The sequence below is a fragment of the Phalacrocorax carbo genome, chromosome 6, assembly GCF_963921805.1.
Source record: "Phalacrocorax carbo chromosome 6, bPhaCar2.1, whole genome shotgun sequence".
In the NCBI taxonomy this organism is placed as follows: Eukaryota; Metazoa; Chordata; class Aves; order Suliformes; family Phalacrocoracidae; genus Phalacrocorax; species Phalacrocorax carbo.
The window spans coordinates 49324486-49394729 of NC_087518.1; the positions used below are offsets into that span (position 1 = coordinate 49324486).

At 45.9% G+C, this 70244-nt stretch overlaps 3 protein-coding genes across 6 annotated transcripts; 2 read left to right on the plus strand and 1 right to left on the minus strand.

The window, feature by feature from the left end:
- Positions 1-12705: 12705 nt before the first annotated feature.
- On the minus strand, positions 12706-27864 carry CMPK1 (cytidine/uridine monophosphate kinase 1). Of its 2 annotated transcripts, XR_010373448.1 has the most exons (7): positions 27609-27864; positions 18085-18231; positions 17063-17215; positions 15735-15811; positions 15558-15654; positions 14314-15081; positions 12706-13768 (listed from the first exon to the last, which is right to left on the minus strand). XR_010373448.1 is itself a non-coding variant. In XM_064455140.1 (6 exons), the coding sequence occupies exons 1-6, from the start codon at positions 27681-27683 to the stop codon at positions 15040-15042; spliced, it is 591 nt and encodes a 196-aa protein (XP_064311210.1). In that variant the 5' UTR covers positions 27684-27864; the 3' UTR covers positions 12706-15039. The 2 variants fall into 2 exon arrangements, 1 of the variants encoding a protein (XP_064311210.1); XM_064455140.1 differs by having other exon boundaries at positions 12706-15081.
- A 494-nt stretch (positions 27865-28358) lies between these two features.
- Positions 28359-48798, plus strand: STIL (STIL centriolar assembly protein). Its single transcript, XM_064455141.1, has 16 exons — positions 28359-28687; positions 29792-29899; positions 31565-31680; positions 31794-31981; positions 32968-33215; positions 34019-34102; positions 34227-34313; positions 35812-35959; positions 37156-37265; positions 38077-38191; positions 39011-40066; positions 41433-41598; positions 42349-42574; positions 44508-44700; positions 45349-45602; positions 47293-48798. The coding sequence occupies exons 1-16, from the start codon at positions 28656-28658 to the stop codon at positions 48119-48121; spliced, it is 3960 nt and encodes a 1319-aa protein (XP_064311211.1). The 5' UTR covers positions 28359-28655; the 3' UTR covers positions 48122-48798.
- A 3887-nt stretch (positions 48799-52685) lies between these two features.
- Positions 52686-64656, plus strand: TAL1 (TAL bHLH transcription factor 1, erythroid differentiation factor). Of its 3 annotated transcripts, none has more exons than XM_064455143.1 (5): positions 52686-52842; positions 54229-54378; positions 55663-56091; positions 56919-57010; positions 61478-64656. In XM_064455143.1, coding segments are annotated over exons 2-5 (942 nt in total). In that variant the 5' UTR covers positions 52686-52842; positions 54229-54376; the 3' UTR covers positions 61897-64656. The 3 variants fall into 3 exon arrangements, with proteins under 3 accessions (XP_064311213.1, XP_064311214.1, XP_064311212.1); XM_064455144.1 differs by having other exon boundaries at positions 52714-52842; positions 54342-54378; XM_064455142.1 differs by lacking the exon at positions 54229-54378 and having other exon boundaries at positions 52716-52842.
- Positions 64657-70244: the final 5588 nt, after the last annotated feature.

Here is a 70244-nt window from a genome sequence, read left to right on the forward strand (position 1 = left end):
AAAATGCTTCTTCTAGTCTTCTGCTTCTTTTTACCCTTTTCCGCCACCAAACGTTCACTGTACATGGAGAGACCCTCTAGCCCCACAAGGAGATCAGGAATCAGTCCAGTCCCCCCTGGGCTCAAAAAGGAGGAGGAGGGGCTGAACAGCCATGGGGGAGAGAGAGCTGTTGTCTGCAAAAGCTAGACCTAGACCCAAATCCAAGTGTTAAGAGGGCAGGGAGAGGGAAGAAAGCCTCTGTTAAGTACAATAAGACAGTTAGGGAAGAGAATGAGACCTGGTGGCTGCCTCTGAGTTGGCTGGACAGGGGAGTTAACCATTTGCATGGGAAATATCAATCAGCAAAGGAGCTGGCTCAGCCCCGTTCCCCTTGCACAGAATAGCTGATGAGCTCTTGGGAGCCCCCAGACACCCCCAGGATTAGGGTGAAGTTCCCCCCCAGCCCCATGCTGATACCCCATGGTAAACGGCGTACATGGACACACAGTGTGCTCCCTTTGGAAAACATTCCTCAAGCAGCAAAATCTTGTTAAGAAAGGCCTACCAAAATAAAGCACTCAGCTGCTTTATTCTCCCCCTGGGAAAACACAGGAAGCATGGAGAGATGACCAAAGGCAGTACATCACAGACCAGGGGTTAGTCCCTCCAGGAAGGTCCCTGTTGAGTTTCTCATCATTGTATTAATTGATATAAAGTAGGCATTAAACAGGAGGATTACACTATGGTTCCTGCTTAGCACAACTGCAAGATCTCGGTCACCTCCCCAGCCGAGCTGGTGTCCATGCCGTTGGCAGCATCATACCACGCATCAGTCAAGCGAGGGCTTGAGTGGGCCTTGGATGCCCATGTCCAAAGTTGCCACCACAAAAGCCAAGGTAGCTCACATCATGATGGGGACATGTACGTAAAAGCACACCAATTTGCTCAGCTTTAACTGAATGAGCTGGTTTAACACTCACGGGTGTCACTTTCACACGTTGCAGTGTGTTAACATGACCTTTTTTCCAGCAAAGCATAACCCATTCATTCTCCTTCAACTTTACTTCCTTTAAGCCCTTGACACCACTCAAAGGAGGGGAGGCATCTGCTCCCCCCATTGCTACCACCCTCAGTGACCTCCCTGGGGCTCAGTGGCATCCCTCCCAAGGCATCAGGCTTGCTCCAAACACGCCTGATATAAGCCAAGAGGCCAGGACCTCTCACGAGAGGCATTTGAGCTGCTTTATTTTTCCAATCCAGCAGAAGCTGTGCCTCTCCTGCTGAGAAGCCTGGAGCCGGCTCTGAAAACGATGGGTCTGTTCCCGATTTACACTATTTTTCCTTAAGCTCAGAGATGGCCGCTGAGCTGCCTCTCATCCTGCTTTTGGCACCTTCTTGCACTTTAAACTGCAATCATACCCCCCAAAAAAACCCTATGTCTAGGCAAGAGAGCTTCCAGTTCAGCTCCTCTTACATTCCCAGGACAGCAGTACGACTTCTCCAACCATGGCAGGGTTACACTTTGGATCTGATTTCCACAAGACCCAGTCGATACCCCTGAAAAATAAGCCAGGCCAGAAATAACCCACTGGGACAGAAAAGCTGAAGCCTAACATCTCTCTTATTCTAGTCGAGGGACTCCTGTCTCTCTCAGAAACCAGACAGCCACCATGTATGAAGAAGCAGGTACACATCCATCTTAAGTCTCCTGATACTCACATGTGGCTGGACCCCGTCAATGACGGGGCTGTACAGGGCCGCATTCATGCAGCCCATGTGGCTGTGCTTACTGTTTCCCACCACATGGGCTACACTGCAGGACCCATGAGTGGGGTTATATTTAGGTCAGCTGGACCTGGGACCAATATCTACATTTGGAGGAGATAAAGACACTGGGATGGCCCATTTCAGGATCAGCCTGTTAAATCACAGAGGACAGCATGGCAGCCCCAGGCATCCCTCCGTGGCAGGTCAGCACCTTCCAAGCCAAGTTCAGGAGACCCACCTGACAAGCCTCACCACCTCCACACGGGGGATCGCACCAGCTCCTTGCAGAAGGAGTGGTGTGGTGTGGGTGCCAGGTGTGCACCCTGGGGTGCCAGTTTCGGGAAGGCTCCTCCGACCCGGCTATAAATACCAGCCCCAACCGCACATTCCCCAGCGTCTCGCTGCGTTCTTCCAGCAGATGTGCCAAGACAAGCCGACGTGAGGCTCCGTAATCGGCAGTTTGTTGGTCTCCTGAGGCCAGTGAAAGCCCAGATTAGACTTTACAGCTGACTCGAATGCACAAGCAACCAAGCTCTGTTAGGGCCACAAGTAACTGTGGAATGATTTAGGAGATGGGCCCTTGAAGTTGCCAATTATTTATCTAGTTGATGACTCAGACAAACAGCTTTACTGTCCAAACCTTGGGGGAAAACATGTGGAATTAATCAGGCTGCACTGAAAAAAAAATCAAATTAATATAAAATAAATTGAACAACGCACACGATACCAAACCTGATTTTTCTTTCCAAATAGGCACCGTATCGAAGGGAGATGCTGTTTGTTGCCTATTTATTATTCTTTTGCTTTTAAAGGGCAACACATGGCAGCAGAAGTCATTTCTGCAAGCACAACAAAACATAATCTCTTCACAAAGAAAGGCAATGACTGTTTGTTCAGCAGGTCCCTCCTATTCATGACATTGCCATTTGAAAATGAGAATGTAATTGAAAATAAACTGATGCATTTTTGTGATTACCCTAGAAATACACCAATTTCATTGTTAAACCAATCAATACGAACAAGTTTTTACATTAATAGGTACTGTGAGTTTGTTGCCTGTTAAGGTAGACTAAAGCAGGAGACAAGATGCTTTGGTAGTTTAATGCTGGCTGGTAGGTTTGGGGCCCTCTGTCTTTCATGCCACAGAACCCTTGTGAAAGTCACTTCAGCTCAACTCATCGGGAGCTGGATACCTAACTCCCACAGAGCCACATGTTTTGGGATCTTGTGGGATTTGGGACCACCTCACTGCACATTGACACCCAGAGCCCTCACCTTCACCCAGCCAGGATTCATGCCATGTTAATCTCTAGTTTCAAAGGTGCATGTACAGATAAAACCTGAAACTTTTCTTAAAAATTACAGATTTTGCTGAAATTTTGTTCCCAGGGAGGGAGACTCAAGTACAAACTGCACTAAAACAACATGCTTCGAAACAAGTCTGAAAATTATTGCACACAGCATCAGAAAGGACATAAAGTTGAGCTGGCTGAAACCAGACTCAGCCAAGCCAGCACTCAGCCTCACACCAGCTCTCCTCCAATTCCTTGTATCCCTCTCCAGCACCAGCAAAGCACATCCACGCTCCCACCAGGCACCACCCCTCCTTGGGACCTCAGGGTTTGACTCTGAGCCAGAGGCTCCTCCTTGACACACAGCATCCCAGATAACATCAGGCCAAGGCAATTATGTCCCCCCAGGGCCAGCAAACCAGATTTTCTGAATGACCTGCCCAGATCACCTCTCATCAGGCTCATGCACCGGTTGGTGCCAGGGCTCTTCCTCTACACAAGTCGCCAGGTACTGTCCTGGAGCCAGACATTTCCCCCCTCCTCCTGTTCACTGAAAGCCTGACCATGTCATTGCTGGAGCCATTCATTTCACACACGCTCTAGTGATTCACGTCTCCGCCCTGGCATCAGGTCACTCTGAAACTTGCCCTTCCACTGTGCGCCTCCTGTTTGCCTTCACCACCGCCCTTCGACTGACATGCTTAAAGATGTCCCCATCAAGTAGGCTGTGGTCTGGGGCCAAAAAGTGAAAAGACCACAGGTCAGCAGGGAGAAGTACCTGCTGTTAGATCTTATTTCATCCCTAGCAGAGGGATCATGTCTCACCCGAAATATGTCTCCCCATCAGTCCAATCCAATGGTCTCCAGCCAGGGCTCAGCAGCGAATGCCCCACTGCTAGTCCATCCCCAGCATCTTGCTGGCAGCTGCTGGTGGGTTTGTGTTACTTATGACAGGTATTTAAGCAGTTTCACTGTTGTGTTTTCTGATAGAAAACAGCAAGAGCCCAATTTCCACCTGCCTCACCCTCATCCACAGCCATGCTCTCACCCAGGAGGCAAGGGGTGACCTCAGGGGCTCCTCTTGCCCACAGAGCAAGGGGGAACAGCAGCAACCCTGAGTACCCATCGTCCCTCCTCTCCCAACCAATGGGTGCCCATTGTAAGAGACCACAATGGCTCTTAAGAGATTGACAGACCTGAGGGCCCTGCCATCTCCCCCACTTTAACTAAAATAAACCTTTCATCAGTCATGAATGCACCTTCACCCGAATCACAAGGCTGAGACTAGGCAAATACTGAAGAGCGAGTGAGAGCACACCTCAAAACAGAGCAACCACCTCATGCAGTGTCCCAGAGATGTTTTCTTTTTATTAAAGAGAGAGACAACCAGCATTCAGGCCGACTTAAAAGGTTGAGCAGCACGATGACAGCTCCCATTTCAGTGGAGAAAGGCAGAGGGAGAAGGGATTTGGATTCAAACTAAACCCTTATGGCAGGTACACATCAACACGCACCCCAAGGTCACATGTGCGAGGCAGCTTTTTTAAAATAATAGGACAGCTTAGGGCTTTATTTACTTTCAGAAAGGCATTTTTACTCTGCTGGCAGTGGCTTCATCCCCAGAGACCTTATGGGATTCTGGCAGTGTCACCCTTAAAGGAGTGGATTTTGGGGACCATAAGTGTCTAGATGTGCAGGGAGAGGGGAAATCCAGGTGTGCAGGACCCAGACAGGGGTCCCACACCCCCATGGACACCCACCTGATGAACCCATCCTCCAGATAGGCTCTGTCCCCTACGACACACAGCCCAGTACTGCCACCCCACTGGTGTCCTGTCCCCCACGTACGTATCCTATGGGGGGGGTCAGGCTGATGTAGCCTCTCCTCCCGCAGCAGCACAACCCCTCACAACTCCTCCTTTCCACCTCCACGTACCGGTGGACACAGAATTTTAAGCACACAAACTGCCTGTTTCCTCTACTCACACTATCACAGGTTTAAAAGCACCAAGGATCAAGCTTGGGACTGTGAGTTTGCTGGGGAACAGAGGGGCTGTCCCCACGGCTGGACACAGCAGCAGCAGAGCGGGGAGAAAGCAGGTCCACAGCAGCAGCTCAGTGCTGTGGCAAAGAATTCTCATTTCTGTCACCCCTCCCAGGTTTTAAAAACATCTTTTGAGGCAGAAAAGCCATAATGGCATCACCTGCACATGAGACAGAGCAGGGCTAGTGCTGCTGTGGGCAGGGGACAGTATGGGGTCATGGTCTTTCTGTCTCACCTCCATCATGTGTGCCACGGCCCTGCAGAGGAGGGGGCAGGGTTTACTCCTGCAGCTCACTTGCCTGTTACTTAGAGTTTGCTTTGACTGAAAAGTGAGCTGAAAAAAGACCAAGTATCCTGGCTCCTCAGTGGGACGCAGGCTAATACGCAGGCAGGGCTGAGCCCTGGCAGGCAGAAGCCACCACCAGCCTGATAAACCAGGGCAGCTCCGCCAGCAAGCAAGGTCCACTGACTTGCTGCAGGTGTCTGGCAACTCATTTAACCTTTCGCATTTCTCTTGTGCAGCATCCTTTGCTCATTTTCTCGGTCTAAGTTTAGTTATCAATGCTTCCTTAAGGCTTGCAGTATGGATTTTTTTTTTCCTTTAAACAAAGCTCCAAGAGATGATACAGAAATCTGAGTCTGCTTTAAAAAGGAAAAACAACTTTCCTCCTCCTTGTGGTTAGGGACAGAAACAAACCAAAAAAAGAGGGAAATCAGAAAGCAAAGAAAAAAATACAAGCCTCAGATGATTTCTAACTGAATTTCATGGTCTTTGATGTTAATCAAGGGGCCTTTGATGCCCCAAAGCCTTCATGACTGGAAAGCCTGCCAGGCACTCAAACTCCTCAGCAACTTAGGATTTTTGGGGCATTTACTGGTGGGAAAAGGGACCAGCAGTGCAGGAAAGACCTGCGCCCAGTGGAGACCTCTACCCAAGAGATCCCAAGGTTTTGTGCTCTGCCTCCAGCAACACCCAACAAAATACAAGACAGCTGCTAAGCCATACATCCTTAGCACTGCTCAAAACAAACCCCAGCACCTTCCCCTTGTACAGCCCAGCCCCTCTCAGACAGTCCAAAGGAGCCAGCAACTTTATTCTGGGCAAACCAATGCAGTAATAACTAAACCCAGAGACCCAGCTCTGCTCCTTTCCTGAATCCCAACGCAGGGGCTGCAGGACTAGCACTCCCCTCCCTGAGCATGAGGTCCTAGGCTCCAGTCAGCAATTCTGCACTAATTTCTGGGGACCAGCATAAGCCCAGTCAGCAAGTGCTTGTCCTCTCCCATCTGGGCTGGGTTCCCTGCTGGAACCAATTAGACTAATTAGTAGCCCACCAGGGTTACTCTGCATTTGTACCAAGGACTGTCACGTGTCCCTATTTGCCAAAGACCTTACCCATTTTTGTGTTCACCATCTCCTCGGCAGTTTGTGGGGGCTCTTGCCTCTCCACTTTTATCCTTTTCCCCCAGAGCTCATTTTTATGGGCCTGTGCAGTTCAGAGCAGGGACAGCAGGGTAGATAAGGCAGGAGTTAACAAATCGTTGATCATGGAAGAATAACAATCAAGCTAATTAAGGCTCTTCATAGGCTTCCCTTCTACCATCTTAGCTGCTGTAATGACCCTGTGCCTACTCAGACCTACCTGCTCTCCCAAAGGGACTCAGAATCTCCCTTCTCCAGAGTCATCCCTATCACAGTGTCAGTTAATGGATGAGTAATTTTTTCACAAATTTTCAAATTATTATTATTCTCATTGTCACTTGTGCCTTAGCACTTTAATTAACTGATGTTCTTAACTTCTAAAAACACATTACCTGAAGCATAATTATCTAGTCTTTTATTCTGCAGCAGAGATAGATATTAGCAGGTTAGATGCGACTGCGGAGAGATGTCACATCCTTTAAGGAGGACTGGACTCCCAAACTGGTTTGGATTCTCCGACTCTGTTGCAACTGTGTTAATTTGCTCTTGATACACTTCTCTACCAGCACGAGCAGGTGCCCTAAAAAAAATGGCACTGCCAAATTTCCCTGAAAAATATACCTCCTTTCAATACTTTGGACAAACGGCAGAACTTGTCTAATATCCTGACCTAAATACCTGGAATAACTTTAGGGGTAAATGACTCGTGACTCATTGAACTGATGCAGTGAATCCTCCTAAACCGCAGTAAGCGTGTCCTTCCTAAGGGACCTTGTCCTGTTAACTGCACTGAGTTAGGAGCTAGTTTGGTCAAATCTGAGAAGCTGTTCTTTGCAAGCAAAGGCTGTTTCTCCTTTTGTCACTTACTTGGGCTGTTCTTCTGCTGTTTCAGAGTCACTTTGAGTATTTATTTCCCCATCTGTAACACAGGTTGCTCGGAAAATTCCTCTAAGCATAGAGGAGTAGGAGATGTACTGCAAAGTCATCAGTGCACAGTCCACAACAGTGCTGCCCTGCTGCCTGCCAGTGACGTGACACAAGACCCGGATGTCACTGGAAGAGCAGGAGATGCCGAGCCTATGTAGAGGAATGCTGCTGGTACCAGTCCTGCTTGTGCCACGTGCTCAGAATTACTGGCCATGCCCTCAGCGCAAGGCTTTGCCAATGTAACCCTGCCGGCATCTCCAGACTCCTCCTCCCTGCCCTCCATCAGCCAAGATGCCAAACCCATCTTGCCTCTTCCCATACCCTATCCTGAAGTCCTTCTGGGAAACATGGAGCTGTTATTGCTGAAGGATGCCCAGGTAATATCTGCACAGCCATGTCTGAAGGAGTAAACTTCTCTGTGCTTTTCCATCAGAGTCCTTTAGAAAGAATAACAGGATGGAAGGGAAACTAGGAGATTTTGCCAGAAAACTTCAATCAACAGACAAAACAATTCAGGTTTTTGAATGCGTAGCTACAATCATTTCCCTCTAAAATTAACTCTGTGAAAGGGAGTTGGGTGCTTACCACCCAGCTTTTCCCAGCAGCTTCATTTTTAGTGCTTCCTCTGCCAGCCCAGGACAGATCTCACTTCTGAGGACTCTGGGAGGGACAGACACCAGGAATACTCCTCTGCCGTGGTACCAGGTATGTGACTCCTCCGCTGACGGAAAGCTCTCACCCAAGCCAATCTCGGGAAGTTGCCTAGTTGGTTCAGGATGGGAACGACAAATCTCTCACGGATGTAGTGGCACAGACCAGCCACAACAATTAAGTTGGTCCCATCTAGTTGTTCTCATTAGGTGCAATTAAATAAACTGAAAAAAAAGCACGATGTTCACTGTTGCCAAGTTACCAATATAGCAGATCTCAGTGCAACAAAAAAATCCATCCAAAAATATCTGTTTCTTTATGAGGATTTTTTTTAAGTTACACCATTAAAAAAAAAAAAAAAAGACAGGCTTTTTTATTAAAAGTCAGGTCTTCAATATACAGGGAATACTGTACAGCCTATGAATGACACTTTCAAGCTGCGTCCTCTTCTCTGTGAGCCTTGCACCCCTCCTTGTGGTAGATTGAAACAATTGTTGTGTGAGCAAAATCCTCTCTCTGCTGGGCTTTGGCTTCCAAAAAGAGCCCAGCCAAACACCAGAGACATGCTTTCGGCTCTGGCACCGAGCATCGTCTTCTCCAGGTTGTGAACGTCTCTGGCCTAGAGATGTAAACAACTTCTCCCTCTTGCTAGAAGTCAACTATAAGCATGTGTTTCAAACATAATTAAACTGGAGCGTGTAGATGTGTGTGACACATCGGAGCAGTTACACTACCCAATCTTAATGTTTATTTAAAGGTTACTTTTGGATGAAAGCTGGTTAGAGAATAAATAACAGATGCTGAAGGCATCCATTATGTATTTTTGCAATTAGCAGAAAATCTTGGTACTTTTCTTAAAGAACATACATAATTTTGTGGGATGTTTATTGCTGGAAGCAATCTGCTCTCACTGGCAAGAACAGCATCCAAGAGCCCAGGGAAGCTTCACAAGAAGTCACACATAGTAAGCCAAATGCAATGCTCGCTTCAGGAACACCACTTAAAATCCTGAGCTCTCTGTCACAAGGAAGTGGTCAAATGCACTTTCTTTCCACAGAAAATTTTAAATTAGAAAGAACATGGTAAAATTATCCCTGTTTCTATTTTCCACGGACATTTTGATTACCCAGCAAAAATGTGGCTGCTGATTATACTTTCATTTGAAAAATACATCCAGGATGTTTCACGCCATTGTTGTCTTCTGCGCCCAAGGACTTCTCCCCTGGTCCGGCTACCACCTCCCCTCTTGGGGTAGGGAGATACTACTACCTCGGGAGATCTTGTCCATCCAGGATGCATTGCCTGGAAAGGAAAATGGAAGTGGGGAAGCCACTAAAGATCCCAGGGAGCATCTCCCTCTCATGGAAGTTTGTGTGTGCAGAGTATGAGGTGGCGCGGCAGCTTAACTTTGGACCATGCCAGTCCCCCCCCTGAAATAAAGGCACTGATGATTTCTATCATATCTGAATGAAATCAGAGGAGGTATTCAGGCAAGGACAGAGGTATTTGGGGTAGAACACAACATGGACCTCAGTGTACTTGGTGACCACAGCTGGGGACTTCGCCTGGTTCTAGTTTAAGACGACAGTAGTAGTAATGCCCCAAACAGCAACCTAGAGAGATAGCTCTGTGCTCAGTCAGGAAAGACCACCACCACATACTATATTCTCCAACTACATTGATAGATCCTGATAGTCCCTGAAGACCTCCACAATAGATTAAGCTTCACTCCTAAGATTTGATCCAATTGACAACCTATCCTAAAATCTCTTTTCACATCTCATGGCCTAAATAGAAGTGCCTGCTGAGCACAAAAGTTGTACAAGATACTATTTCCATGTACCATCCACGTATCGTTACACTTTGGTAATCGCACAGCAATCTTTGCCATTTCTTACCACGAAACAACTGCATTGTGCTAAAAAGCCCTCCAGAATAAAGCAGATAATATCTTTTGGGATGGCGCCTTGTATTTTCCAAGAGTTGTCTCACTGCAGCAGCTATTACAAGAAACTAAACCAAACCCTCCTATTTGTAAATTAGAAAGAAAAAGCATAACTCAAACTGGTATTTGGTTTAGGACTGAATGGTTCGCACAGTGCTTAAGAAGCATTTTAGACAAAAGCAAGCTTTCTGCCAAACATTTGAGGGAGAAAATTTCTGCTTTGCTGTCTGAATGCAGTTATAAACCAGAATGACAAAATAGCCTGGCACTGCCACTCACAGTGAAATAAGCTGTGCATCGTGTTCTTCACAAGCACAGCTCAATTTGTCTTCATCCTGCCCGGTTTAGCTTCTGCACTTCACCCTGAAGACAAATTCCTGTCTCCACAACCCCTGGAATTCAAGGTGACAGAGTCGATATGGGGAGATGGGCACTTCTAGGCGGGGAGCGCTTTTGCATGAATTTCTATATAGCATAATCATGAAATAGCTAGCCTAAATACAAGGATCACTGCTGTGCGGGACAGATACATATCTAAAGCCGAAGTCTGCCGAGTGAAGCAGAACTGACTGAGCTTCTTTAAGCGTCTTTCCTCCCCTCAATCATCTCACTTGCTTCCATTGAAGCATAACAGGTCATTGCTAGTCTAGCATCTAGTGGTTGAGGTTTTTTTCATGCAACTGCTGCTAAGCACTGCACTGAAGCAAGACAGACACATCTGATCGATCTCATACAGGAGAAAAGAGCAAAGGCACTACACCGAGATTTTCTGCAGTTAGAAAAGAAAAAAGCACAATGTGCTTTACATCAGTTTTGTAAGATTACGTACCAAGCTCGCTGGCAGAAACAGGTTCTGATTGCTCCATCTGGAGGTATTTACAGATTTTGTTTCTTTTGCAAGGCACATAGAGATTGGTAAGAGCACCCCCTTCCCCATCCCAAAGAGCATCTGCGGTTCAGAAAGGTAAGGAAAAGACATTAAAAGGCAGAAAGCAAAGAGGATAGAGAACACATCAGCTGAGCAGATTAGAAGACTCAAGAAAGACATCTATTGTAACCAACAGAAATAGTCTGCAGCCCACAGGCTGAAAACCACCATCTTAAACTAAGCAATCCATAAAAAATAGCAGAGAGCAGCAAGATTAAATTCATCTATGCCCCCCTATCTCCACTAGAAGATTTCTAAAGGTCTGCAGATCAAAAGAGTGTGAGAACTGCTGCTGCAAGAAACCACCAGTTGTAGTATTTTTGTTACTGTCTCCTTTGTTACCTGATTAGCTGAATCCTCTTTGCATCATCTTGCAGTTTTTGTTATTAGCTGTTAACCCCAGGATCTTTGGACTGTGGCAAGTGCCCGGTCTCCAAGCCCTGCTGCACCGCAACCAAGGGTTGGCCCCCCCGCACAGGCCAGCTGAGTAGTCACAGATCACAGCTTTCAGAGACATCTGTGTCACACCAGGGACCAAACTGGTCTTGAACTTCAAACTAAGCAGAAAAGTAATCCCCTAAGCTGCAACTTTCCTAAACGCTGGGAGCTAGAAACTGCCAACTGGTAACGACAGCTGGCGGCTCCAGTCCGAACTGAGGGTTTTCTTCCATTTAACTCTCCCATTCTCCCCCATTCAGCCTGGGCAGCAGCACACAGATGTCCCCACTGTTGTAAGGCACAGCATTCTGCACAAGACCTTGGAATTCCCTCATGAACCATCTCTTCGTATTAAGGACAAATGCTGCTAGTGGGGAATATCTTACTCTGAGGCAACCCTCAACTGCATGCTTATTGTCTTCTCCACCTGCTCCACACCATCAAATTGGCACCTTGTGGGCAGGGGTTTTCTGTTCAAGTCTCCCACTTGTGGGAGTGGGAAGCTTGCTTCGGGGTAGGCTATCAGAGCCTTGCCCCTCTCAGTCAGTGCCTGAGAAAGCGCCACAACCTCAGGGTGAGGTTTCATCAAAACATTTTTGTCTATGTACTTTTACCAGCAGAAAGATACCTACCACTGCTAGAAAAGCTCCTGCTTTTCTCATCCCTCTCAGGCCAGCTCTGCAAATCTTTCCAGAGTAAGGTTTCCAGTTCAACATAGTGTTTACTGGAAACCTACACATGAATAAAACAACCCATTTTGTGACAAACCTTTACTCAAAGTGTGAAGACGTATTTTAATATAAGTCTGGCAACCTCTCAGTTTCTTTTCTAAACAATATTCCGCTGTGCCAATCTCCTTTAAGAACACGGTCTCAAGTACAGCACGTAGGCATGTGCTGCAAAGCAGCAAAACGGCATTCGGGAAATCAGAGCAAGGAAGCATGAGAAAGCAAGACAAAAAAGCTGTCTCCAACTGCAGCTGCGCTATCAGTTTGTGTTTCCTAGCCCAGTTCAAGTCCCCTTTCTTTCACAGATATGGCAAATGAATTATCACTGCACAACTACATGAATTGAGTAATTTGATAAACCTAAATCAAGAATAGGTACCAATTCCACAGGCATTTGACTGATCTTATCCTGTGCCAAACAGGGTCCCTCAGGACTTCAGTTTTGATGGTGAAAACTGAGCTTTTATACACATACCTGTGTGTATGCTGCCATGCAAGGTACCTAACGCTAATACACACTTTATATAGATAGATATATATGAAAAATGCCCCTTGTGACAGACAACTGTAAGCGAAGCACTCATACTGAGCCACAGAACAAAGTTTATTGGATCTCCTCAAATTCTTTGTACAGTTTTGCTGCTGAATGGACACAACACACTGGCATATTGCCTTTAATCTTTATTTCAATCATAAGTCCAACTTGAAAGAACTGGTAACACATTTAATGGCTTCTTCAATAAATAAAATAAAAAAATCTAGTCTTTGCACAGACACATTACAATCCACTCCAAATTCAGTATTGCCAAAACATTGTATTTTTCTAAAAACTTGCTCCAAAGCGTTTTTTAATTTGTTTCAGCACTTAAATACACAGAAAAGTATATGATGAGAGAAAACAGATACCCTATTCTGGAAAGAACTTGTAAAAAACAGTAACTTAGAAACAAAAGATAATTAAATATTTCTAATTAAAGAATCCTGTTTGAAGTCTTTTTGGAAAAACCCTGATTTCTAACCTTCATATCAAAACATGCAGTTTCGCTGGATCCTATCCTATGTCAGCATACTTATACAATAAGAATTAAATTCCATTATTTTTTTTTAAGGAGAAATTCCTAAAGTGAAAGCATTAGCTTCCCACACTCACAAAAGTAGTCATGGTCCATATATTCTGCAGCAGTAAACAGCTATTTGTGCTCAGTCCATTGTTTGAACTCCTACCATACTGGAAAAGATACTGCTTGTTGCCATACCCTTCTCTTCCCCAGCCCAGCAGCCTCAAGAACCTCAGTGAGATGAGAATTCATGCAAATAAAAATGTGCCTGCACAGATCAGATTGCAGGATGAGGACCAAGACATCTGATTCTAATTAGAAACTAGGCTTAATTTGAAGCTTTCCCTAAATGAGAGAGTCGTCAATAAAGAAAAGCTGAACCCCAAGATTTCCAAATTGCAGTTCCCTGTAACTTGCAACATCGATTAGCACATCACAAACCAATTACAGTGTCAGTTAACATAGAAAGAACCACACTATCACTAAAATGAGTTAAAACACTCGTCTTCAAGCCTTCTGGAGCCTTCTTCAGTGGAAGCTTAGGGCATGCAAGGAATGCATGGTTGGGCCCCCACAGACCTATGCATACTATACGGGGAAGAGAAAAGGTTACTTTAAACAAAAGGCAGAATTACACCACATCTGTGCAAACATTTAAACCAGTTTGTTTCAACTGGTTGTCTGCTTACCCCAACCATTACTGCTGACTGTACTTGGCTAATTCAAGAGAACATGATGAAGCAGGACCCAATTTGTTTAAGGGAATGGAACTTTTTTCTGAAAGTATCTTCCCCTCAGCTGACCACATTGTAATAAAAGTGCAATAATTTACAATCCTTTCAAACAAAAAGCTATTGAAGTTATACAGTTTTAGGGGAAACAAGTTCACTAGTTTAACGCTAAAAATATTTCCCCAGGTAACAAACCTTAAAGCATTCAGAAACACAGTATTTCAATAATAATAATAATAACAACAACAACAACACAGAAAATCCCTTCCACTTGTTACAAAAGACAGAACTGTTAGATTTTGCTTATTGTACACTATTTAAGAGTTTTGCCATCTTGTGAAGACCATGCTGTAATTAAGAATATAACTATCATTTAAAAGAAATGAATATGGAAATACTGACCTGACTTAGAAATTATATTCTTAACCTTTTGCAAATGAAGACAAGGTAAAGCCCAGGGCCATGTCATCCAAGTACTCAAGAACTTACAAGACAGTTTACATCCAGAGTAATAAAAAAGCACCACTTTCCATAAAGTACTTTGTTTGTATATTGCTGAACAGCAAATTCAATGGTTTTGTGAGAACTGCTAAAACAGACTCTCATTCTAACTGTAGCTTTGACTTACAGAATTCAGGTTTGGGGATAACAGAGAACATCATGACAAAATTTTACTCTGAAAAAATATCTGCTAAATTTGGTCCAAGCATCCAAAAAACAAACAAGGGCACACCAGTCCCTCATTGCCTAATGCTGCTGTTTAGTTGATCCTTAACAAAAAAAAAAAGGCATATGGCAATAAGGAATATGAAGGGCTGTCCATGATAGGCACAGAACTGTGACAGAATAAATAGTCTCTTCATAGAGATGTTTTAACTGTGGTTTTGCCAGGTGAGTAACTGAACTTGTACTAATTGAGAACCCTGAAATTTGTATACTATAGCCACAAGAAATTATTTCCTATTTAAAAACCCGATCCATTTGTAATTAACTGCTTTTCCAATCGTCATTAGATATGTGAAAAACAATTTAAAAAAATCTTTTAAAACAATTATGAAGAGTGGACTGCAGTAGCAGCTATTCAAGCAAGATTCAAGCACAAGTTTAAATGAACTTTCAAACTGGGAATTAGCCTTCCTTGTCGAAAATTTGTACAACTTTTTCAAAAACCTAAAAAGAGAAAGAATATTAATTTTATAAAGTGTTAGTGAAACAGTTACTTCAAATTAAACCAGCACACACAATAATTGACAGTATTTTTAAAATATATAGATTTTTCTTAGAACATTCACAGTAATTCTTTAACAGTGAAATTGTCACCAATTCTGGGACACAGAGACAGAACAGCAGTACTACTTCCGAAAAGCAAAAGCTGATGAAAGTAAAAAAAGACAAGACACTGTTAAACACAGAAACACTGAAAATCTGTTTAGTCCAGCTCATGTTCAAGCAGAACTAATGATTTCTTAGTAACTCGTATCTTAATCAGTTCTTCAAGAGTCAAAATGACAGTCCCACTATCTCCCTCAGTAATAGACATCAGTGCTTAATTAGCACACTAACCACACGTACAAACGTCTCGGAAGAATGCCAAAAATGTGTACCCTGCCACTGTCATCCCATGGTTTTTTGCCTTATATACTTACTTCATCAACAGATTTAGAGGCATCCACTTTTCTGACTTTTCCCATTCTCTCATACAAATCTATTATAGGCTTAGTAGACTGCAGATATGTATGAATTCTAGGAGGAAGCACAGGGGAGAAAAGCATTACATAGTAAAATGTAAACAGAAGGGAACTGAAAAGTTTTGAAGATAGTACCTCTTTTCCAGACTCTCCCGATTATCGTCACTCCTACCACTGCTCTTGCCTCTTTCAAGACAGCGGCCAATACATATCTACAAAAAACATCAAAAGGATGACCACAACCAAGAACACAAGGTGCTATCTTGAAAGCAGGAACAAAACAAAAATCCTGAAAATCTAAATAGGCTGAGCACACACAATACTGTCCAGATCTGGTGGACGCAACCAGAACTCCCATGGAAAGTTAGATTCTTCCAGAGAGAAAGGATGACAGCTTTACACTTCATCAGTTTATTAAAATGGGGGCTCTTAAAATGGGATTGGGGTCAGTGGAAGGAAAAGCAAACTCTGTGGTTTGACTGGATCCCCAACTTGAGACATTTAAAGAAGACATTAAAAGCGGCCCAACGAACATACGCTTCATGAATACATTTATCCTATGCCAGGATTTATCATTTATCATGCAAGAGGACAATCTTTCGAAATTATTTTTTCTTACAAAGTACACCTATAGTAAAAAAAATCCAGAAGATCACGTAGGCATTGTTGTTTATTTTTAGACCTCGTAAAAAAAATCAGAACCCCCAAATTAACACCCCACCAAGTGAAAACACTCATTTAATCTTATTGAAATTTTTAAGTAGAAAAAAAATAACCCCTCGAGATTAAAAAATAAATTAAAAAAAGTAACAAAATTTCTCAGAAATTGGGGAAAAGAGTAAAAGGAGGAAAGCATGCTTAAGGTGCTGGGATTCTTATATCAGTTTTTATGCCTCGAGGGTGCTGACATATTAAAAAGATGGCATATCATAGCACTTGTTAAATGAATATAATGTATCACTGTCAAAACGCCCTTGTAATCTAATGACTTGCTGAATAAAATGTTGATTACTGGCTAGCCTATAGCAGAGCTCATAACTATGAAAATGAAGACTACTGCTGCCAGCACTTTAGAATTAAAGCAGACATTGCTATCAAGTTCATTTTGGACTAAACAACAGTTACTAAGAGTAAACGGAGTAATGTTTTCTGAAAGTTAGCTAAGTAGTTTTGTATACGTATATACAATTTTTATAAATTTTCCTTAATAATGCGATTGCCTGAAGTACTACTTCTATATCATTTATCCACACGTGATTATACCAAGTGCAATTAGCTGCCTGCTTTTCAAAAACGTGCAGTTTTTCATCTGCAAAAACAAACTGCCAAAAAATACTTGAAACTCACAGACAAAGTTTTCCTTCTGCTCTTACACTAGCCCATTCACTACCTGACAGAGTTTTATGTTCTTGAATGACTCTCACAGTATAGCAAGAAAGGAAGCTACAGAATAACACACTTACCTCATTGTCACAATCAAAAAAGAGAACAAAAGAAACATCTGCCTTTCCATCCATAGTCTTATTCCAGCCTTGAAGATTATCTTCATTCCTGGGAAAACCATCAATCAAGAACTTGTTCTTCTGGGAACTGGCAGCCATTGTTTGATCCATAGCCTGATAAGAGAAAATTCAATTCATTATCTCCTGCACATACAACAATTTATCTACTTATTAAATTACCCCCCAAATGTTGGCATGGTTGAGAACCATTAATTTTAGGATTATTGCAGATTTACAAAATGCATTTTTGTTTCACCTTCAATGCATGCTAATTAACTAACTGGTGTACCAATATGGCCTTTTTTCAAACTGAATTCACTATTTCATAAAATTCAAAATCTCATAACACACAATCCCAGCTTTAAAGTCATTTTTCTACAACATACTGGAAAGTCCTCTTACACAATAAGATGCCAAAACACCCCTGATCTAGAGTTATTTCTAATGGAAAAGCTTCAGATAAATTTAGTGCCTTAAGCAACAGAAGCCTTGTCTTTCTTAAAGGAGATACTCTGCTTGTTTTCCTGGATATCTAATAAAGATAAAGGCTGGAGCTTTTCCTTCCACAGGAACATTAGTGGGTGCTCTTTTCCTTCACCTGGCTATCTACTTTGATAAAACTTACAGAAACTTAGTACCTTTAAGGCCTCTACCCTCCAGTCAAATATGACCGAGCTGACCAAGAGGTCCAAAAGCTCGTTAAGGGAAGTAAGAAATAGTTTCACTGATTTCCCTAGAACTACTACAAAAAATAAAATAAAAATAATCCAATCTCACAGCTCCCCAGGTATCAGAGGCCATCACCTACTGCCCTCCAACCAGTCAGAAAGAAACATGAGTAATTGCTAAGAGAAGCCCAGTACACGATATGCACGTATGTGTCTGCCATTTCATACTACTCACACTGGAGGCAATTCTTCCAGAATACGCTTTGATGCTTAGTCTGCAAGAATGAACCAGCAAGGAAATAGCCCTTTTCTTACCCTCTTCAGCAAGCTGATTGTTATTTCAACTGGTACAATTTCCCCCTCCTTAATGTAGCTCTCAATGAGTTCTCCATACTGTGAGCCTGGTCTTTTTCGTTCATCTCGAAGGAGGTCACCAGCAGAAAGGTGCGTGTAGCCGTATTTCTGAAACGTGCAAAACAAACAGGCATAGGCTCACTTGAATTAGTACATGTTCAAAGTTAACATCAGTCAACAGTGTCAACCACACTTATCTTGGCATTAAAACAGAAAAATACAGGGAAAAGCATCTTGCTAGTGATGGATCTATTCCATCTTCACTGTGTAATCTGACAATACAGCATACTTGGTATGCACAGAAAGCACAGCATTACAGAGATTCTCGGGTAAAGTGTTCAACAGGTCTTTGGTCAGGCATTCACATACTGTTTTCAAAGGTAATTTTGCCATGTTTGGAAACGAGACAGTCTCAAAGTCCCCAAGGAACTTCCTGAAATGTTACAGTGTGCAATGAGACCTTTAACAGTCACCAAATTAGATACAAGCTATACCCCACCCTAACAGTTCAACTACTTAAAAATTTTAAGTGGTTAGCAGTTACTGGGTCAAGTCTTGATTTACATGGTGAAAAAGTTGAGATAGTGCCTTTCCTTGCTATGCTTATGCAATAGGTTTGTAATTTTATCTAATTACCCACTTAAAAGCACACAAGGTGATTCCAGGTCCTTTGGAGCTGGAGGAATGTTTCAAATCCTTATGTTCCCATTGTGGTTCTGGCACCGACTTCCTCTTCTGCCTTGGGCAAATCAGTTTTAACTCTTAACACTGCAGCTACACAAAGAGTCCTACGCACACACTCCTCCAAACCCAGCCCTGCATGCCAGCCCCTGCTACCACCTTCCTGGGATGACCATGATAATCTCAGAGGGCAGTTCTTGGGGGAGCCTAGTGCCTTATCCTAACGATGGTATGGCAGATGAAGGTAAACAGCTATGCTAGTGCCACTCTATATCATCCCATGCACAGTAAACAGAAAAAGAACAGAGAGATCAGGTCCAAATCTATCAATTTGACACCAGTATGCAGGAAAACAGCAAACACCATTACTCTCTTCTTTCACCTCAAACCACATCTGAAAACAGTTGCTAATGCAAAATACCAATGAAAAGTATTTATTACACTTGAATTTCTCAGGCATTTACCATCATAAATGGAAACCTAGTGCAAACATACAAATACACTCTTACCAAAGAGAAATGCATTGCTATAAAGGAAATTTCGAAGCACAAACCAATCGTTTTCTCAGCTCATTTAACATCACAAGAAAACTAAACAAGTGTACAATGCTCCTTGACCAAATATAGTCCATAAAAACAGGTAATAAAGACATGTCCTTGGTGATTACTTAAGCTAGCTATACATCCAAAACAGAGTACATCTATACATACTCATCCTAAAGTTTTTACACAAAACAAAAGCAGCAGCAAAACACTTCAGGGTTATCAGCTTGGCTGCAGCAACATCCAAAGCAAATTTCAAAAAAAGGTGTCTGAGCAGCATAATAACGTGACTACACACTTTTTAAGGCTGTGAACTTGCGATTTAAAGACTTGGCTACTGGACTGAGTACAACAGAAATATTACACAACCCACTAAGCGACTTTAAAAACATTTCAGTTGCTTTCCAATTTCACCCACAAAAGCATGGAAAGTTAGTTCTGCCATAGTCATAATTTAAGAAGGGATATAATTACCTAAATCTCAAAAACTCTACACAGCTGGCAAAAAAAAGGAAGCAAGATTTTGCTCTAAATAACTGTGAAGAAAAAGCTCCACAGACATCCTCTATAAGCTCACTGTATTCCAGCTTTAATGTGCATTGCATTTCGCTATGCCTGTAATTACAAATCTAAATATTAACTATGAACTACAGAAGCCATAAACTAGAAGAAATCTTTCCTCATAAGCAAGAAATCATACTCTGCTGAACCCTAAATTAACATGCAGTTCTTCTTGCTAAAGTTAAGGAATGATTATATTTTTAATGTCAAGTTTCTACAAAGGAGAAAACAGGAGGAAAATACAACCTCTTCGGTTTTAGAGGATTACCAAACCATTTCATTTTCCTTGGCATTTCCCTTTTCATGCATGAAAACAAAACCGAGTCAGACAATTTTTTTAATTCTCCATCTTTTGCAACAGCAAACTAAAATAGTTTTTAATGGCTAAACAGGAAAGTAAAACATAGAAGTGTTTTAAAGTGGTGTTGTATAAATAGGCTTGTTTTAGACAATAGTAAATTGTATTCTAGAGTAACCTTCAGAGTGGATTAACCAGGCAATAAGAAAAACAAACCTCTCCTTCAGGGGCAAAACATCTATTTGTTAACTGTACTGAGTCAAGAGCCAAAGAAAACATGTCGGTTTAAACAATGCAAACAAGCACAGAGAAAGGCTTGGCTGCTGCTCCATACACAGAGGGCTTCAGAGATGTGGTGCTCATGCTACTCTTGCCTGTTTTAATCAAAGCGTACAGGGCACAAAGTTTTATTTCATCTTAGGTGAGATCAACCCTCAGGAAGTGTCCTGAACTGGAGAAAATTGTCATGTGCCCAAGAGCTCGCAAAAGAGGCGGCTATGTCACTGCACAAAAACCAGGGCAGAACACTCTCACTTCTTGCCAAGGTTTGCACTGTGCCAGCATGATTTTCCAGCAGTGCCAAGTACATCTTGCAATTCCCAGAACGTGACTTGTTGCAACTACTGCCTAATTATTCTCCTCCGAAATCAGAAGGGGAGCAGGACTGTGGCTGCCAAACAATGAAAAAGCAGTTTCTCCGTTTCTTGAAGGAATATATGCTAGATTCATAACGTCAGACCAAAAGCAAGACTTGAAATAGAAACTAGGTTAAAAAAAGTTTCCAAACACTTGGATGCCAAGTACCTAAAATCTGGACAGATTTTTAGATTACAGAGAAGAAAAAAGAAAATATAGAATTAACGATTCAAACTTATTTCAGAGATAATGTTTTCTGCTATGCTAGCAGACTGGCATGCTGTTCTATAAGATGAAAAAAGATTAAATCAGTAAGTTGCTATTATACAAGTTCTCATATTTTTAAAACTATTTTATATTTGGAGAACCATAATCCAAATCTCTTATAAAAATTAACTGTGAATGAAAAAGATAAAAATCACCCGTCTTCAGCATGATTGTAGACATCTTCCTCCTTTGCTTTAAAAAAAAAAAAACCAAACCAAAACAAAAAAAACACGAAACAAAAAACCCAGACCAAACCCAGTGACATGGAAAGGCAAGCTCAGGTTTCCATCAATCCCATCATAGAGGTGTTACTCAGAACAGCACTTAGCAGTACTGTACAAACAAAACATTGCTCACTTGTTGTCTCACAGTGGCCTGGTAAATGAGTCCCCAGTCAGCAGGACAAACTGGAACCTGCAGGCTGTACGCTCCCCATCTCCAAATCACAACCCAAGACCACAGCCTCCCTGGGATGCCCTTCTCTCCCCTGTCCTATAGCCACTTCTAGCTTTCTTCTGTCAGGCAGGATTTGCAACTTCAACTCCGCAGACAGAACATGCTTTGGTTTTAGTAAATACAATAAATAGATGAATACAACTGAAAATACATGAGTCATATCTGTGTCACACTCAAATAAGGCGGAGTCTGCCCTAGCAGTCTTCTTGAGGCAGTAAGGAAGGACCAGCAGTGTGCAGCAGCTGCTGCTGGGGCTCTTTACAGAGCCAGCTTTTGAGGGGTACGAGGTTTACTTCTGATTCAGCCCCGTGCGGTCCCAGCAACACAACTCTCCACTAAACACACAGCTTGAGACTTCCTTAAGTGAGCAGAAGCCAAGAAAAAGCAAGAGAAACACAAATTACTACTTTGACCTTGACTCCTATCTTGGCTTATCATTGTTACTCTGAAAATGAAAGTCACAGGGCTTAAGATCTAAACAAACAAAATACAAACTTTTATTGCCCTAGTTCTGACCTGTCATATCTTAGGCAATGTTAATAAACAACCGTAATTTGCTACATACACTATTCAAGAACTAATTAAAATAAAAATAGAACCATTTAAAGCCTGCAGTCTTCATATTTTCTTTTTTATCCTAAAAAGCTTTTGTCTGTCCTATTAGCAACTAGCACATGGAATTAAGACTTTGGGGTATAAACTATAATGCAGTAATAGACGCTCTGTCTGTTTATTCCAATAAAAAAAAAATTGAAGAAGCTTTCTTACTTTGAAATATGTGCTTGCCTCTGGGGGAGGAAAAACTAACAAAAAAAATCACATTAACAAAACACAACGTACAAAACCCACTGACAGTGCCCCAGGGAAGTGGGGGCCAAACAGAGCACCCCAGTGCCTCAGGAATGCTGAGCTCAATAAAACGCACCCAGTATGTTTGGAAAAGTCCAAAATTCAATGCCCAGTGTTCTGCAAAATGAAAGCGTATAGGGATAAATCTTCACAGGGTACATTTATATGATCCCTCACCATGTTTTAAATAAAGCTCCAATGTTCAGAACATAAACTTATATTCCAAAAAACAACTACGAGAACTTAAGGCTAAGTAGAATACTAATACTCGTCCCTCTTGAAAGACATTTCAGAAGTTGGGTTTAAAGCAAACAATATAAAAAATGTTTTTATTTCAAGGAAGTTAATGCTGTTTCTCAGCAGACTTCCAGAAGACAATTAACACAGGACAGCAAAACCTAAATCCACTGCTACTTTGAGAGGAGCATTTCTGATACAATGAGTTCTTATTTGCATTGTTTTCTTCACCCTAGGAAATCTCCTTATCATATACCCCAAAGCAATTTCACAGCTTTTTCCATTTGGACATTAACTTACGCTCTTATAAAGGAGAAGGCTCAGCATCCCACCTTATGGAATTAATTTTAGATTTAACCACAAACATACAGGATAGGGCTGTGGTGGAGACGAATTATACTTCAGGTACACAGAGAGGAATGTCTTACATACCCCTAATCCCTACAGAATCACCTTGCCAAAACAAACAAACAAAAATACAACTCAAATCTTGCTTGGAATAAAGACAAATTATTTTATTATTATTCTCCCCACCAACCAAAAAGCTTTGCATTTCAGGCAAAGGTTGTAAGGATTTAAAATTTAAGTACATGAAAGCATATTTTGTGCAGACCTGAAGACTGAATTTTTTCCTTGACTTTACCATAACCATTTAATAAGCAAAGTTCAGAAGTCAGCAAGAACACACATTCATTTTGTCCTACACACACACAACAATCTCGCAGTCACAGAAGATACACTGTGGAAAGCAGGAAGGTTATTGGAAAAACCTGCATTCAAATGACATCATTCAACTACTTGCTCAAATATTCTGCCTCACAGGACAGCTACGCAACAGTCCCCCACGGCGGCAAGCTCCACCTAACAGAGCTGTGGAAGGTTTCAGGAGTTCATCTGCAGAGCTGGAAAGGAGAAGATAACAACTTAAGAGGGAATTCTGCTTCATCCCTTCCTAAATAGGAGGAACTGGTCCAGAGCAACAGTTCTGCATCAGTGACAATTCTGTGAGTTTGCGGAACATACACGAGTATTCCCTCCCTATAAGAGAAAACCAGCCTGGTTCAGCTGTCTCTTCCTACCTTATCTGTTAAGATAAAGAAACCTAATTGCTTTCCTGCTGTTCCCTTTCGTACGCTGTGTCAATACCCATTTCTGCTTGTTAATGCGTCTTCTTCCCTCAAACAATTTCTCCATTTTGGTCCAAATTTGCCATGAACATATGCCTTCTCCAGAATGAGGGACTCCAGCACACATATAGTGAGGGCAGTTATGATTCAGGCTAGTACTTAACAAACACATATTTCAGCTACAACTTGTGACAGCCATCTCCCTTTTCGGGGAATGCAAAGCTTAGTCAGCAAAACAATTACAACAATTCTTTGAGAAATCATTCCCAGGTAGTACATAACACCCCCTTTACTCTATAAAACACAGCTACCCTTGGTTTGTTAATAAAATCATTTAATGTTAAAATCATACAAGATCTCACCTCAGAAAAGTGAGACTTCTTCACATGTGATGTCTTCTGTCCCAAATCTCTAGTATGAATAGCAACCAGGAAATATTTATAGCTCATACTGACCTTCTGTTCAGCACAAACTTCAGATTCACAGCAAGATACTAGGTCAGATTCATTCCAAATGTAAACTAATATTATTCAGTCAATTTACAACAAGGATGAATGAGGCTTATTATTACTCAGCTACAGACCCTTTTCTCTGTGGCAAGCTGCCAACAGGATTTAAAATCTGAACAAAAATACACCTTTAACCTAAAGGCAGCATTGACTGGATACAGGCTATCCAGCTGCCTGCACCAGGGCTATCTGGGGAGCTACCAGGGGCCAGGCCAAGGACACATGCTTAAAAAAGGTGCTGCTCTCCAGTACCTCTGCTGCATTTCATCCACACTTCCCTGTTCATGTCCCCTTTTTCTAAAGTTTTCCAGCAGGCTCACATCAGTACAACTCTCCCTTCAACTACCTTAGACCCTCTCTCCCTCAAGGCTTAGCCACTGGCTCCTGTAGAGGTGTCTAAGCGAGCAGGAAGGCTGTCCATTGTAGTCAACAGGTCCGAGTGCTTTCTGTTGCTAGTGCGCTAACTTCAATCAACTTTTTTCAATGCAGTGAACAGGATTACCAGAATTAAAGCAAATTCACATGTATTAGTATTTGGACTTGACAAGCCTTGACAGGCTTAATGTGTGGGCCCGTGCAAACCTCACAAAGTTCAACAAGGCTAAGTGCAAGGTCCTGCACTGGGGTTGGGGCAATCACAAGCACAAATACAGGCTGGGTGGAGAATGGATTGACAGCAGCCCTGAAGAGGATGACTTGGGGCTGTTGGTTGATGAGAAGCTCAGCATGACCCAGCAATGTGTGCTTGCTGCCCAGAAGGCCAACCATTCTGGGCTGCATCAAAAGGAACATGACCAGCAGGTCGAGGAAAGTGATTCTCCTCTACTCCGTTCTTGTGAGACCCCACCTGGAATGCTGCGTCCAGCTCTGGAGCCTCCAATGTAAGAAGGACATGGACTTGTTGGAGTGAGTCCAGAGGAGGGCCACAAAGATGATCAGAGGGCTGGAACACCTCTCCTGTGAAGGCAGGCTGAGAGAGTTGGGGTTGTTCAGCCTGGAGAAGGGAAGGCTTGGGGAGACCTTACAGCAGCCTTCCCGTACCTGAAGGGGGCCTATGGAAAAGCTGGAGAGGAACTTTTTACAAGGGCAGGTAGTGATAGGACAAGGAGTAATGCAAAAGAGGATAAGAGTTAGATTAAACGGAAAGAGGACAGAGTTAGATTAGATACAAGGAAGACATTCTTCCCTATGAGGGTGGTGAGGATCTAGAACAGGTTGCTCAGAGAAGTTGTGGATGCCCTGTCCCTGGAAGTGTTCAAGGCCAGGCTGAATGGGGCTTTGAGCAACCTGGTCTAGTGGAAGGTGTCCCTGCCCATGGCAGGGTGTTGGAACTAGATGATCTTTAAGGTCCCTTCCAGCTCAAACCTTTCTATGATCCTACAACTTCCTTTTCCAGGCTTAGAAAGAAAATAAATACAGTACAAGCAAAGTTAATTTTCTTCTTTCATTTTTAACTGCAAATACAATTTGAGTAGCAATGACTCATTTGAACTCCTCTTATTACAGTGGTCTTTATCAAATTATGTTAGCCTATCAAGCCAAAGGCATGTGTATTTCTAAAACAGGCCAGTGGCTACAAAAAGGTACTTCAGCCCTGAGGCTACATTAATGGTTTGATGAAAGCCATTAATGACAGCCTACAAAATTCCCCTACAGTTTAAGCTTATTTGTTTGCTATGGGCCAGGGGCAAAATTAGACCTTACCAAAAAAGCTTTATGAGCACTATGAACCTTTCATCCCACAATTTAATTTAATGAATAAGCCGGTTTGAATGACAGTCTGTAATTTGAGGTTAAAAGCCTTCAGAACTAAATTCATAACAGCATTTTTCAGTCTGGACCAAATTTGCATAACTTTGTTATACAACACTGAGGGCTGGGATATAATGGCAGCGTCAATAAACTGTAACAGCACTACCATGGCATCACCAGCATAGATGACATAGACGACAAAATGTGCCTGTGCCAGGAGTTGCAGAAACCAATAGTTTCAGAAACACAGGCACTGCTACAGTTCTTAGTCATTTATTTCAGCGCACATATGGATAAACTTTGATCCTACACAGCTTTCAATAAGAAAAGTACATACAACTGCTCAGAAAAAAAAAAAAAAGAAAAAACTGTTTCAAATCCAACATACACAAATTTGGAAGCATTCAGCTTTAAATACTTCTGTAATTATCCACCTGAACACAAAGCCAAATCCCTAGGGGTTTTGGCTTTTAAAAGGACAGTACTACAATATGTAGCATTCACTCCTCTTCTTAGATACTTGTTCTAGCTCAAATGGCTGTACAAACGTATTTGGAAAACAGAAAATGTGAAAAATATAGCAGAACATCTTCTCAACTATACTGTCAGTTTTAGGCACAAAACTATCTATGGGGTCATGACATCCTTTGACCTCTATCATATTCTGTCACAGAACAAAACTTTAGTTTTATTCTTAACATTTTACTTTCACAACTTACAGAGATGGCACCAGGTCAGCAAGCCAACACCCTGCAATGTCTACTGTACCAGCTCTTACGGTTCCGGGACAGGCTTCAGAAGACGTGGACCTTGAAAGTCAATGTATTCCCAACCACTGTAAACCACCTCGTTGCCACTCCCAAGCCACAAAACCGGCAGCCCGAGGTGTGCAGGTGGCAGCCCTGCAGTCACCTACGTGGCCACACAGATTTGTGCAGATCCACCCACACAGGCCGGGCAAGACTGGCCTCGTAACGCACCACTGCCCAGGCAGCCGGGAGCTTCTCCAGGGCCACAGTCCTGCCCCTCACCAAGGCCTAGCGGGTGACCCGTGCTCCCACCCTAACTGCTGCTGCTAATTCCACACTTGGGCAGCCTCCAAGCCCCAAACCTGTGTCCCACTCCGCAGAGTGGGTGCAAGCGCAGGCAGACCCACTAGTGGACTGAGGTCCCGGGCGGGGCTGAGGGAAGAAAAGGCAGGAGAAGGAAAAAGGCCTGCCCTGGCTGGGCTGCCTGGCAGGAAATGGAAGGTGAGCAGAGGGGCTGGAGTAGGGGCTGCCCCCACCGCTTCACCGATTAACGGGAAGATGCGAGTCAGTTATTTTTATTTTATCCCATCCAAGGGCCGGAAGGGTGTGTGTGTGTGTGCTGGATTGAGGCTAGACAAGAGCCCAGAGAGCTGGGGAGAGGCTGGGCTCGCCGCCAGGCGAAGGGGGACAGACGCCCTGAAGAGCGCCCCGAACACCAGGGAGGGGCCCACAACTCCCGGCCGGGCCAGCAGAGCCCCCGCGGCCGGCTGGGCCGCCTAGTCCCGTACCCGCCCCGCCGGCGGCGGGTCTCCTGCCCTCACCTCCACGATGCGCGCACACTGCGTCCCCTTGCCCGCCCCGGGCCCGCCGAGGACGAAGACGACGACGGGCTTCATGAGGAGAAGGAGACGGCGGCGGAGCAGCAACAGGACAGCGGCGACGGGGCGGCGGCCGTGGGGCGGACGGGGAGCGGCGGACGCCGAGGCCGGGACCAGGGACGGGGCTGAGGCAGAGCCGCCGCCGCGCACCCGCTGCTGAGCTGTCCCCGCCGAGGGAAAGTGCTTCCGGGTCCCCGGCGGCGCGCGCCAGCTGGGAGAGGCGGGGCAGGGCGGGCGCGTGCCCGCAGAGGTGGCTCTGCCGCGCCCCCGACCGGCCACCGTGACCCGTCGGCTGTCACGAGCCCGTGCCCGGTCACCGGCCCTGACCGAGCCGCGGGCGCTGCGGGCGCCTGGCGGCCCGGGACACATGGCTGGGAGAGGCCAAGGCCGGAGCGACGCTCTAGCAGGACCGGGCAGGCGGGACCGTTGCGTCCGTTTATTTTGAAGCGCGCGGCGGCGCTCCACGCTGCCATGGCAACGCGGCCGTACCGCGCCTGCGCGTTCCCCGCCCTCCCGCTAACCGTTTATTTGCCCGCTGGTGTTTTTAAATCCCCTGCGCGCGCGCTAGCGGTTGGTTCCCCCGGGGTGCGCTTTGATTGGTCGAACCGACCGTTTTTCACACAATGCGTCGATTGGGTGGGAGTGGGTAGTGGGGGTGGGAGCGTGGCCGGTTTTGCCGTCTGATTGGCTGGTGGCTGGTGGCGGCGGGGAGCGAGAGCTCGGTCGGGGGCTGAGGAAGGCGCCGGAGCGGGGCGGGACAGGCCGGGACCTGCCGGGGACGCGGTGGCGGGAGGCGAGGCGGTTCCCGGTGCCTCCCCGCAGGGAGCGCGGCGGTAGTCAGTCCTTGGGGAGGGGGCGTCGCTGGCAGGGCTCCTCCGGCGCCTGGCTGAGGAAGAGGTTGTTGCGGGCCAGGCCCGCGCCCGGGCACTGCACCACGCCGGCGCCCCGCTGCAGGGAGACGAAGAGGGGGCAGAGCTGCCGGCGCCCCGCATGGACTCCCTTCTGCCCGGCCAGGATCTGAGGTACCCGCTCCGCGTCGGGGGCGCCGCCCGGGGCGGGTCCGCCGTACCCTTCCTCCCCAGGGGAGAACGGTGGTGCATCGCGCCTCGGGGCAAAGGCTGCGCCCGGGGCCGCTCTGCGAGCGGTGGTAAAGAGCTGGGGAGGGGGGGCGGGGGGGGCGTGCTTCGGATCCGCGCTTGCCAAAAACTAGTGAAATCAGCGGGGCTTTAAAAGGCTTCCCCCTTTTACAAGCCTCAATTACGACTTATTTTGGTGGGCTTTTAGCTTTTAATGGGAATCAATTAAATGTCGCTGGAAGCATGAGAGGTAGGCTCGTTGCTTAGAGGGCCGCCTTAACAAATAGAGAAAGCTCTTTCGTTAGAACTTGAGGAAATGCAAACTTGGCAAAGTTTGATGCCTCACATACCTATAAAGGAAGTTCTTATTTATTTGTTAAAAAGTGTTGAGATATTTGCCAAATGGTGTGGGCTGTCAAATGTTTTGCATCTTACTTAACATACTTGGTTTAGGCAACTCTCAAAAAATGTAATTCAGTTTATGTAAGTTTCTGTGATTGCATACTAATTTCTTCAGGCCACTGAAGTCTGATTGCAATTCTGCATTATATTATCTGAGTTAAGCCAAGGCTTTATTTCAGAAGTCTTCAAAGTTTAAGTGGATTAAATGCTGACTTTAAAAAGTGACTGAAACTGGGCTTTTGAAAGTTGATCAAATGTTAAGTTTGTTAAAACAAGATTTCCTGTGTGCCATGGGAGTTTCTAAAGACCTTTTCCTTTCCTACAGTATACCTGGAGTGCCTTTTTCTTGAGCTTTATCTGCAATCTTGTATTTTAGCCTACACATCTTCCAAGTTTACATGAAGGAACTGTTAGGTGGAAACCCAAAGTTTTGTGTTGAGTTTGTAGTTTATATCCTTGACAGCTTCATCGGACAAAGTTTCTGCTTCATTGTCCTGGACTTGAAACAAAAAAAGTACCAGCAGTTTATGTGTATTCTATTTGTTGTTTTTCTTACAATGTTATTCCTTTGTTCCTTCTTATAAATGCTGTTTGAAAATACTAAGTTTAATCCATTTTCCTTTCCTATCTCTGTGATCTTCTTTCCAGATTTGTTCCTGGAAGGATGGTCCCTTTCAGTTTCCCTCTGTCAAAGTGTGCACTTTGGGACCCAGTCCCTGTGGGTGATGTCATTGGCTCACACATCACCTATTACAGGTATGAATAACATATTTTAAGGGGTTAGAGATTAAAATAAATTAAGAATTAATGATTCCAAGCCTTATTTTATCATTTAAGTCTAGTGTATGACACGGCACAAAGGAAGAAGACAAATGCTGCATTCATAATACGCATGTAGGGATTTTCATTGGAAAGGTTTGAGTTTCCCTTTCTGTCATGTATCGCAGTCGAGTGGGTTGGAGGTACCTCAGTCTAAAGTAACTTACAATTTCTTTCAGTTTCCTTCCCATATGGAAAAGTGTAAACGTAACTGCATACTTGTAGTTTTCTTGAACATGTTTTTCCTTGTCTCAGAATATTTACAAAGAAAAAATACTTTTGACAAATGATACAGATAACATGCTTCAAGTAAAGTTTAAAGCTAAGCATTTTGCTTGCTTCAGGAACCTGGATTAAAATGCCAAAAGTTCTGATTTTTTTTCCTTGTTATTTTTTGTTTAGAATGAGACTAGAGGCAAATCTGAAGCACTTTTTAATTTCTAGGGCAGGATGTTCCAAACCTGACTTGTAAAACAAACAGAGAGTAAAAATTGAACCTTATTACTTAACTGGGTAATTCGTGTATAGATTTCATTAAAATCTTACTGTAGTTATTAGAGCAAGTATATGAGGAAGTATATGCATATATATGCATATAAGGGAGGACAGCCCTTACATACAGGTCAGAGGGACCTCCACTTGCCCTTGACACGTAATGCTCTTTGAGTTAAAGTTAAAACCTCCAAGTTCTAAAAAAGTTTAAAATAAATTACTTTTATTTTTATGGTGGCACGTCACTTAATCTTGAGCAGGTAGGATATGAGCCATTGTCACAGTATTCACATAAACCAGTAGCTTTACTTTCAACTTTGACCTATTTCCAAGTCAAAATCAGATAAGCTATCTCAACCTAAAATAATGTTGATGTCTTCCCTGCCCTGGGTTCCAAACTTAGTACCTTTTTTTTACTAAACGGTGATTTTATAGTTACCTAATCTTTCTTCTTACTTGCATTGTTGTGTCACTGACCCCAGTCTTCTGCTACTAAATATTGTGCTAAAATGAGAGAACGCCACATCAAAAGGTGTTAAGCTTTTTGGCCTATTCTACTCTTTAAACTTAGGAGTCTTGTTAGAGGTTCTGTGTTTTGGTCGTAGTGTTTCTAACTTTTTCCACCTTTTATTAAAATAATTCACTTGTGTTCATCTCTAGTTCTTGTGACAATGTTGCCTTTCAGATAAAAGGGCTTTTCTCTCCTTGTTACTTATGCTCCACAGAAGAAAGCTCTCTCCTCTCCTTGCTATTTATTTTTGACAGAAAAAATTGTTTCCTCTCTGATATGGGTTTGCTGGGCTAGCCAAGCCAAAATATTCTTGTTGAGAGGATCTTACAGAGCGTTCTGTGGAGCTGCTCCAATTAAAATACGGCTTTCTTGAATCTGAATAGCTGGGGTGATGCACAGAACAGGAGCTAAAATTCCATTGACATTTTATACAATGTTGTTAATTCTTACCTTTTTGTTCTTTAGGGCTTTGGGCTGTTTCTGTATATTTTCTCTTTAAAGGACAAAAAAAATGTGGAAACTATTGCAATATAATAAACAGTTTTTAAAAAAAGTTAAATGTAATTCGGTTCTAAAACTTGCTTATTGTCTCTTTTTAGAAACCCAAAGTTATCTATGATGGAGAAAACCTTGCGACTTGCCTATCGCCATGCTAAGCAGAATGAAAAGAAATTATTTTCCTGTTTTTTGCTTGGGACTCTCCGAGTAGATGAAGGTAATTTTGAACATCAAGTAGACAGACAATATCAATTGGTTGAGTAAGCTGTTATCAAGGAGCCTGAGTTGCTGATTTTGGACTCTGACTTTATTTATTTACTTATTTTAAAGATGGGGAAGGCATAACACTAACAATAGACCGCTTTGATCCTGGTCGAGAAGTTGCTGGTGGATCAGGCAAAATTCCAACTGCGCCTCTTCCTGGAGACTTTTTGATTCCATGTACAGTTAATGCCTGGGGACCTTCTTCAGATAATGCTATAGTGCACAGTGCTGAAGATATCAGCTTGGCTTTCAAGGTAGGTGTCTTTTGGCAACTTTTGGGTCTCTTAAACAGTAAACTATCTTCTAAGCAGGAGACTGGGCTATGCACAGGGCTTGGTTTCCAACCACCATCAATTTCGAACACAGCAATGCTGTGGCTGAAGCGAGACTATTTAGTCAGCTCTGTGAAACGAGCTGTGTAAGTGTCAGTGAAAAGTGTATCAGAAACTAATAAAATCAGTTAGTCTTCACAGGTGTTTAAGGATCCCACAGTCTTTAATCTTGGACTAAAATCTTGCTGTCTGATCAAAGTTTTTCAGCTGGTCTGACCACCAAAACCAGCAAGACAACAGTGATTGCAGCAAACTTGCTTAAACAAGAAAAAACAGCTTTTTGTTTCTTATCTATCATGAATTGCAATGCAATTGTTGATAAAGTATTGCTAGGCAAATGGCTTGCAAGAAAGCACGTAAAGTCTGTGTAGGTTAGTAGTTATAGCTGAAATGTGTGCCTGTTGCTTCCGTACTCTGCTGTGGACACATAAATCTAGTAAATACACCTCTCATTCCTGTAAGTGTTTGCCTGTAGTTGTTGCTGTGTGTATTTTATAATACAAATAATGCTTACTTCACATCAAAACGTTCTCATGATGATACATCCATGTGCTAAAATACAAATTTCTTGAATGCAAGTAAGAGAACTTTGACAGATCACCCTGAGCCTTCTAATTGCCTCTTATTAAATTTTATACAATTTAAGTAACCCCAGGTTTTTGAATACCTCATAAACCAATACCTCATACCAATGCTAAGATGTGTATAGCTTAATTTCAACTGTGTTTTACATATTCAGTATAACCATGAGCTTTGGAGACCTGGGTTAATAGCTTTTTATACAATGCCTACTACAACAGTAGCTAAGATGAATGATTTGAGTTCCTAGTGTAATACAGCTTGAATCACGGTAGTCATATGAGGACATTTTAGTGTATTTAACTTTTTTCTCTTTTCCCTGCTTCTAGGGTCTGCAGCACAGTTTGTGCACTAAAGAGTCACTGGATCTTTCTAAGCTGCTCACTGTTAGAGCTCACATTGTTTTCACAGAAAACCTGGATAATCTGCATTTTAATTTTCACTGGGCTTCTATTACCGCAGCAAATATCTTGGAATACACCCCTGTGAAGTCTGTCCCAATTATTCCCACAGCCCTAGCAAGAAATTTGAACAGTCCAATGAATATTGCACAAGTTCAAGGAACTTATAAATGCGGGTGAGTAAAGAGTGATGCTAAAGCTATCAAAGTTGCCTGGCAGTTTGTTGCATTTCCTAAAGCAGGTAGGTAGGGGAGGTCTCAACCAGTGCCTTGTTTTTTAGTAAAATAACTGGCATAAAAATAACAACTTCTTGGACTTGGAAGAATTTAAAATGTTACATACAAGGAACGGGAAATGGGGTGGGGCAAAAAATCTTAGCTGGTTCAGTAGGAGTTCTTCTTGCTTTTGACTTCAGTAGAAGGATCTTCCTGCTGGGCTGGATGGACACACCTCTAGTTAACAATACATATAAACAGCATCCAGCTTTTTAAACAATATCAGTGCTTGCCCTAGAATGAAAATCAGATGAATGTGAACCAAAGTTTTTTCTGTTAATCATGCTTATAAGATGGTATTGGGGAATCATCATTCTGACTGATAACTAATTTAGTAGGGTGAACTAAGGATAGATCAGGGAAACAATTTGAAGCAACTCAATGTAATTTTATTTGGAGAGAGACCTTGTGAATACCTCTCTGAAAGTAACTCTTCAAACTTAACGTGACTTGCTCTTCTGGATTTGTTGTGAATACCATAATACTAAGCAAATTTTGTCCTTGATAATTCTTTGATACACAGGGAATTGATGAAAAGCTGAGGAGTTGCTGTAAGTATGGAGGAAGAATGCTTTTGATTTCTGGTCCCCCTTGAACTTTTTTCTTACAGTATTTTCTAAACTTGTATTTGTTTCTTCAGGATTTTTCTTGAAAGACTGCCTTCCAAGATACTAAAAAAAAACCCAACTTCTGCTTTCTTTCAGCTACCTTACTATGGACCAGACACGAAAATTGCTTTTGCTGCTCGAGTCTGATCCCAAGGCTTATGCTCTGCCATTAGTTGGAGTGTAAGTGTTTGGCTCAGTTTGTACAGATTACTACACGTATTGATTTAAGATGTGTTTTAGGAATGACATAGTGGAAACTTGATAATGGAACTGTCTCTAATTTGATATTTCTTTTTACTTCTAGTTGGCTGAGTGGAGTTACTCATATCTGTAGTCCTCAGGTCTGGGCCTGTTGCTTGCGGTATTTATTCAGTTCTTCAATTCAAGAAAGGTAAGTCACTTTTATCTATAAAACATAGAAGCTATTGGGTGCCTACAAATGTATTCCACACAAATGCATGGCAGCATGGGCTCTGCTCAAAGACATTTGATGGAATTCTGTGATGTATATGTTATAGGAGGTAAGGCTGGTCGTTTTAATTGATCTTTCTGGTTTTTACTTCTGCCTCACAAATTATTGTGACTGAAGTATTAGAAAGCTGGGCTGATATCTCAAAAACAGAAGAGGGTAAACATTATTATCATTAAGGTTACTGCGTTTTAGCTCAAATAAGAAGCACCAAGCAGGAAACAGTAGTTTAAACAGTGGTGAGGTTTTGGTTTTGAACTTTTCTTATTGGTGTTTCCTTGACAAGAGCTTTCTCCCTGGTTGTATCTGACCAACGTATTGAAGCATATTGATCTGCAGCTGATATAGTCTTGATATGACTCCCTGTTAAATATTCTGGGTTTATAGCTTTTGCATTCTGATTTTTTTTTTCATGCTCATGTTAGTAGATAATCATTCCTCATTCTCTACATCTTTTCACTTGAATTTCTTCTGCTTGACCACACTTGCTTTTACATTATGAAATAAAACCACATTTGGTGAACAGGTGTGTCTGTAATGACAGAATAGATGTTTTTCCCTTAACAATTTAAATATAGCCAAACACAGATAAGAGCCCAATTAGATTATTAGATAGGCAAGTTAGATGCTTGACTCGCATTAACTTTCACTGATTCCATGTTGGAAGTGGATTAGGCTGATTTGATGAACTGTGCAAACAGAATTAGCCTCTGCAGACTAAACACTTAATCTGTGCATCATATATTTTTAACTCTTAAGTATAAGTTTAAAGTTGTGTGTGAGTGCGTATATTATTTAAAGAAAAAAAAAAACAACACACACGCACACGAACAAGCATATCACAAATGCCATAAAAAGAAAAATTGTTCTGAAAGTAGTACTACCTTTTCCTGGAAATGCACATTTTCACTGTCCTTGATCTTATGTGCTAAATGTTGACTGTTGTTACTCACTGTTCTCAACCTGTAGAAAAAACTTCAATATAACTTTTCTTCCAAAAAAAATCTGTTTGCTAATGAGCATTTTTGGAATGTTTAGGGATAACTGAAATACTAAGTGGATTTTAAAATTCAATTGAAGATGTTTTTTTAAAAAAATCAGAATATCATTTTTTCGGCTGTTTTCTTCTATGCTATGTTTAAAGTCTTCCAGGAATTCATTTAAAGTACTAAGTGATCCTAAAGGTTTGATCTAGAAAGTAGATTAACTATTCTCATTTTTCTACTTTGCTTAGATTCTTGCATGTGTCATCAGTCATAAGTCCACCTGCTTTATCTATAGCTCAGTACCACTCAAAATGCAGCGATTCATCAGTTTGCTCAATTGTCTGATAGTTTGCTCAGTGTACTGAGAAACTAAGGGCCTTCTTCCTGTCTTTTAAGTTTGGGGTTTTTTTAAGATGTGGTTTTTTCTATTTTAGGGTTTTTTCGGAATCTGGGAGCTTTCTTATTGTGCTTTATACATTGACACACAAGGAACCAGAGTTTTATGAATGCATTCCATGCAGTGGACAGAGTGAACTAGGGTTTCAGATCTTAACTTGCAATGAAACAGTACACCTCTTCAAAGTAAGTGGCTTTGTTTCCTACAGCGTCGTGGTACTTTAAAATTTTACTTTTAGTCTAAGTACTTAAAGGAGGAGTCAGTGTGATGTGACCCAAAGGGAGCTGCGGCGTTTGAAAATGATGTAGCTCTATAAATCTACCTTTTTGCAGTGGTTACTGTATACTCAGCTTGTCTCTCAAATTGAGAGATGACCTCCAAAGTCAGCAACTGCTCACTTTTCTAATATCATTAAGAATTTGTCTTTTAAAATATAGTGTGCTGTGTTGGACTTGGTTAGTGCTCCTTCTCGCTAGTGACTTTTTGGTTTTATGAACAAAGATTCTGATTTCCTATAGCATTTGTTAATCTGGCATGCTATATGCTGGGCACATCTAACAACTGCTACGGGCAATGCACATCGGTGCTTTCTGTAGAGCAAAGCTGGGTACTTGTGCTTGGCTTGAAGTCAGTGCAAAAAGGAATTCAGTGGTTACTAATCTGCAGATCTCTTGCTGTGCTACAGTAACAACGCAGGAACGATTTTATCTTTGTGCAAAGTAACTCTTTGAAAGAATTTGATGATACAATGTCTGGGAGATTACTAATAAGGTTTGAGGAAATTCTAGGAAACCTCAGTGCCTTTTGTGTTTTCCTAGGCTTGTACAGAACCTGAAGTTGAATTGTTAATCCGCTCAATAAAAGCTCCTGTGCTCTAGCAGAGAAGCAGGTGGTGTAACGTGTGTCGCGTGCTGTTTACTCTGTTCTCTTTCCAGTTAAATTTCCCTGTTCAGGGCTGCCTTCCACCTTTAGCCTAGGTACAGCTTAACTTACTGAAGATGGCAAGCCTCTTAACAGAGGCTCTCTTTTGTCGTCTCCAGGACTTGCCCAGCTGTGGTGTGTGAAACAGCATAGAACAGTTGCTGTTTCCTATAGTGGTGAAGGCTTGTGGAAGAGTATCTAAGCAGTTACAGCAAGGAAGCATCTGCTCATGGCTATAATTAGGCCAACTACTTTGCAGAGTAGCAGGGGGAACAGTGTTAAACAGGAAGGGAAGTTGCCTGCCTCCTTGTAGTGGTGAAAGAATTGAGAATTGAAAGTAGAGGACAAGCAGCAAATAATCAGATATAAGAGTCCTTAGAACTATTCCTTTGGGAGTAGTATCTCAGTGATTAAAAGTTGAGAGTTTCACCTTTCACCAATACAGAAAATCTCATTCCAGAATGTTGAACCTTCAGACAAGAGCCATATCCAGTTTGAGTTGAGTGCAGAAAACCAAAATGCAGAAACAGAGTTCTTCAGCAGAGTTTGCAAGAAACTTCCTATGAGAAGGTAAATCTTTCAGATGTCATTTATACAGTATTTATTGGATCAGGTTTTTTGACCTCTGCTGTGCCAGGTGTCTGTTTAGCTGTGCATACAGTGATCTCGCATTAAAATCTCTGTGTGTTTTTGTTTATTTCTAGAGTTAATATTCTTGAAGTAAGACTGTTAAGCTGACCGTATTCCAAGAGAAACTACTCGTAGTTCCATTTTTGATACTGGTGGTCGTAATTTATACAGTGGATGTTTCTAAAAAGGCTTTCTTACTGATGGAGCTTAGTTCACTGTACTAAGCTTTCTGTGAGATCTGTCCTTTGAAGCAAATCTCTAACTGAAATCTACTGAAGTTGGTAAAAACTGCTTTTTCCTTCTGACTTTTCAGAGCTTCATGACCTGTGTAGTTTGAAACTTAGGGATTTTTAAGGACCAGACTTAGTCATAGATAAAAATTTGATGGATAAGATGGCTTTTATTTTCCTTTAAACAATGTTACAGTCTTTACTGTAACACTCCCCGTCTTTCTAATATAAATCAGTGCTTTGCTCTTAGAATGTCACTTAAAAGGTCTGAGGGTGTAGGGAGGGAGGCTTAGTATCTTTTAGCCCAAAAGCAGCATTTGTATTTTCACTGTTGGATCTTAGAACTGTTTGCTGTGTGAACTCCCTAGCTAATCAGGGAGGAGATGATCTTCTTTCAAGAGCAACTGATTCTTGAAAAATGATGCTGATATTTCACTGCAGATGGCACAGTGAAAAATTTGAAGATTCGTGTTACTATGGCCAAATCTGCCATTTTTAGTTTGATTTATATCGGTTTTTAGTGCTTCCCAAGGCTGTTCACCCAGCAAGTTGTCAGCAAGCGATCACGACTCTGGTGTAGAAGATGAGGATTTATCCCCCAGACCAATTCCAAGTCCTCACCCAGTGAGTCAACAGGTAACTAAGTAAATAATTGTTCTAGGCATCTCAGATGTGACACTTAGAGCAGCAAAACTCATTGTCAGGGGACTGGAGGGTACAAAGCTTCTGTCTCAAAGCGCTAGGAGGGGAAAACAGGAGAGAAGAAATGGGCCAAAAGTCTCAACTCTGGCTCTATTTAATCTGCCGTTTTTTCCAGGATTATAGACACTGTAGTTCCTGTAAATGCCAGGGTTTGGGAACAGAGATAGTAGGTTCTACTTTGGGAATCTTGCTACTGTTAAATGGAAGAGCTCTGGTGTCTGAGGCAAAGATAGAGGCAGCAAACTCTTTCTTATGTATTTCTGGGTAAACGAAATAAAGATCTGCTGGCCTGTCCTTTTTTGCTGAAGCATATACAAATATAATGAAACAGCAGCCCTCATACAGCATAGCTTTAGAAGGACGTGATAGTTGAGGATTATCAGATATGTTCTGTTGCATCTATCTACTGGGTCTAAGAATAGTAAGAGGGAACTTGTAGTCTACTTCTTGAAAGGATTCATGCCCTGGAATGTGCTCCAGGATGTCATGGAGCATTCATTTGGAAGACATGGCTATTATGTCATATGAAAGGAATTTTTGTCTTCTAAGAATGATGCTAGAGATCTCACTGCTTTTTCTGTATTTGGATTCTCCAGTCTTTAGAAAAGTATTTCATATGTTGATGGTTTGGAGCTGGTAATGGTCATACGCTGATTTTAAATGAAAATATTTTCTTTAAAATTCTGCATGTGAAGGGCTGAAAGACAGTATTTTAGAATTATCTTAAACTTGCTTGTGTAATTGTCCCTTCAGGTTACCAGGATCTTTCCTTCAGTTCCTGAACTGTCACTTGTTTTGGATGGGAGTTTCATAGAATCAGGACAATCATCTAGGCCTATGGGAACTTCAAATGCTAAAAGTCTACCCTCAGCGCTACCTCAGCCTATGAAAAAGAAATGGTGCTTGGGATCTACATATTACCCCACTCAGCACTCTGAAGACAAGCAAAATTTTTCTGCTAATAAGGGAGATCCCTCTCTGAGGCAATTACCAAACCATTTAAACCAGAAAATTCCAACTTCAAGGCCTTCCAGAGGGAAGCAAGCTCTACAACAGCAACAGTTGCACTGTAAGAAAGCTTGCCTTCAATCAAGAAGTAGTTCTGGATCTTCTCCTTCAACCCCTTGTAGTGGGCCTTCCCCAGACACATCTGTGCATCACCCCAGAAAGCCATCAGAAAGACTTGTGTTAAATCCCAATGGAGTCGCACAGCAGGGAGAGCATCCAATGAGAAGAACATCAATATCCAGTTCCAAGCAGCTTCCTGCTGTTACACAGCCAGTCCTCTACACCTCTGCTTTTTCACCACAGAGCTGCAGAAGACCACCAGAACTGCAGGTGCCAGTTCAAGTGTCACCGTGCTGTCCAGCCAGTGCATGCAACGGTCAGTTTCCTGCTTCCATCAAATATAGCCCGATAAACTCATGGCAAGGAATTGGTAATATGAGCCCCAAACATGGAGCAGAAATCCAGTCAGAGATGGCTCAGCAGAATCCATGTACAGTGCTCCATCAAAATATCATTTGTCCAAATATTTGCTGCAATCCAGGATATACCACAAGCAGCCCTATAAGCATGGGATATCATGGGAAGATGGGAAACTGTTCTTTCGACAACAGCTTATCGCCTGGAGTAAAACTGCCTTCAAGTGCGAGCCCCTCTAGTCCGCAGTTTTGTGCGGCCCACTCACCATGCCTGCACATGCCAGCTTCTAAATTGGGATCAGATAATGGAATGATGGGATTATCTCCAGATGCGTACCGGGTTCTCACAGAACAAGACAGACAACTCAAATTACTTCAAGCTCAGGTTTGTGGAAATGGCAGCTTTCTCCTCTGCCCTCTTAGCGATTACACTTTGATAGTTCCCCTGCCAAAGGAATTAAATTAACTGTTGTCTCTCCTTGTTGGAACAAGAAAGCCTGTCATAAAATGTCTGGTTTGGGAGTTCAGGAGGGTCCGGATTAGCTCTGCTAATTGGTGTCCCTTAAAACAAAAGAAAACTATTTGACTTCTGATTAGGTTTTGCATTTATTTTTAATCATATTTCCATGACATGAAGGTTTTCTTTTTAGCAGACTGTTTTATAATGCAAACCAATATGCCTTCTATATAAATGCTTCCCTATATATATGCTCTCTAAGTAAAAAAAATTACTGCATGGGCTATAGACTCTGGAATAATTGTAATCGTAAATGGGAAGCAGAGAATGTTCTCATGTGTTGCTTTGCCCACCTTCAAGCCTGCAGCTTCCTGAGTTATTGAGGCGGTTGCTTAGAAAACTTCAGTTGTCTGCAGCAGACTAGCAGGGTTCATCAGGTGTTTGTCGCTGGGCTGAAATATTGGGCTTTGCTGGTCTCCCTAGGTTCTGTTTCAATAACAGGTTATGTTTCTTCAAAAAATCGGCCTCTTGAGTTACACTGCTGGCTCTGTATTTTGCAGGGGGTGATTTGGGGCTGAAGAGCCAGAGTTTAAACTTTCGTGATGGTGGTGAATTACAGGAATAGGAAAGTTGTTATTGCTTACAATACATATTTTTCCTGCTTAAACCAGAAAATTGCAACTGAAATATGCTTTATATATAGTTGCTGTATGTAAAAATCAAGCTTTCAAAGCATGGGTTGTGCATGAGGGAGGGAAACCCTTCCTTACTGTATAAATGCAGCCTTCACTGTTATGATATTTCTCCATGGAGCTGTGAACTAATCGGTGAACAGGGTGGATGCAAATACTAGAGTGAAGATTGCCTGAGCAACCTTAATTTTGTCATTTAAGTGCTCGGTTTTGTAATTAATACAAAATTGGTTTAGCATGGTGGAGGGACAGTTGGCATACAAATACTTGGCTGGTAAGTTGGTAATAGGCTTTGTATATGAATGAAAGGGGCAGAGAATACTTCCAACAAGTGTAGTGCAAATAGGCTTTACTCAAGTTGTCTTGGTGTAGTTCTGCCAGCATGCTTAAAACCTCTTCTTGGCTAGCCCTGCCAACGTCAAAACCGATGTTCTGATTTATGCTGCATGCACTGCTGGGAACTGGAAGGTTATCAGACTTCTGTGGCAACGCAGCCTGGATTTGAATCCAGACCTCAGAGGAGTCCAATTTAGTAATTTACTTTTGCCTATTATACTTTATATTTTATTGTACAAATTATAACTTTCTGATAACCTTTACAGATCCAACGCTTACTGGAAGCACAGGCTCGTCAGGCGTGTTCCTCTGAGCCAGCTGCAGTTAGCCATGCTCTGCAGCCCGGGAAGCAAGGGGACCTTGTTTCTATGGAAACACAGTCCTCACCGGGTTCGCACGTGAGGAAAAGCGTGAGCATTGCTGTGAGCACAGGTAACACTTAATTGTTTAAAAATAGACTGGCATCACTTTTTCTGGATGTTTCTGTGATTTATTTGGGCATGGAGGGAATGTTTTCCAGAAGTGCTGAACGTACGCAAACTTGCACCTAGATACAAATGCAGACAACGCCTAGAGAACTTAGCTGGCAAGTTTAGGCTGGAGCTGCTTTTGTCTTTAGGCTGCAATGGCAGCGATTGCCATCACTGGTAGCTTTAACAAGGTCTTCTGTTTTAAATTGTGCCATATTGAAAGAAAAAAATCTACATGTTTTTTTAAAATGAACAAGCTGTTTTTAAAAGTAATAGCTTCTGTCTCATCTGGTGTTCTACTGAATATATTATTGATGTTTTTTGTAAGCCATGTATTTAAATACATGGAGAGGAGACTCTATTAGCTTTAATTTTAGCAAGTTATGCAGCTGTGTCTCTAAAGTTACATATAAATATATTGGTTCCTGTTATATCCATGGAAATATTGTGGTTGGTCTGGAGGAAATTTTTAAACTGGCTCAAGGTCAATGCATTAAAATGCTGTAATACAACCATTTATTTTCATCAAGTATGCTTTGGAAGAAACTAAGACTTGAATTATGTTTTGGCAACTCCTAGCTGTTCTAAACCCTAAATCACTTTTTAAATGGTGCAAAAACCCTGAATGTGAGGAAATGACCCCTAGTTTTACAAAGCTAGAGAGTCTCAGAAGATAGTAATGACTTCCCTTTAACAGATAAATCTCTTCTAGGTGCTAGCTTATTTTGGAATACAGCCTCAGAAAAAAAAGAGGATTCCATACCACAAGGAAAAAAAGAGGATGAAGAGATTTCTAAGGAAGACATAAGCATTTCAATTAATGCTGAACAAGATGCAAGTAATACAAGTATTGCTTCTTCCTTAAAGGTGGTTGACATGCCCAGCTTTGTAGACAGTATTCATCTTGTGGAAGAAGGAGCTAATCAGAACACTCTCCAGTAAGTAACCAGAAATATCTTGTGTTCACATAGTAAGTTGAACAGCCTTTCATAAGTCACTACTTTTTATAATTCCTGGAAAAAAAAAATATTATGATAGTCACCTGACTTCAGTTGTTGTGTTCTTTGCCTCCTTTGTTTTTTAATTATGCTTCAAATTGTATGGCTCACGAAAACACAGCTGCCTTCAGAGTCTGCATTTATCAGTCACACACGTTTAGCTAGCCTACCTATCAGCAGCAGCTGATGGCAAAAGCCTTTAACTCGGAAAAGCATGTACAGTGCTGGCAGCATCCCCTTTCTTACCTTAAATCCTGAGGGGGGAAGGGGACGCTGCTGTAGTCAGTTTTTTTCCTACAGTGGCTTTTCCCTGTCAGCATTCAGAACCCTTCCAATTCTGAGGGGCTTACGATGAGGGGTTTATCATTATATGGCTGTTCCCTGAATTCCTCCTAATTACTTGGTGTGTAGTGAATGCAGGTACCAGCTTCACTGCTGTTAATTTAATTATTTTTAAGCTCAAATTCATTATAGTGCTATGACTAATCTCAGACTAATTTGGGATGTGATTTTAAAAACATTTTTAATTATCTATATGGACGTTATTTTTACACAGGGAATAGCTCAACAATTTAGCACTTTTAATGATCTAATATTCTCTAAGCATAAAAAGCATGGAGGGAGGAATACCCTTCCAGTTAAATTAGATTTCTAAAATAATTGTAATGGGAAAGATGATGATAATTAAGCTATAACTTAAATATTCATAGTCCGTGATTAAAATATTATCTGCAAACATATCCTGCTACCATAAATGTTACTGATTAAAATCAGTCTTTTGAATGTTGCATTTTAGAGAGATGCCATCTTAAGGTTCTCTTCAACTTGGATTCATAAACCTGTAAAATAGCTGTATAAGTATCTCATAGTAAGAATGTAGAGCATCACCCAGATTTCTCTGAGGAGGAGGGGAACATTTTGGGGAATGAATGAATAATTGCTAGTGTAACAGTAACTGATAACCTACATTGACTATCTAGTATGTCACGTGATTTAAATCTTATCGCTTTCAACACAGGCAATTGATCAGTTGAGTTCTGAAATTCCTTTATCTTACACTTGTCTCCTGAGGAGGAGCAGAAGGAGGGAGGAGGGTTGCTTAAGGATCTCCTCAGGATGATAGTACTACTGATATGTCTGATTTATGCGATACACGCACCAACTAGCTGAAGGGGATGCAGAGCATGGCGTTGTAACTCATTCTAGAATATTTACCCCTTTTTTAACTGGGAACTTCAGGATAGGTTATGGTTCCTCTTTCACATCTGCTATTGAGAAATACTTCAACTAGGTGTTTGCTCTCAGTTCATGATACTCAGTGTGCCTTTTGTATGTGTGTACTTGTAACAGCATCTTTGAGAGGTTTTTAAAATGGTTTTAAACTACCACATGAATCTCTTTAAAAGCTGTAAAAACAGCTTTTTGAATAAGTCATGTTTCAGAACATATGGAAGTTCCATTACTCCTAAAGGCTCGTAGTGCCCATAAAAATGCTGAAAACATAAGACAAACTCCAAGTTGTTAATAACTCTAATTTCATCTGCTTTAAGGTTAAGTCAAAGAGTGTCACTGAGTTTTGACTAGTCCAGAGTAGCCATTGCCATTTTCAAATCATCTTTTGAAACACTAGTCAGGCTGTTTTAGTTTCACATTGCGGGGTGTATTTCCTCAGTCCTCAAACGACTTTTGAAAGAAAATGACTGCAGAAAGGAGCAAAGCCGCCTGCAGAAAACTGGCTGAGAAATGTTAGGATCTGTTCCCAGTACTCGGGTTTTTCTCTCTTCTGGAGTTCATGAAAAGATACAGTACCCATAGTGATACTTCTGCTTTCTGTTTCAAAGAAATATCTAGCTATCTTGGGGTTCTTTTTCAGAAATGGAAACGTTTCCCAAGCACTTGTTTGCACTTTATCCTCAGAAGAAAGTATTAGCGTGTCTTTACAGAAAGAACCAATAGAGGGAGCTATCAACCACGTGGTGCTAACAAGTGAGCAAAACTCAGAGCCACCCGCCTCGTTGCTGCCTCGGCATCCATCAGAGGATCAGAAGCTTTACCAGGACTTACTGGTAATTCATTTAAATTTTGTTCTGCATTGAATGCAACAGTCGAAACGGCACAATGCTGAAGTTTTGATGTGGCATCGGCATGAGTGAAAGTTGCATGCAGTTTTCAAGTTCATATGTTGTACGCTACAGAAAACTTCTGGGTTTGGGGTTGGGTTTTTTTGTTTGGTTTTTACTGGTTTGGGTTTTTTTTAAGGTTTAAGTGGTTATTCTGTACTTCACTCTTCCATGCACTCATGGACTTCTGTCTGCTGCCTAATAAATTATAATTCTTTAGTTAAAAGATAAAGTCACTTGATAACTTCCCCAGTTAGTGTCCTTGAAGGCAAAATGCCATGCCATTTTTAAGTCCCTTAGAAGGCTTTCATCTTGAAGAGTCTCACTGTGATCTATTTAAATTTGGAACAGACTTTTGCAGAAAGCTTGAAATATAAGACATCCCAGTGTCTGGCTGCACTAGTGTGAATTTATGTGACTGCATCTGAACTGAGTCTGAATTTGGCTTGTTTGTCAGGACAATCTGTTAACCCATCTAGCTGTGTTTTAAGTTGCATAATAATAAACCTGGATTTTGGGGTTCTTTTTTGGCAACTCCTGGGTGTCATGATGTCTTTGTCCATGTGGTCTCCCCTCTCCTCCCTTTTTCTGTAGGGCCAAGTAAACCACCTTTTAAAGTCCTCGGAAGAGCAAGATGACTCACCTGTTAAAGCAGGAATTGTTAACGATGATGGTCCTAAATATCAGAATATTGATGATACAACAGAAGTGGCTTCGGAGACTGACATGGGAGTGGTAGATAAAGAGAGTGTGATTAGCGCTACACTCAGACAACTGAAGAGTCTTGGAGTGACAATTGACTCGCCAGGCAACATGAAGAAAAATACACACAAAGTGGAGAATGCCAGGTAAAATACTGGTTGTTTAAAGTAGCAGTTTGTAGATGCAACCAAAAATGAAGATTGGCTCAATATGCAAAGAGAAGGGACTGTGTTCAGTGCCACTGGGGATTTGTTTGGCAACTTGATCCACATTTCCTGCAAAGAAGAAACGCTGGCTCGTGCTCTGGGTATTTCAGATAGGTTTAAGAGCTCTGCTAGCAAAACTGAGATTATTTAAATATAACACAAGTAGCTCTAGATGTTAGAGCATCTGGTGATTCTTAAAATATTGTGCATGCAGTAGCGCACAATTCCTTAGAATAATAACAAAGCAGCTTGGGTAATTTCAATCCTTCAGGCTATGTCACAGTATTCCAGAGAAACACTGGACTTGGGAGGTTGAACATTAAACAGCTATATATTTTGTCACTGCTTCTTAACCCTTGTCTTTACTTCACCAGTATAAGTGATATTGTTATGGTGGCTTTGATATATAATCAAAACTGGTTCTGTCCTAATCGCTTGTTATTGTGAGTGCTTTGACTTGAAACAGGGAGGCTGCAGTGGCTGGGGAGGGAAACAGCCTTGATGAAACAGAAGAAGGATCAGAAGTGATTTCTGAAGAATGTGTTTGAGGCACAGGAATTTACTTATGTACCTGCTTAGGCACAGGCTGACTGCCTGGTACAGCTTCACTTCCATCCTTATTGTTATCTTGATACTAGTATATAAATGTTAGGTAAACAAAAAGTCTAGCTGCCTCCTAAATAATCTTCAGCCATGCATCAAAAGCCATTTCCAGTCATACAGTTTCTAAGCTCTTTTCTTTTCACTTGAATTTCATCAGACATTTCTCTGGAATTTCTGGGGTACCTTCCTGGCTAGAGAGGCTGTCAGTGTTCTTTTGATGTCAATAATATGCTAAGAAGTTAACCCATAAGACAAAACTGGAAATCTTGAGGGTTTTTTCTTCAGACTTGGGGAGCAGGGTGGGATTCTTCCTTTTGCCACTTTCATGACTGATAAACAATTCTGAGAAGTTTATAACTGCTACCAGGGTACCAGAGCTTGCCCTTTCAGTCTTTAAACTAAACACCTATCATATACAAGAAATTGGTTTACCAAGCAACAGAACGAATGAACATTTCCCTTACTGAAGGATGCCTTCAAAAACTAGAACCGTGTAGGCTTCTGGAGATTGGTAGTATGTCAGAGTTCCTGCAAAAATCCTGGAAATGGCTTGCATTAGGAAAGAGGTGGTGTTCTTGGTCTCTGCCTTTGGGCTCGTATCTTCTATCTAGATACAAATTTTGGGTTGGGTGGCAGCATCTAGAGCCTTAAGGCCAGAGGCATATGATGTACATTCACTGGTGAGACTAGACCCAAGAGCTCAAACCTGCTTTAAAAACAAAACCAGCTCTGGAACCTGCTAGAGCCAGGCCTTTCTTTGTACAAGGGTTGTGGTTAGTATTGAATCAGAAGGGAATATCATCAGTTCTCTAACAGGGTATTTGGATACTGTTGCTGTGAGTAGCTGGAGAGCTGCTTTTTAGTATGTGCAGCAGGTATGATCTCGGCACTGAGCAGCCTAATTGAGCTGTGGTGTTGGGAAGGAAGGAGAAATTGGTACAGTGAGCAAAATGAAATTATCAGCTTATATTGTAAAAGGCATACTCTTCCTGTAATGCTAAACTAACTTTTTGATGCTTTATTTCAGCATCTTGGCATGCATAAACCCTGAAGCAGTGGTTCCTGGACTAAATTATATGTCATTTGCCAATGTCAGCATGTGTGGTTTGACTCCTAATGTTGTTGATCTAAGCATGGAAGCAAACGCTATAGCACTCAAGTATCTCAGTGAAAATCAGTTATCTCGACTTTCTTTCAGTCGCTCAGGCGAAAATCCTCCTGCAGATTTCTCTTTCCAAGACCTGTTGCACACAAATATGGACAAGAGCATGGTGGGTCTTAGCCTAATTTCACCAAACAATATGTCTTTTGCGACCAAGAAGTACATGAAGCGATACGGGCTGATACAGGGCAATGACAGTAGTGAAGACGAAGAGGGACTGCAGGTTCAAGATGGCAGTTCTGGCACTGTCAAAAGTGAAAGCATGCTGGACAAAAACTGTGCCCCTGTGTTGGACGGCTTCAACCACTGGACTGAATTATCCAAGAGAATTGATGGAAGACTTCCCATTCATCTAAAAAGTCAGAGCAGAGAGTTGACAACTAATGTTCCTCCACCAGAATTAAACAGCCCTGTATTAAGAAATATTACAAATGAAATTTCTCATCCCAGAGCAGACCAAGCAGATGAAAACTCAGTTCAGATTTTAAAGGATTTAAAATCAAAACCCAGGCTGTTTCCTGGGAGAGTTGAATTCACTGAACAACCTGGCAGAAAAGATGAAGTTGATATTCAGGTCTTTGCTGGAAATCTGCATACTCCGGCCCTTGAAACATTAAACCAGTCAAACAGCATGAATTCTGTTGGCACCATTCTTGATGTGAAACAACTCAGGCAGTTGCCAAAGTTGTTCTGAACATCCCCCAAGGTGGCTGGTGACCGCTGTTTCAAACCTGAGAGGGACCCCTCTGTAAACGGCGAGAGGAAACCAAGGATTAAGTGATGAAGAGGTCACTGTGTCGTAGCAATGTAAAACTTGCAGAACTGAGTTTTCAGCCCAGGTCAGGGACAGCTGTCTCTAAACACCTGGTTGAGTCAGTTTTGAGGAGCACTGAAGTATGTGTGCACTTTTATTTAGTTAGGCATGGTTTTAAAGTGTTTCAAAGGTGGATCAACTCGAGCCCAAGATGTACTCTTAATATACTTTTAACAACGATGCTTATTTAAATGTTCTTCTGTTGACTTTTTTAAAACACTGACTTTTACATCTTTGTGCCAACTGTGAGCCATCAATATTGTGTGTGGCGGAGCAGGGGTAACAGAGCGAAAGCACTAATTTCTAGAAATTTGCTGAAATGGTTGTGTTACTGGGGGTGGTTGTGTCTGGTAGAAAGGGAAGTATAACTGTGGCTTTACTTTGTGTAAAATTATTTTGAATTCAGCCAAACGCACATATAACTCTCTGTATCATGAAATCTTGAAAGGAAATTGGAAAAACTAGCACTTTTAACACGTTTGTGATTTTTTTTCTGAATGTTTTTAATTTATTTAAGAAGTACATATTGCTCATAAATGTCAGATTCCATTAAAAAAAAAAAAACAAGCCTGCAGTTGTCTGGTGTAGCATTTATTTAAGAAATTTGCCACTTCCCAGTCACTGCTTGGAACAGCTAACTGGAAGGGTGAGGATGTCACTTGCTGCTGAACTCTTCAAGAATTCTGATACCGGCTGGTGGTAAAAAAATAATTGATTTTACTTTGTTCTGTATTAACATACAAATATCCTGTCATGAAGCACTACAGTCTGGTAATGAAACAGCCCTTCTCCATCACCCTGTGATCATGATAATCCGCAAGTTGAGAAATTCAGTTATTGTTTAATAATTCCATTTCTGTTAAGGCTGACTTCTGCTGGATGCGTAGGTGCAGTGGGTGGTTTTGTGGTTACGGTGCGTTGCAGTAACGGGTGGGTGCTGGAAGCCCCAGGTGCCAGCGCTGGCTGTGACAGCTCTGCCCCCCCCCGGCACATCCCCCTGAGAGCACGGCCCAGGGCGCGTGCCTGGGCTGTAACGCCCCTCCGCCCTGACCTCTCGGTCTTGGAAAGGCGGCAGCGGGGCTGGAAGCGGCAATTCATTCCCATTCCCACCATTCCTGATGGGAGGACAGAGCAGAATGACGGTCGAGTCATCTATTTTCTCACTGGCCGTAGCAAGTCCACATGCTTTAATGTGACTTTGAACAAACTCTGTTTTAATGATGGCATTGTCTCAACAGAAGTTCAGCTGAGGGTGCTGACCTTGTCTTTCCTGCTCCAAGAGCTTTAAACTAGAGATTAACACCCCGCACTGGAGTCCCGGGCCTTTCCCGTTCAGATCCAAAGGACAGCACTGTTACCTCATGGTACCTTTTAGTGGGCACTAACTGCTAATTAATTTATTACAATGACATGAGAGTCTTTTCCAGCATCTGCCACCCTCGTGGGCCTTTGTGGATCAAGAATCAGGGGTGAAATAAGCCATTTGCTGTTTCAGTGGCTGTACAGGGAGAGAGGAAGGCAGCGGCTCCCTTCCAGCCGTGTCAGAATTTCTCTCTTCTCACGCTGCCTCTTCCATCAACATGAATATTTGCTTCCTTTCAGGAAAGGTGCTACTTTGCTGTGCTGAAAAATAAAGCCTTTCTCAGTCCCTGAATCTCCCCTGGATCAGGCACAAGCTTATTATCTGGCAGCACATTTTCTGCTGAATCAGTCAAAAAATAGTTAATGTTTTTGAACATTCCAGTGAGATGAATGAGGCAATTCATACCTCTGGGCTATTGTTGTAGGGTTTTGTTCTTTGTTTCCTATTGTAAAATGTCTGGAAACACAGGAAGATGACAGTTGTATCGGTTAATATTTTGAAGACTTTCTTCAAATGCTGGAGGGCTAGAAACAATTTGAAAACAAAAGCCGAGCTCCTTGCACAGGGCTCAGGACAAGGGTGTGGTGTTACAGTAACTTACACAAATTACATACTCCTGGACAGCAACTCCTGAGCGAGTGAAATGTTAATTTACTTGACCAAAACAACAAAAAACCACCCTTCCCTAAAGCGGCTTTTCCTTTCATAGAGTAGTGCTGAGTAATTCGAAGACGCCTGGCTTTTTTTCCTCAAGCATCTACGGCAGCTTGGAGTCAAAAATAGATGGAAAGCTAGGTCTGGCTTTGTTAACCCTGAGCAATGGTGACCAAACTCAGGCGCTGGCTCAACTGCACATTCAGGCAATGTCATTCATGGAGGGGCAGCAGGGTTTAAGGCTTTATTGTCATTTCTAACTTCTGCCGTTTTTAATCATCTTTTGTTATAATTAAAGGAAGATATCTATAGTGCTTGCTCAAAAGGTCTTGGGCCCGCTCGGAGCATCACTGGCCTCTTCAGTCTGTATCATTTTGGTGCTCCCCACCCCTACTGCTGGGCTTGCTGCCTCTTTGCCCGGCGAAAGCGTGGAGCAGGGGTGAGCTCTGAGTTGCTCGGCAGGACCGGGAAGCCCACCCGTGGTGGGGCAGGGGTGGGGAAAGGGCCTTGTTACCCGCTGCCCCGGGGTCCCTGTTAGGCTTGGGCCGGGGTTGCGCAGCGAGGGGCAGCCGTGAAGGCGGAGGTTGGCTGACGACGGCCACGGCTCCCACCCAGCGGGGGCAGGCACGGGTGGGAATGGTCCCGCAGCGGCTCTCGGTGCACAGAAGATGCTCGGCTTCCTAATCTCCCCCGCCCAGCCCCGGCTGTTCTATCTTTAACGCTTCCTGTTGGTTAGAGGAGCCGGCTTGAAAATGGTCGTGTTTCCTGGCGGGAGGCACGCCGGGCTCTCCAGCGCGTCGTGACCGTCCCTGCCCCGCCGCCCCACGCACGCTGCCGGCATCGTGCGGGCTCCTGCCCGCGGGAGCCGACCCCAGCCGCCCGGGAGCGGGGGAGCGGCGGGGTTTGTGCAAACCTCTCCCACGGCCGCGTCCAGAGCGGGAGGTTGAGGGGAAGGAGTGAAAGGAAGAATAACAGCTCCGGCATTTCCCCCTGCGGGAGGGCGCGCAGGTGGCGGGGAGACAATAGCGACCCCGCACCCCCGGCCCCGCCGCCCCGCCACACGGGCCGCACACGGCAGGTGCGGCCGGGCCGGCATCGCCCCGGCGGCGGCCGGGGCCGCGGCTGCTCCCCCGCGCCCCAGGCTCCCTGCACGGCCGGGGGCCGCAGCCTCGCCCCGGCCCCGCAGCAGGGACCGGGGGGCGTCCCGGGAGGTGCTCAGCCCCGGACCCCTCCTTCCCGCCCCGCTCCCGTGGCGATTTCGTTGATTTTCGGCTACCCGGGCAGGCCGTTCCCCCGAGCTATCGAAAACCGCTCCCCGCCGCTCTCTTTAGGGCTGTTTTACCTGCGGTGTCCGGGGGAACGGACCCAGGATCCCCCAGCGACCCCCGCCCCTCCCTCCTTCCTCTGCTGCGACCCCGTAGCAATTTGGGGAGCTTTCGGAGGCGCCCCGCCGCCTCGCAAGCGGCCGCGCAGGGAACCCGAGCCCCGCACCAGCCCGTCCCCCCGGACCCCGCAGCCGCCCCGACTACACGGCGGCTTCTGCGAAGGCCAGCGGTGTCCCCGTCCCGCCCGGGCCCGGAGCCCGCCGTGAGCCCCAGCCCCGACGGGGCGCGCAGCCGGTCCCGGCCCCCGAGCCCCGCCGGCTGCCCCGCACCGCTCCGGGCAGGCCGAGGGCCCCTCTCCCCTTCTCCAGGGCCCTCTCCAGGGGCTCGGCCCTGGCCGCGGCGCAGAGCTCTCCCCTCCACCCCCATCCCAAATTTTCCAAGGGCGAGGGGTGCCGGCTCGGTACCGGCTCCGCTCCCTGTCCCCCAGCACCCCCCGGCCCGGCAGGGACGCTCGGCCGCCCCCGCCCCAGCGCAGGGGGTTCGACAGGGGCTCGCCCCAGTTCAGGCCTTCAGCGAAAACACGATGGGGAGAGGAAGGCTGGGGATGGGGCCGCTCCTCTCCAAAACATCTCCTCTCGATGTGCTTTATTTACCTCCTCTTGGCCCAAAGCAGCCCACACCCCTTCCCTCTCTCTCAGCATCTCCAACGATTTATTTTGTCTCATTAAATTTAATTAAGAACGGAGTAGGTGTTCCATATTTAATAAAAAAAAAAAAAAGAAAAAAAAAAAAAAACAGGGGCATAATAACCTCCAAGAGGACTAAAATAAAGAATTGCTATTCAGATGCGGGCAGCCACAGTGCAATTTTTTATTACTCTTTTTTTTTTTTTCAGTGTCTTTTTAAGAGCATCTAAGCACACACACATAAAAAGCTAGAAGGCATGCATTCCGGAGTTATTCCTATGCATATCCCTGCAATAATTTTCCGCTTTCCTTCGATAAAATTGCCAAATAATAATGAATCATTTCATAAATAATGGGTTTAGAAGCTTATCAGGGCAGGCGGGCCACTGCTGGGGTTTTATCTCTCTCGGCCACATTGCAGTAGTGTTCCGCTCTCCATACTAAATAGGAAACTGGACGTGATGTGGAATTAGAGCCTCCCCAGCTGAAGCCACCCAACACTTACTACAAATATAGCCGCGATGCGTAGGCCACAAAATGGCTCCACTCACTTTTCCCAATGAAAAGCAAATGGTGAGTAGAGAGGAATCCGGCCCTGCAGCGGGCCGGGGCGGCGGCCTGGGGCTGTGGGGGGCTTCGGGGGCGCCGGGGGTGCTTGGGGGGCTTCTGCCCCGTGTAAGAGACAGGCGAGGGGGGAAAAAAAACCCAAGTCTTTTCCGCGGTTGGGATTTCATCTTTCTTTTATTAATTATTATTATTATTTCTTTGACGCGGGGTGGGTGAGGAGAACAAGACGCTTTCCATTTCGAAAAATGGGGTGCGCCCCCCACCCCCGCCCCGGGCTGCGGCAGGGAGGGGGCGCTGGGACCGGCCGCGGGGGTGCCGGGGGCGAAGGGCCGCCGGGCCCCGCTCCCCCAGCCTTTCCCCGGGGGGGGACCCGGCCCCGCCGGGGCCTGTCCGCTTGTTCCCGGGGGGTCCCCCCGTATACCGCTCCCTCCCACCCCTCCGCTTTGGGGCAGTTTCCCTGCACGGGCCCGCGGAGAGGTGCGTTTCTGGGCTGGAAATTTCCTGCCGATCCGCGGCTGGAAAACAAAAGGATTTTGCGGAGCAGAAACCAGCGGGCGGAGAATTAATTGCCCCCCCACCATTTTTCTAAACGAAATCGCCCCCAAAAGACGGCAAACGCTGCGGGTATTTTTACGGTTTTGTGTATTTCGTTTTTAACGAAAGCGGGAGGAGACGCCATCGGGGTTATTTCGTTTTTTTACGAAGGGCGAACCCTTATTTTTCGTGATTTTGCTGGTAGGGGGGTGCAACCGTCTTCGCCTTCCTGTTGATCCGCGGCGGGGAGTGGGCCCGCCCGTGGGCCGGGAGCGGAGCGGAGCGGGCGCAGCCCGCCGGTGGCCCGTCGCGGCCCCGCGGGTGGGAGCGCCGCCGGTAACCGGCCCCTTTAGGAATCCAGTTTGCCCCTTTAGGAATTAAATTTTCCAGCCGGGCGTGGGAGAAACGCCGCCGCCGCTCTTTGCGAGCACACCGGGAGAAAAAAACAAGTCCGTCTCCGGCCCCGTCTGGGATTTCCTCCCGGGGAGACCGGGCTTGCAACGCGTCCAAAAACCCGCCCAATTCGCCCCAGATATAGGGCTTTTTTTGTGTGTGGTGGTGTGTTTTTTTCACTTTTGTTTTTTTAAATCTATTTATTTTTTCACGCCGGGCCGTGGCCGCCGCGCGTTGTGTCCCCGTGGGCGAGGCGGCGGGGACGAGCGGCCCGGCGGCGGGGGGCGGGGGGGCCTGGGGGTGGCCGTCCGTCCCCTGGAACCGGGGCCGCCCCGGGGTGCCGTCCTTCCTCCCCTCTCCCATGCACCCCTCTCTCCACCTGATCTCCGGCAGTCCGGGCCCACGAGATCCACCCTCTCCTCCTTTTCTGCTCCCCCCCCCCCCCCCCCCTTCTCTTCCTCCCAGGATTTAGCAGTTTTATCCCGATGCGGGTGTCCTTCCTCTCTGTAAAGTCGTAAGTACCTTGAGGTGGGAGGAGTAAATTCAGCCTGACACTGAGAGCGCTTTTGTTGAAACAGGAGAGACTTGCGGTGTCCCTACTTAAATATGACACATGTGAGTAATCTCTTCCTATACATTATCGGAATAGGCAATTAGATTTTTCTTTCTAGAGGGCTGGCGGGGAGGGGGCTGGCGGGAAGGCAGCGAGCTTGTGCTTTAGGTTGGGTGGGTTGGGGTTTTGTTGGTTTTTTTTTTGAGAGAGATGGTGTGATATGGGGGCAACAAAAAAAAAAAAAAGCTTTTCTCTCGCAATTCAGCCCAGCAGAAATGAAAACTAAAACATACCCAAGGCAAAGGAGCGAGAAGGATGGGAATGGGACCGGGTGTGTGGCAGCTCCGAGAAGCCCCTTATTTATAAGAAAAAAAAAATAAAAACAACCCACCGAACGAGGGGGGTGGTGGGAGAAACAGCACGGCGATAGTCGCGATATCGCGCCCTGCCCGCGGCGACAGTATTCGTTCCGCGGGAGAAGGGGGACAATGACCGCGCGCGGCGGCGGGCGAGGGGCTGAGCGCCTGCCCGTCCCCTCGCTGCCGTGCCGGGGACCGGCTCCGGCGGGGGCCGCTTCAACCCCCGGCCCTCAGAATAGTGGCTTCGGGCGTATTTCGCTGTTTTAAAAATAATAATAAAAATTAAAAACGGGAGGAGAGGCGGTCGCCCTGCGGCTGAGGCCGCTGCCGGCAGGCCGGGCCGCGGTGGAGCTGGCTCCGCGGGGCGACAAACGCCGCCGGGGCCCCCAGAACGGGGAGAAATCCCCCTAAACGGGGAGGGAGGCGGAGGCTGAGCCTCCTCCCGCCCGGCCGTCATTTGGCTGCATAGTTTAACACCCGGCCACCGCGACGGCCGGGTGCGGGCCGAGCCCACCCCACCCCCCTCCCCCGCCGGGCTGCATCAGCCGCCGCGATGGTGTAAATCGCGGCGGTGCGACGGGCCCCGCTACGCGGCTGCGGAGTGGGGGGTGGGGGTGTGGAGGGGGGCCCGGCCCGCCGCCCCCTGCGCGGTGCGTCGTGCAGGGCCGGGGCGCTGCGGAACGTCATAGCGCCGCACCGTTCTGCGAGGCTCTGTGACGTCACGGCAGGGCCGGGACGCTCCATGACGTCACAGAGCCGGACGGCTCGACGGCGTGGCCCCGCGGACCAGCGGCCACGGTGTCGCAGCGTTGCCTCCAACCGATTTGGGGTGATTAGTGCCTCTCCTGCCCTCTCCCCATTTCTCGCCGGCGAAGCCCGAGTCCCGAAGCCCCGCTCCTGCCCCCCCCGCCGTCGGGGCGGTGCCCGGGGCGGGGTACCCCCCGTCCCCCCCGCGGGGCCGCCCCTCACCGCTGCCTCTCTCCGCAGGACGATGGACAGGCCGCCCGCCCCGCCGCCCCCCAGTGACCCCCGCGATGCCCGCCCCCCCCGGCGGCACGACTCGGAAGCGGAGACCACGAGCGAGCCGGAGAGCAGCCGCGGGGGCATGGAGGCGCCGGCGGACCCCCAGCTGCTGCTCAACGGGGCGTCCAAGGAGGCGGGCCGGCCCTCCCCCGGGCCCCCCGCCGCCCCCGTGCCCGTCATCGAGCTGGTGCGCCGGGGGGGCTCCCTGGACATAAAAAGCCGGGAGGCGGCAGGGGAGGCGATGCAGAGAGCGCCGGGCGCCGAGCCGTGCCGCGCCGCCGAGGCCGCCTGCGAGGCCCGCATGGTGCAGCTGAGCCCCCCCGCGCTCCCGCTGCAGCCCCCCGGCAGGGCCATGCTCTACAACCTGGGCCAGCCGCTGGCCACCATCAACAGGTCCGTGTGTCCCTCACCCCACCCCGGCGGGGGTCCCTCGGAGCGGCTCCCCGAGGGGAGGGAGCCCTGCTCGGCTGCGGGTCTCGGCTCCGGGAGAGAGGGAGGGAAGGAGGGGGGCGACAGCAGCATCCCTTCCTCCGCGCGGGGCTCGGGGATTAGTCATTGCGGGTTTGCATGTAACTTTACAAAGGAAGAAAGGGGGGGGGGGGGGGAAAGCCAAACAAAACCCCAAACGAAAAACCGCCGTTCCTAGGAAAAAAAAAAAATAATTCACGGTAGAAATGCCCCGGGCAGAGCAAAGGGGTCCGTCAGAAAACGCGGTACTTGTCGAGAACTGGTTTAGACCCTCAGAGCTGCCCGGGACTCCGTCCGTCCTCCGCGGAGTCCCGCAGATGAGCGCAAGGGACAGAAAACGCTCCCGCGGAGGCAGAGCGCGGCCCCCGTGTGCGGGGACGGACCCCCCCGCGCCCCGCCGCCGCCTCCGCCCCCGGGGGAGGCTGCGGTGCCGGCCCGGCCCTGTTGGGCGTCCGTGCCCGCCGCCTGGCGGGGGGAAAAGCCGCGGGATGAGGGGTGGGCTTCGCCTGGGAGCCGCTTGCCTGGTGCCCCACGCCGCTCGCATCCCCCGGCCCGCGTAGCGCTGGCGCGTGTCTCCGGGCGGCGGCGTGTCGTGTCGTGTCGTGTCGTGTCGTGTCGCCGCACGACCCCGGGCTCGGCTTCGTGAGCCGGGAGCTCCCTCCGGACTCACGGAGCTGCTCGGCTTCCTCCCGCGGGGCCGGGCCGGGGGGATGCCGGCGTGTCCTCACGGCCTCTCTGCCTTTCGTCTGCAGCGGGTTTTTCGGCGAACCGGATTCCTTCTCCATGTACGGCAGCAACCGGGTGAAGAGGAGACCCTCTCCCTACGAGATGGAGATCACCGACGGTGAGAGCGTTTCGCCCTGAGCTGGCTTTTGGGGGTTTCCCAATCTGCTGAAGGGGGCAAGTTGCTGCACGGTGCCACATGCTGGGATTAAAACCCCAAAGAGTAAAAGGCGAATAGGATGCCTGTGGCGGCAGGGTGGCTCCCCCCGGCAGGGCTCTGCGCCGCGGAGCCCGGCTCTCTCCCGACTAATGACCGGCAGCGTGCTCGGTGGAGTTGCTGTCACGCAGCAAAGCGGTTCAGCCTATGGTTAATTGCATCCCCGTTCTGTAAATTGCTTAGAGATTAAATCCAAAGGAAGCCGCTAAATTTAAGTCTTTGTGGAAGCGCAGAGGCTCGACCAGGGCCGCTGCAGTGACAGGCTGTGTTTGCAAACCCTTTCGGCCAGGAGCAGACCACAGCCTTGGGCAGAAAGGTCCCACCCGCCTTCAAACTGCCTAGAAGCAAAGGGCTGAGCCTGTGCTAAGGTCTGCAGGGCCGCAGCGGGACTGTGGCTGGCCCCTTTGCCAGCTTGCCGATACCTTGATTCAGTACGCACCGGCTCCGTGCTGCAGCCTGCCGTGGGGAAAGATCCCGTGCCTGGTCTTGTGGCAGGGCCTGGGAGCAGCTGGGGAGGGTGACGGTCTGGTGTCCGAGCGGTGATCCCAGGTGCAGGGGTGCCTGTCGGGCCGGCAGGCTCATTCCACAGAAAGGAAGGCGGCGGGAAGGCGGGGCAGGATCCCGCCGCCCGCTCCCCGGCAGCCGGCGTGGGGCGCGGGCGGCTGCGCGTGTCGCGGGATGCGGGAGGCTGCGTGCGGGGGGCAGCGCTGCCCAGGCGAAGGGGGATTTGCAAGACCAACTTGCACGTGGAAGGCCGACTCGTTTAGCTGCAGAGTTTACAGCCCGTGCAAATGAGATCCATCGAAATTTGTTTTCTCTTTAGTAACTGTAAGCGCTGTATTTCAATTGCCAGACAACTAATTTTCCGTCTTTCTAGCTAGTTGTCCCTTTCCTTCTGCCTGGTTAATCTAAAATCAGATCAAATAATAATCCGCATCGCTCAGAAATAGTACGGAACCAAATGGCGGGGTCAGGGCGCTCTCTGCGTTCATCGGCCCCCCCCTCCTCACCCTCTGCCCGCTCCGTCTGCCTGGTCCTTCCAGAGCGCAGCCCCGTGGGGCAGGGCTTGCCGCGGCCGCCGGCACGAGAAGGCCTTTTTGTCTGGGGTTCGAGTCAGGGGCCTGGCGGCGACGGTGAAAGTCCCTCAGATCATGGTGTCTGACTAAAGCTTTCGGCTTGCTATTAAATTAGATATTAAGGATTACAGAGATATTTGGTTGTAACCAAGTTTTTTTGATACGTGCTTGCCAGGCCATGCAGGTGTGTAGACTGGGCTCAATCCTGCAGGATCTGGCTCGTGTGAATTTCCAAGACTAGGGTCAGAATTTATTTATTTTTTTTTTTAGAAAGAGGTACCAGCTGATGCTGTCTAAACAGGAGCAATTTGTAGGGACGTGCATCCCGTGCTGAGGCGTCTGTGCTGTCTGCTGGGCTTTGCTCGTCGCTCTGATGGTCACCTGCTGGGTGACATCCGCGCCACACTGGCCCATCGCTCCTGCGGGTCCTCTGCCCTCGGGAGATGCAAGAGGGCAGGAGAGTCTTGTTGGGCACTTGGTGTTCGGTTTCCTCTGTAAGAAAACGAGCGGTGATGTTTTTACAACTCTCTATCAGTTTTTGGGAAAGTTTGGTGCATTGAATATCTTCTTAAAAAATAGATGTAAATGTAGATAAAAATGTAAAAAAGTAGCTGCAAGAATATTGTGTTACTTTGGAAGCTCATATTTTTTTACTAGTTTTCCTCAGACCTCTAATTACAATTAAAAAAAATAATCAGCCAATCAGTTGGAACAAAATCCAGGCAAAAATCCTCAGCTGACTGCTTGAATTAATTGCGAGGCGAGTTTCTTTATGAGAAATAAACATCTTCTATTATAACACAGCTCTGGGGCATTTTAAATTTCTCTATTGCTTGACACATTTTGGCCAAAACCCAGTCTCTTTCTGAAATGTGTATTCGGTTCAGTTGATGCAGGAATCAAAAATCTGAGAGGTGTCAGAATTTGTGTTATATACTGGACCTTGGTTTGGGTTTCCCTGGGTGAAAATGAACAGCTCTTTTTTTCTGATTTCAAAATGTTGTTCATAGATGCCTTTTAGTTGGCAACTTTCAGTGAACAGAGATACATGTTTGAAGCCTGTGAAGACTGGAAGACTTGAGATTTTGTATTGGTGTTGTTTGTTTGTTTGGTTGGTTGGTTTTTTTAAATAACCAGTATCCTAGGGTTTTTTTCTCATCCCTTATGGGAGTAATAAGGTTTTAAGCTGCATCTCCTGGTTTCAAGGCTGGTTGCTTTGTCTTGTCTGGAAAGACCATTTCAGTTTTGAAGCTGTTGTGTTATTGTAGCAGGTTGCAGCACATTCTCCACCGCCTTATTACAAGTGCAGGGCAGCCTGGTGTTGTTGAGATCCCCTTAGTGCCCCCCACCTTCCCCACAACCCCATGGCACAGTGGGCTGTGCACATCAGGGACAAGAAACCTTCCCTTTCCGTGAGCTCTTGCACATTAGTTCATACGAAGGGCATTTACGTGCCATCTGGGAGTGGAAAATTGGCTTTATTAACGCATCAGACTGGGATCTTGGAGGTCAGAGATGAGTTTCTCATTCCAACATCCCCCAGCCTATCCCAGGGGCTCTTTGCGATTTTGGGGGACTCCCCGCTCCCGAGCACACGGTGAGAAGTGAGTTGTATGCCTTCTCGGACGCTGGAGAAAGTGGTGGTTTTAATCTGTCTGCTTGGGCGCGTGTCCCCATGCAAACCCTGCGGTGGAGGGGTTTTCGTGTGATGTGCTGGCCCAAAGGGGCTCAGTTTCCTCTGAAGGGGGGAGAGTGTGATGGTGTTTAATCAGCTGGTGCATGGGATTCCTCTTCTTCTGTCACGGCAGGTGGGATCTGTCAAGGTGCAGCCTGACGAGGATGCCTCAAAAATCACATCTGTTCGGCTGCTCTGCCACAGTTAAATCAGCCAAGAGCTTTGCTATATATGAATAACAATGTTTAAATGCCCCTTGGGATGCTGGTTTCACTGGGTGGGCGCAGAGCTGCCAGCTTAAGCTGCTCACCACGCCCAGGAGATAGTAGTTAGACAAGTGTCTCAGAGTGGGGCTACAGGGGAGAGAGAGTGCGGATGGGAACATCCACAGCCTGCCTTTTGGGGTACCACTCACCATTGTGTTATCTACAAGTCTTTGCTTCATACTTTGTGATTATTTTCATTGTATGTGACGCTTCCCATCCTACGAGGGTTTCTGCCATGATCATTCTCCCACAGTTTCATGAGATCTCTGTGTCCCTCCACTATTGGTGTCTCCTGGAGGTGAGGATGGAAAGGGTGTAATAATAAAAGCATCTTATGGTGGTGTCTCCTTGCATGAACTGGTTTCCATGGACCCGAGGACCTGCAGTCCTGATTTACAGTGTTGCAACTCCTGTAGCACAGCACTTTTGAGTAGACATGCTTTTGGGTCTCTCAGTGCCAAGATAATGTCTCACTTGTGCCAACAGGAGTTACTCTGATGACTGGAAAGGAGAATTGACGTGTTTTGTGCGTCTGTCCTGTGTAACACACCCCATCAGGAATACAGCTGTAAAATTACAAGGGATTTAATTGGAGTTCATGTGTAACTGAGCCAAATGGACACCTCTAGCAATTTAGAGACCCTTCTCCAATTACCGTCAGATAGGGAGTTTTTGCCATGATGTGCAGAGAGCGCAGGCAGTCCTCTGGTCAGCTGCGACACTGCTTCATCCTCTGCCCATGACCACCCTTCCAGCAAAGGCACTGCTTTCACTCTGTGGGTCACAGTGCTACCTGTCCTCATTACTATGGGGTGAATCCTGCCACCTCATTTCATACAAACCATCCAGGGGGCTGGTGGTAATCCTAAGGTCTCTATCAGCTCTGGATCCTGCCTTCCTCAGGGAAGATCTCTGGATCTTAAAGTTTTCAAAGCCTCTGCTCAAACTTATTTCCTCCTGTCCCAATGGTATGTCCTTAAGACACTTTTGGGATAGAAAACCATCTTGCAACCTAACCTTTTAATAGGACCTTTGTTGCTGAGATACCCTAAAAATATAGCAGCCTTCTGCACATGTGTCATGGCCTAAGCCTTCCTCCTTGGAGAGTAAATACAGGCATCTCAGGAGACATCTAAAAAGATGCAGCTAGGGTTTTCCTTTCCACCGGACTGAACAGAAATTACAGCTACCTTAGCTCATTGGGCTAGCTTCCAGTTAGCTGGGAACTCCTGTTTCACTTCCTTGCTGATGTCACTAAAACAAATCAGTTAATCTGGGAAATGGTGACCTATTCAGCAAAGTAATAAATGACCTGTTATGTGCTGCTCCTAATTCTGCATGATTGTAATTGCAGGTCCTCATACGAAAGTGGTTCGCCGCATTTTTACCAATAGCCGGGAGAGGTGGAGGCAGCAGAATGTCAACGGAGCCTTTGCAGAGCTTCGCAAGCTCATCCCCACCCACCCGCCTGACAAAAAACTGAGCAAGAATGAGATTTTGCGCCTGGCTATGAAATACATCAACTTCCTGGCCAAGCTGCTCAACGACCAGGAGGAAGAAGGAAACCAAAGGGGCAAAGTGAACAAAGACTCTGGGATAGTCCAGGAAGACCTCCTGCAGGACATGTTGTCTCCTAACTCTAGCTGTGGAAGTTCTTTAGATGGAGCAGCAAGCCCGGACAGCTTCACAGAAGAGCACGAAACACTAGATTCAAAGCACACGCGGGGTCTGCACCACGCCATTCTCCCCGTAGAAGGCAATGCGCAGCGGTGATGACCTTCCGCATCGCTCCCGAAGCACCAAGCGGGGAGGCGAGACCCGAGCGTGCGGATGCTGAAACTTGTGCCCATGGGATTTGTGACTCTGCCTTTCCCCGGGGGCTCGACTCCCCGTTCTCCCCAGCTTGGGATGGAGCAGCTGGTGTGTTGGCTGAGGACAAGACCAAACCAGATGGATGTTCGGCATTTAGGTACGTGATCGTACAAAGAAGAAAAGCATTGAAGTCATCTTCATTGTACATACTGCTCATGATGTGACTCTGCGGAGGGGCAGGAGACGTGGCCAGCACCTCTCCAGCATTTAGAGGGTTTTCAGACCATTTGATGACCATCGCTTTTTAAACAATTGCCTGGCTGAGACACGAAACTCCTCTTTTGCTGCCAGTGGAGGCCATTGACTCTTTCCAGCTCCATGTGGCCCTGGAGACTGCCGAAACCTGCCAGGGCTGCAGCATTTCTCCAGCCTGTGGCATATATAACTGGTCTGAGCAGGAGCTGGGGCCATGTGTTCCTGTTGTCTGAGAGCTTTTGACTGTATCTTTTTAAAGAGGTGAAAAAATACCCTCAGCAAAAGAACTATTAAAAGGATTAAGACTTTTTAATTTTCTCTCCATTTTTTCCCCCCCTTTCTTCCTTTCCCTTCTACCTAACTTTGGATTGTTTGGGGTTGTTGTATTTATGACGTGGGATTACTTCTGTTTAACGCTGTCATGCAGTATCCACTGAATGAAAAGGTACATAGGTGTTGTCTGCCGCCCTCCCAGTCCCCGATTTTTCTGCTGGCAATGCTCAGCAGGTGAGCTTCAAGCCTGTTCTGTTCTCCTAGAGTTTTCCCAGTGGTTTCTGTAGGGCCAGAGCTTCTCTCAAGGAAGATGAATTTCAGAATTGGTAAGCAAAAAAAAAAAATAAAAATTGCTAGTGAAGCATCCCCTTGGACTGGGGGTTTTTGAATTCAAAAAGCAAAAAAAAAGGCAACAGGAGTCAATGATTCATCAACAGTGTGTGTGTACATAGGGTTATAAAAGGATTTTTAATGGTATGCTTTGAATTTTTTGTTTTTATTGTGTGAAAATGGTGGTGGTTCAGCTGTGCCAATGCTTGCAGGCTGGACTACAGTGCTGGATTTATTCCGGTGTTAGGAGGGTCCTCACCTGCCTGAGGCTGGTAGGGGGCTACAGCCTCTCCAAACCTTGCAGGGAAGCACTAAAAGCAGCGGTGGGATTAGCCTCCATTCCCAAGTGCTCGGACTGCTGCAAAATTGATGTCTGCAACTGGGCTGGTCCTCTGATTCCTGCTGCCCCTCTGGGGAGGGCATTTGGGAAACAGAAGGGCTGGGGAGCAGGAGGCTGCTGCTGCGGTGGCGGGTAGCTGAGGACTGCATCACACCATCACCGCTGCATCAGGCCCATCTCTCACCCACCGTCTGATGCCTGACACAGCAATTGCCCCAAGCCCATCTTCTCCATCTACAGAGATGTCACAAATCTCTACCATGCTACAATAAAACAAAACAAAACAAAACAAAACAAAACACCCACAAACATCCTTTGGAAGGGAAATAATCCTTTGAGCGGGGACATCTTCCACTGGACTCATTCCTTTTCAAGGGTGCTGAGGTACAAGGAAACACAGGATTTGGGCGGGTGTCTGCAAGCCCGTCCGGGCTTAATTCAGAGCCCCGTCATTTTCATACCCACTTGGTTTAAATGCTTCTTTGTAAATAATAGGTGGGAGGCTGGTGTGTGGGTTGGTGTGTTAGGAGGCATTAGCTGCCTGGAAACGGGTCCCACCCCAAGCAAGGGTTTCCAGCATAGACCCAAATCCTCTCAAATCACAAACTCCCCCATCTTAAATTGGGGCAAAGGAGGAAAACTCCTTCCTGGGTCCGTATTGCCCATGCATGGGGGTTTTTACTAAAGGGGGTACCCGCAGGGCTGGACCAGGGGAGCGGTGATGGTGGGTGATGGAGTGATGCTGAGGAAGAGGGTTGGGCTGCTCCTGGTGCCGGGGTAGGAGAGGTGGGTGGCCAGGGCTGGTAGACGGGGGCCCTCTGGGAAAGGAGGGGGATGCTGTCACACAGCTAAAGCTGTTCTTGTCTTTCAGCATTCAAAATAACCCTGGGGTGGGGTGTGTGGGGATTTTACACCCTTTTTATTAACCTATTGAAAGAAAAAATCACCAATGTTTAGAAATTCCTCATTTCCAACAAGTTTGGGGTTTGTTTTTTTGTTTTTTTTTTTTTTTTTTTCACTCTTTTCAGTAGCTGAACATTTGGGAAAATGGTACAACCTTGGCAGCACCCCCCAATACCCCCACGCACATGCGCACCTGCTTGTAGCCCTTAGCAGAGCGTGCCATAGGTCTCCTGGGGTATGTACAGTTGTACTTTAATTGTGATTTGAATGGTACATTTCCTCTGCCCAACTCTCCTCCTGCCTGCTTCATCTCTCGCTGTGTGGACCATCGCCCCCCGTTTCTGTTGGAAACAGCACTTTGGGGCAATGTCGTACCGTGTGAGTGAATTCCCACCGTATGATTTTTGGGTTTTCAGCCCCATCCCTTTCTCTGCCACCCTCCCCCTGGATTTCTGCATTTTTTCTGCAGAAACAAAGTAACCAGACCTGGTACCCCGAGTCTCAACCCACTGTGGATGTGCTATTTAGAAAACACATTTGTTGTAATGTGTGTGTATATAAAATATATATATATATAATGAATATATCAAGAATATTTCTAAATAAAGTTTTACAAAGCAGCCTCCACTTGCTGTCTGCCTCTCTCCCACCTTGTCATTGATCCATCACTACTCTGGTATTTCATTCCTGGGCATTGCAAGGCGAGAATGCCAGGATGGCCCATCCCCAGCCATCAAAAGTCATAAACAGGCAGCACAAGCCTTGCAAAAGGATCTGCTAATTTTTTTCTTGCTTGGCTCACACTGTCCAGCCTGGGCTGGGCTTTTGCAGAGACAGCAAGTGGGAGGAAGAGTGCATGGGGCCGGCAGGAAGGAAGACGGGTGGTGAAGCAATCCCCCCGCCACAGGCGAGCGTTACCAGCTGCCGCCACATTACCCCCAGCACATTATTTGCAGGTCCCCCAAAGGCTCCGACAGTCTTTACCCCTCTTTTGGGGAGGAGGAGGGTGTGGGGAGAGGGCTGCTGGGGGCAATGCTGCTTCCCTTCACACCCTGGCAGTGTTAGGCGTCGATTTAATAGGCAATGACAGTAATTCCTCTTTTTTTTTTTTTAAAAGAATAAAAGAAGTTGTTATCACAGCCATGTGCACAAATACTTGAAAGAATTATTGAGCTGGTAATATTCACTATGGAGTGTTTACAGGCTAAGTGGTCCATTGAACGTGTGTATATGGGTTATATATATATATATATATGTATATAAAACTACAGCACCATGCTGCTGACGGTTGCCAAGACCATACCCATAGCACAGAGCAGGTGGACAGGAATGGCACCACAGGTATTTTCTTGTCTTTAATTTCTATGACTTTCAGAGTAATTTCCTATTAAACAGGGTCTTTTGGAGCACCCCTTGCTTTTTAAAAGCATCCACCCAAAATCTTAGCTGCTAAACACCGCTGACTCGCCAGGCCTGCAGCCAATGCTTGCTTTTAAAGTTTCTGGATGGCATTTCGCCCTGAGTTAAAGAGGAGGGGCCCCTCCCAGGCTCCAACTTGGGGAGTGCAGGGAGCCCTGTCCATGCACAGCCCTGTGCTAGGGACGTGGCCTCCCCCTGCAGCCAGGCTGAGCAAAGCCCTCCACAGCAGGGCTGGGCTGGTTTCCATCCTGGGTGCTGGGACAAGGCGTGAGGCAGGCGTGGGGCAGCCTGTGGCTGCTGGGTGTTTATCTGGGGTTGGGCGATCACGGCTGCACAGCTGGTTTAACCCATGTCCCCTGTCCTGCTGCCAGCCCGGCAAGAGCTGATAGCTCATGTACCGTTTATCTCTCTTTCTCACCTCCCAGCTCTCTCCCTCTCTCCTTCCATCACCACGTCAATTGTCCTTCCACCTCCCCCTCCTGCTTTTTTTCCCTCTTAAATTAAAACATCCTTCATGGCTCTGCGGCCTTTGCCACCAGCAAAGGGAAGAATATCCTCAAGGCGAAGGTTTCAAACCACTCTCTGCACATATATATTTGATATAGAATAGAATCATAGAATCATTAAGGTTGAAAAAGACCTCTAAGATCATCAAGTCCAACTGTCAATCCAACACCACCATACCTCCTAAACCATGTCCCAGTGTGCCACGTCTACACGTGTTTTGAACACCTCCAAGGATGGTGACTCCACCACCTCTCCAGGCAGCCTGTTCCAATTCTCAACAACCCTTTTGGTAAAGACATTTTTCCTAATATCCAATCTAAACCTTCCCTGGCACAACTCGAGGCCATTGCCTCTCGTCCTATCACTTGTTACTTGGGAGAAGAGGCCAACACCCACCTCACTACAACCTCCTTTCAGGTAGTTGTAGAGAGCAATAAGGTCTCCCCTCAGCCTCCTCTTCTCCAGGCTAAACAACCCCAGCTCCCTCAGCTGCTCCTCATAAGACTTGTTCTCCAGACCCTTCATCAGTTTCGTTGCCCTTCTCTGGACACGCTCCAGCACCTCAATGTCCTTCTTGTACTGAGGGGCCCAAAACTGAACACAGTATTCAAGGTGCAGCCTCACCAGTGCTGAGCACAGGGGCACGGTCACATCCCTGCTCCTGCTGGCCATGCTATTGCTGATACAAGCCAGGATGCTGTTGGCCTTCTTGGCCACCTGGGCACACTGCTGGCTCATGTTCAGCCGGCTGTCAACCAGCACCTCCAGGTCCTTCTCCGCCAGACAGCTTTCCAGCCACTCTTCCCCAAGCCTGTAGCGTTGCATGGGGTTGTTGTGACCCAAGCGCAGGACCTGGCACTTGGCCTTGTTAAACCTCATGCCATTGGCATCAGCCCATCGATCCAGCCTGCCCAGGTCCCTCTGTAGGGCCTTCCTGCCCTCGAGCAGACTGACACTCCCACCCAACTTGGTGTCATCTGCAAACTTACTGAGGGTGCACTCAATCCCCTCATCCAGATCACTGATAAAGACATTAAATAAGACTGGCCCCAACACTGAGCCATGGTGAGCCCTGCTCACGACTGGCCGCCAACTGGATTTAGCTCCATTCACCACAACTCTCTGGACCCCAGTGATAGGGAGACCCTGGGAGCTGCTGCGCTGGGGCAGGCTCTGGGGATGTGTCCCCAGCTGGGTGGCCGGTGTTGGGGGAGAATCCCCATGTTGGGGAGCATCCTCTTCCCAGTGCCCTCCGGCCTCACCGCTGCTCTGCCACCAGGCTGCAAATGTCACAGAAGGCAGCAGGCATGTTCTGCCTTTCTGTTTTTCTTTTTTTAAAGTATTTTTTGAAAGCTCTTCCCACTCTTGTCTTCTGATGGAAAATTTAATTCACTTCCCATCAAATGTTAATTTGTTTTACAACCATGCTGCTCTGTGGATTCAAATACATGGGGAAAAAACACCCAACCACCCATTTTCTTCTCCATTTATACAAAACAGAGGAGAAATTGGGAAAAGCACCTTAGAGTCCTGGCTGCACTGCACAGTTGTGATCAGCACAGGGGAGAGCAATGGCCTGTGTGTCGCAGGTGACGATGCCCTCAGCTGGGATGGGGCTGAAGTTCATTTCTCACCACTTTTGGCATCACTGGTGGCATCACAAGGTGATGAGGGTTCTGGTTTCCTACTGCGGGAAATTTTCTGGTAAAAACAGGTTTCTTCACAAATTTGAAGCAGGTGCATTTAGAGGGATTTTGTTTGCCTACATTCTATCATGTCACAGGAACCTGGTGACATTTGGGCTCTTGATGGCAGAAAAATCCCCCTTAATGTTCCGTGGATGACACCGGGGAGCAAGAACGGAGGGGAAGTGGCATTGAGATAAAACTGAATTAAAAAAAAAAAAAGAGAAGGTGGGAAGGATGTGTGCGTCCAAGACAATGACATAAGAAACACAAAAATCCGAAATCACCCAAAATTTGGGTAGCTTTTATTTTCAAGCCTCATTATCTGGTTTTATTTACTGCCTTTCTGGCAAAGCCATGTCAAGGGCAGCCTGCACTGGCACCCCTGCCTGGGAACACCGCTGAAGCCAAGAGCAAGGACCTGCTTCATTAAGAGCATTCCCACATTATTGAATTAAATATGCTCACAGAAACGACAGGACCCAAACATTCCCACCCCAGCAGACGATGAGAAAGCTTCGCCCCTTCGCTATCACAAGCCAGTGACAAGAGAAAGGAGTAATTTATGGCTCTCTGGGACTGCTCGACCCGCTCCTCATCGTCAGGCTCGCCCCTGATGTTCCCACCGCCGCACAAAGGCTGCAGCCAGCCGGCAGTGCCCATGGGACGCTGTGCTGTCACACGTGGTGAGGAGACGAGCAGCAAGCAGGATTCCCTTTCTCCTCCCAGCCCTTTTCTTCCTCTCCGGTCCTCCTGCCTCTCCTTTTGCCTTTTTTATTGCTCCTTGGTTTTTTTTTTTTTCCAGTTTCCACTTAAAAATTGGTGATGGGGTGCTGGGGGAGCCAGGAGCGTACCCAGCTTGAGGGTGAAGATGGGGATGCTCTGAGACCCCAGGGGCTCAGGAGGGGGGACCTGCACCACTGATGGGGATGCAGGAAACCTCCCATGGGGGGTCCAGCAGGCACTTTCAAACTTGTCCCCCTGGTAGACATTCCTTTTCCCCTGCTCTCAGAGCTATTCTCAGCTGCCCTGGTGACCTTTCTGGGGAACAATTTACTATTGTGTTTTGGTGAAGCCCGGCCTCTATTTTTACACTCTGTTTTGCTGATGCGGGCACAGGGAGTGAGTTGGGAATCCAGCAGGAAATGGGAGGGAGCGTCTGGAGCGCTGTTAAAACTGGCCCGGCACTTTGATGTGCCGGGGCCAAGCCCGGCTGGCAGCACACAGTGGGGCTGGGGGCTTCACTCCCTGCCCATCCCCCCAGTAAGTCCCACATGGCACCAGCTTAATCCAGCAGTGCCAAGGTGGGAATGGATTATGGCAAAGGGCTTGTGGCGAACAGGCCAGCAAAGCCACGGCAGCACTGTGCTCCTTGGTGCATGCAGGGTGCAAAATGAAAGGCAGCTTTCTGCTGGTGTCGCATTGCTTAAGGGATGCTGGAAACAAGGGGAGGAGGTGACTTGCAGACCGGGCTGGGAGAGGCTTGGGGACTTGTCCAGGGACGTTCGGGAAAGCCATAGCAGAGCATCCTGAGTTACATCATGTGCAATGAGCAGATTGACAGCAGGCAGAGGTGGCGTGTCTTCATGTGAGGTGATGATGAGCCATGGTCCTCCCTGATGTGGGACCCTGAGCTGGGCTTGGGGGTGTGAGTGGCTCCAAAATACCCTGGGCTGCCAAGCACAACAACCTGGAGAGTGGCTGGGAGAGCGTGGCTGCCCACGTGCCCTGTTCACCCTGCATCCACGGCAGGGAATGTAGGGAACGCCCGACCCCGGAGATTTAGCTGGGGACACGGCCAAGCTCCAGGGAAAGGAGCGGGGCCAGCCCTTCCACAGGTCTCCTGCTTCCACCACCATCACCACCTGCAGCACAGCCCCCAGGGTAGGGGTGGCACCCTACTGCCCTGGGGCTTGCCCAGAGCCCACCAAAACCAGAGGAAAGGTCCTCCTGCACGTCCAAAGGGTCCAGTCATGGCCTCACCCACCACCCATCCAAGGCTGCCTGGGAGGGCACATGAGCAAGGGGATGCTTTATAGCAGCTGTCCCATCTCCAGAGCACTTCACTTGTACCCCACCAGCGATATATCCATTCATACGCTGCTGGAGCCGAAATAAAACATGTCAACACCCTCTGAGTCGTGTGTCTTGCAAACATCCAGCAACACAGCACTGCTCCCCTGAGTGCCTGGTCTGCCCTGTCCCTGGGAATGGTGTTGAAACGGCAGCTGGAGGCTGGATGAGGTGGCCTGGGGGGGCTGCCGAAGCCAGTTAGCAGCGTGGTGCTGTGTGTGTGAAGCTGCTTAGGGTCGGGAGGGCTTTCTTTGGACTTGGCAGGCATGCAGTTGGTGTACTGATGCTCTGTGGGTGCTGGGCCAGGGAGCAGGCGAGGATCACGCCTGGCTAAGGCTCCAACATGGGGCATCACAGGAGGTGTATTAGCAGCCACACATTGGCACCGACACTTTTGTGCACACGGAGTCACAAACATACTCACACCCCACAAATACCTGTCCATGCATGAGCTCGTGTGTACGACAGGTAAGTGTGCACACTGAGTTGCTCACAAATGCATGGCCCATGGGCTTTTACATGTG

Bases quoted from the DNA above. Each gene is read 5' to 3' on its own strand.
- CMPK1 (XM_064455140.1), bottom strand. From the start codon at position 27,683: ATGAAGCCCGTCGTCGTCTTCGTCCTCGGCGGGCCCGGGGCGGGCAAG. The intron at 18,232-27,608 runs GTGAGGGCAGGA...TGCACGTTTCAG, and splicing joins AGTGTGCGCGCATCGTGGAG to AAATACGGCTACACGCACCT. The intron at 15,082-15,557 runs GTAAGTATATAA...TTCTCTTTTTAG, and splicing joins CCTCTAAATCTGTTGATGAA to GTTTTTGAAAAAGTTGTACA.
- STIL (XM_064455141.1), top strand. From the start codon at position 28,656: ATGGACTCCCTTCTGCCCGGCCAGGATCTGAG. The intron at 38,192-39,010 runs GTAACTAAGTAA...TTGTCCCTTCAG, and splicing joins CTCACCCAGTGAGTCAACAG to GTTACCAGGATCTTTCCTTC. The intron at 44,701-45,348 runs GTAATTCATTTA...CTTTTTCTGTAG, and splicing joins AGCTTTACCAGGACTTACTG to GGCCAAGTAAACCACCTTTT.
- TAL1 (XM_064455142.1), top strand. The intron at 56,092-56,918 runs GTCCGTGTGTCC...TTTCGTCTGCAG, and splicing joins CCGCTGGCCACCATCAACAG to CGGGTTTTTCGGCGAACCGG. The intron at 57,011-61,477 runs GTGAGAGCGTTT...TTGTAATTGCAG, and splicing joins CGAGATGGAGATCACCGACG to GTCCTCATACGAAAGTGGTT.